The sequence below is a fragment of the Mauremys mutica genome, chromosome 12 (genome assembly GCF_020497125.1).
Source record: "Mauremys mutica isolate MM-2020 ecotype Southern chromosome 12, ASM2049712v1, whole genome shotgun sequence".
Lineage (NCBI taxonomy): Eukaryota > Metazoa > Chordata > Testudines > Geoemydidae > Mauremys > Mauremys mutica.
Window position 1 is genome coordinate 7,821,122 of NC_059083.1, and position 68,967 is coordinate 7,890,088.

Sequence of the window (68,967 nt, forward strand, 5' to 3'; positions counted from 1 at the left end):
GTGTGACACACTGCATGCGCTAACACAGTTTGGTGCAGTGCCCCATGTGTGACACATTGCATGTGTGTGTGTTAGTTGAATTGAGTGTGTTGCCCTCTCTGCCACTCGCTGTGTTTGTGTGTTAGTTCAGTGCAGTGACCCTCTGTTATGTGCAGTGTGTGTGGGGATTAGTGCAAGTGGTTGTGGATCCCCATTTAGATGCACTGGATGTGTGTGTTAATGCAATTCACTGTGGTACCCCTGTGTGAGACATTGGGTATGAGTGGGTTAGTGAAATTCAGTGTGGTGGTGCCCTGCATGTGACAACGCTGCATGTGTGAGGGTGAATGCTAGTCAATGCAGAGTCCCCTGTGCAAAGCCCTGCATACATGAGTGCAAGGAGGATTCAGTACAGCACCTCTTTTGTAACACTGTGTGTGTGTGATGGGAAGTGCAGTTGAATACAGTGCCCCCTGTAGATACCCTCCATGTGTGAGTCATTGCAGTGCCCCGTGTGATGCCAGCTGCATGTGAGGGAAAGAGGGAGTCAGTGCAGTACCCTCTGCATTGCATCCTGTGGGTGTGAAATTTCAGTCCAGTTGGAAGCAACTGGAGGCTGAGGATTGTGGGTGGGCTGGGCTCTGTAAGATGCACTCCCTTGCCCCAGGGCAGTGGCTAGGGGCCAGGATCACAGCTAAATGGCCCAGGGCAGTAGCTCTGAACCTTTCCAGGCTGCCTATGGATTTAAAGTGCTCTTACCGCTATACATAGGACTTGTGTGTGTAGTTGTTACAGCAAATCCACAGATGCAAGGTGTGAGGGATGTAATGTAAACTGCAAGTGGGAATCAGTACTTCTCTCTTGCTCTTTCTGATCCCGATTTAAGCCTTTAGAGGGCAGCTCAGTTGCATATTGGTACTTGTACATGAATATCCATTTTGTGTACGTACCTCTGAGCATCCAGATAGATAACTTGGCCGTGTTCCGTTGGAAGCCTAAGCTTGTGTGACTCCATCGAACTCGCTAGATTTTCAGCAGGGACGAGTGGGGCCTTATCTACAATGCGTGTCCACTGTGAGTGACTGATCTGTAGCGTTGTCAATAAATACTGAGCGAGTTCTACCAAAAACAAAAAAAACCTTTCCAGACTTTTACACCCCATTCAGAAGTCTGATTTGTCTTGCATTCCCCCAAGTTTCACCTCAATTAAAAACTACTTGCTTACAAAATCAGACATAAAAATACAAAAGTGTCACAACCACAATTACTGAAAAATATGCTGACTTCCTCATTTTGCCATACAATTGTAAAATGAATCAATTGGAACATAAATATTGTACATCAGAACATAAGAACAGCCGTACTGGGTCAGACTAAAGGTCCATCTAGCCCAGTATCTGTCTACCGACAGTGGCCAATGCCAGGTGCTTCAGAAGGAATGAACAGAACAGGTAATGATCAAGTGATCTCTCCCCTGCCATCCATCTCCACCCTCTGACAAACAGAGGCTAGGGACACCATTCCTTACCCACCCTGGCTAATAGCCATTAATGGACTTAACCTCCATGAATTTATCCAGTTCTCTTTTAAACCCTGTTATAGTCCTAGCCTTCACAACCTCCTCAGGCAAGGAGTTCCACAAGATGACTGTGCACTGTGTGAAGAACTTCCTTTTATGTGTTTTAAACCTGCTGCCCATTAATTTCAGTTGGTGACCCCTAGTTCTTGTATTATGGGAACAAGTAAATAACTTTTCCTTATCTACTCTCTCCACATCACTCACGATTTTATATACCTCTATTATATCCCCCCTTAGTCTCCTCTTTTCCAAGCTGAAGAGTCCTAACCTCTTTAATCTCTCCTCATATGGGACCCGTTCCAAACCCCTAATCATTTTAGTTGCCGTTCTCTGAACCTTTTCTAGCACCAGTATATCTTTTTTTGAGATGAGACCACATCTGTACACAGTATTCGAGATGTGGGCGTACCATGGATTTATATAAGGGTAATAATATATTCTCAGTCTTATTCTCTATCCCCTTTTTAATGATTCCTAAAATCCTGTTTGCTTTTTTGACCCCCTCTGCACACTGCGTGGACATCTTCAGAGAACTATCCATGATGACTCCAAGATCTTTTTCCTCATTTGTTGTAGCTAAATTAGCCCCCATCATATTGTATGTATAATTGGGGTTATTTTTCCCATGTGCATTACTTTACGTTTATCCACATTAAATTTCATTTGCCATTTTGTTGCCCAATCATTTAGTTTTGTGAGATCTTTTTGAAGTTCTTCACAGTCTGCTTTGGTCTTAACTATCTTGAGCAGTTTAGTATCATCTGCAAACTTTGCCACCTCACTGTTTACCCCTTTCTCCAGATCATTTATGAATAAGTTGAATAGGATTGGTCCGAGGACTGACCCTTGGGGAACACTCAGGGCTGGGGCAACCACTAGGCGAACCAGGCGGCCGCCTAGGGCACCAAGCAGTTGGGGGTGCCAAAAAGCGCACTCAGGGGAGGCGGTGGAGTGGAGGTGAGCTGGGGCAGGGGGGCGCGGAGAGGGCTACCAGCAGCAAGTAATGGGGTGGGGGGCTGCAGGGGAATCGCTCCACAGCTCACCTCTGCTCCGCCTTCTCCCTGAGCACGCCTCCCTGCTCTGATTCTCCTCATTCCCAGGCTTGCCCCATGAATCAGCTGATTGGTGCCGCAAGCCTGGGAGGTGGGAGAAGTGGGGCGCTTGCGTGCTCAGGGGAGAAGGAGTGGAAGTGAGCTGGGGCAGGGAGCTGCTGCAGGGGGGCTCCCCAGGAAGAGGGAGGGTGGGGAGCTGCTGTGGGGGGGCGCCCCAGGCGGAGGGGGGGCACCACAGGACTGGGAGCTCCTGCAGGGGGGGCTATCCAACTCTCCCCTATGGCCCCACCCATGCTCCGCCCAAACCCCACCTCTTCCCATCCTTTTTCCGCACCAGCCCCGCCCCCACTCCCCTGAAGATTGCAGCCAGGCTGGACCCTGCACTCACCCCATGGTAAGTGGAGTGATCTGACCCAGGGCCGGCGCTTCCATTTAGGCGACCTAGGCAGTCGCCTATGGCGCCAGGATTTGGGAGGGTGGCAGGTGGCTCCGGTGGACCTCCCACGGGTGTGCCTGCAGAGGGTTCGCTGGTCCCGTGGCTCCGGTGGAGCATCCGCAGGCATGCCTGCGGGAGGTCCACCGGAGCCGTGGGACCAGCGGACCCTCCACAGCAACACCTGCAGGAGGTCCGCTGTGCTTGGGGCGGCGAAATGGCTAGAGCCGGTCCTGCGCCTAGGGCACCAAAAACCCTGGTGCCGCTCCTGTGGAGTCTCCAACCCTCCCGCTGCAGCTCTGTCCCGCATGGCAGGCAGAGGGGCCGGGCAGCGGCTACTGGTAGCAAATGACATCGGGGAGCAGCTTTCCGCACTGCACCTCCTGCGGGGAACAGCCAGAGCCCAGGAGCGGGGCTGAATCCTTCGCCTGCCCGAGCGGGGAGGGGCTGCCTGCGTTGCTCCCTCTGCTGCCGAGTCCCTGGAGAGAGGAAAGTTCAGAGCAGGGGGAGCCGGGACAAGGGGCATCAAACCCCAAACGCACTGTGAAGCTCTGCGTTGTGCAGATTTTACCCACTCCCGACAGTTATCCCAGGGGTCTGGCTCACCCGCCGGCAACACTTCTCTGGCCTGTCCTGCCACCCGAGTCCCACTGGATTAATCTCACACTTGGCGGAGGGTCTGGGTGTGGGTGGAGGCAGGGTGCAGGAAAAGTGAGGGTGCTGAGAGCCATTGAACCAAACTGGTACATGAAACCGCACCCCCAGCACCCCAGTTCCTTCCCCTACAGCAGCAGTGTCGGGTGGGGACGTGCACCCCCCATTTCGTGCTGGTTACTCTCGTGGGTAATGCCATTAACTACTGCATTTCCCCTGTCTCTGCCTGAGAGAAACTAATCTCCTGGGCCCATGTGACTAGGTGAGGAAACCCAGCCAAGTCAGGTGGCCTCAGAGCTCCTTTCAAAGCAGCACTGGGACTGGAACCTGCCCTTCTAACCATAGGCGGCAGGTTTGTATAATTTTTGGTGGGGCCCAAAATGGTGGTGCCCCCCCGCTCCCGCCCTGTAAGCCGATATAAAATGAAGCTACAATGCGTCAGTGCCACAAGATTACAAGGGTCAATTAAAAGTGGAAAGTCAGAAGCAGCACTTGCCTACTTCAATATACAGTATTATATTTTGTTGCATCTGTTGTGATGAAGTGGGAATGTTCTTAATATTTTCTCTGAATACTGTGTGGGTGCCTCAGTTTCCCCTGCAAGATGCCAACTGAAGGTGTTGGGGACAAAGAGATCAGGTGGCCTCCTTGTCCAGAAGAGACACAGAGGCCAGAGGAGGGAGTGTCAGTTTGGAGCTGGCTGGGGAAATTGGGAGAGACCCAGAACTTGGTTCTGGGCTCCCCACCCCCCAAGATGGACCTGACAGAGGGGTTCTGTTTTCTGTACCAACAAGCTCTGTTTAAACTGTGTTCCCGTCATCTAATAAACCTTCTGTTTTACTGTCTGGCTGAGAGTCACATCTGACTGCGGAGTTGGGGTGCAGGGACCTCTGGTTGCCCCAGGACCAGCCTGGGCAGACTCGCTGTGGAAAGTGCACAGTGTGGAAGGGCATGCTGAATGCTCCGAGGTCAGACCCAGGAAGGTGTAAGCTTCTTGCCCTGGAGACAGTCTGCTCCGAGAGAGGAGGCTCCCCCAGAGTCCTGACTGGCTTTGTATGGAGATGTTCCAAAGCATCACAGCATCCCCTTCCACACCGTGCACTTCCCAGAAGTCCGCACAGGCACTGACACTCCCTCCTCCGGCCTTTGTCTCTTTTCCAGGCATTAGGAGGCCACCTGATCTCTCTGTTCTCCAACACCTTCAGTTGGCACCTTGCAGGGGAAACTGATTTGGGAGAAATGAAGTAAAAGCTGCCCAAACCGAGCTTGAGCACTCCTGAATTTTGAGGTGTTCAAATCTGGAAGGCAGGTGCTGGGGGTGGGAGAGGGCTGTGGGCTCCATGGGGGAGCATGGCAGCAACTGTCTGGAGCTGCATGGAGCCAGATACGCTGGTCTGAGTGGCACAGTAAGCGGTTTGGGGATTGGAGAAGAGGTAGGGAGTTCCGGGGGGCAGTCAAGGGACAAGGAGCAGGGGGAGTTGGATGGGGCAGAGGTTCGAAGGGGCAGTCAGGGGACAGGCAGCAATTGGATAGGCATGGGAGTCTAAGAGGTTTATCAGGGGACAGGTAGGGGGTGCGGTCCTGGGGGGGGGGAAGTTGGGTGGGGTCTCAGGAGGGGGCAGTTGGGGACAAGGAGAAGGGAGGCTTAGATAGGGGCTGAGGTCCCAAGGGGCAGTTAGGGGCAGGGGTCTTGGGAGGGGGTAATTGGGGAACAAGGACCAGTGGGGCTTAGATAGGGGGTGGAGGTTCTGGGGGGCAGTTGGGGCAGGGGTCTGGGGAGGGGGCAATCAGCGGACAGAGGCTGGGATTCAAAGGGCTCTGGGCTGCTGGCAGCCGCGGGGATCCCAGAGCCCTTTAAATCCCAGCCGGGGCCGGGAATCAGAGGGCTCTGGGCTGCCCGCTGCGGCGGGGAGCCCAGAACCCTTTAAATCTCAGCCGCTGCTGGGATTTAAAGGGCTCTGGGCTGCCTGCAACCGCGGGGAGCCCGCAGCCCTTAAAAACTCAGCCGCGGCAGGGATTTAAAGGGCTCTGGGCTGCCTGCAACCGGGGGGAGCTGAGACCCTTTTAAATCCCAGCCGGCGGCCGGGAATCAGAGGGCTCTGCGCTGCCCGCTGCGGCGGGGAGCCCAGAGCCCTTTAAATCTCAGCCGCGGCTGGGATTTAAAGGGCTCTGGGCTGCCTGCACCCGCGGGGAGCACAGAGCTTTTAAAATCCCAGCCGCGGCAGGGAATCAGCGGGCTCTGGGCTCCCCTCCGCCGCAGGCAGCCCAGAGCCCTCTGATTCCCAGCCGCGGCTGGGATTTAAAGGGCTCTGGGCTGCCAGCACCCGCGGGGAGCCCAGAGCCTTTTAAATCCGAGCCGCGGCCGGGAATCAGAGGGCTCTGGGCTCCCCACCGCGGCGGGCAGCCCAGAGCCTTTTAAATCCCAGCCGCGGCCGGGAATCAGAGGGCTCTGGGCTGTCTGCTGCGGCGGGGAGCCCAGAGCCTTTTAAATCCCAGCCGCCGCCGGGAATCAGAGGGCTCTGGGCTGCCTGCTGCGGCGGGCAGCCCAGAGCCCTTTAAATCCCAGCCCCCCCCGGGAATCAGAGGGCTCTGGGTTGCGTGCTGCGGCGGGCAGCCCAGAGCCTTTTAAATCCCAGCCGCGGCCGGGAATCAGAGGGCTCTGGGCTGCCTGCAACCGCGGGGAGCCCAGAGCCTTTTAAATCTCAGCCGCTGCTGGGATTTAAAGGGCTCTGGGCTGCCTGCAACCGCGGGGAGCACAGAGCTTTTAAAATCCCAGCCGCGGCCGGGAATCAGAGGGCTCTGGGCTCCCCGCCGCCGCAGGCAGCCCAGAGCCCTCTGATTCCCGGCCGCGGCTGGGATTTAAAGGGCTCTGGGCAGCCCTGGCGGCGGCGGCGGGGGGGTGCTCCAAGCAGGGGAGAAAAAACATTGGTGGGGCAGAGCCCCTGCTTGGGATTTATTCATGGGGCTAAAGCCCCATAGCCCCATATAAGTCGGCGCCTATGCTTCTAACCACACCAAGTGATCAGCAGCGTTTCCGGGCTGCTGGGCTCGCAGGGCCCTTGGCCCTCAGGCCGGCTGTCCCCCTGCTCCCAGCGGAGGGGAGAGCTCGGTCTGTCTCCGCCACACCCCAGCTGGCGGGACTATGAACAAACTGGGGTAGGCACCCTCCTCCCCATCAAGCCCTGTACAGCAAAGCAGGTGCAGCGCCCCAGTGCTCCGGGATCCCCTTTGCTAACCCAGCTTGACGCCTGGGCCTGTCTGAGCTCAGTGGGAAGTGCAGGGGATAATTAGGCGAAGGGGAGACCTTTCCCATTGCCCCTGGGTAATTAAAACCAGTCTCTGCCGGGCCTCTTTCCATAATATTTTCAAAAGGAAAAGTTTCTACCTTCCCCTGATAAGGCAGAGCCAAGCTGATTTTCATGCCGGCAGGTTGGGCTTTTCACAACTATCTCAGGGGTGAGGGGAGGGATCATCAAAACCAGCCTTCTAGGGGAAGAGGCACTTGAGTATTGGATATCTGCTGGCTCCCTGCAAAGGCACCTCCACAGGGAGACAATGGATAATCTGGAAGTTTAGCCAATAAAAAAAGGGGGTGAGTATCTATTGGGTTTCTGGGAAACGGGGCGGGCAAAGCCCGCCCCATGCTAATGGATCCCCCCCCCAGCCTAAGGGGAGGATCTACAGGACCTCAGAAACCCACTAATTGCGGGGGACAACTAATAAAAGAAAGGGGGTGAGTATCTATTGGGTTTCCAGGAAATGGGGCGGGCGAGCCCGCCCCATGCTAACGGAACCCCCCCCAGCCTAAGGGGAGGTAGCAAGAAAGACACCAGTGACCTGGAATGTGCTGGGATTTGTGAAATCCTGAGTTACAGATCACTTTGGGAATCTGCAGGGTGGAGAGGATCCGGAGCCAGGATCTGCACAGCTGGTTGGAACAGTCGCTGCTGGCTCGGAGCCGACAGTTAATGGCAGAGAGGAGCTGATCCCAGCCCGGTGCACAGCCACATCCATTCACCCATGTGTGTCACTGAGGGAAGAGGGATGCAGAAAGGAGCGGATCCCACTGAGCAGAAACTGCACCCAGCACCCAGTGGCAAGGGAGAGCCGGGGAGAAGAGAAGCAGAGCCAGGTACTGAAGCACCAGTGTCTACTCTAATAATTATTAAAACTGCAACACTCAGAAGCCACAATCCTGGATCAGGAGTAGGTTTGGCAGCCTGCCAATTAACCCCTTTAATTAATGTTAATTGACTGCCTAGTATTTAATGACCATCAAATATTGTCCAATATTGCAGAAAGAACGACCTGATGTAGGCAGCAGCCTGCCAATCTCATTGAACGATGGCGCCATTCTTTCTTTTTCACTGTTTTGCACTATTCTGACTTAAAATAAGTCAAGGAAATAGCTTCTCTTTTCTAACTAGGCACAAATACCTGTCGAAGGCTGAGCCTATAGAAGACCACGAGGTCTTCAACTTTTTGTCACTGTTGTTACTTTTAACAAATTAGTGCTTCAAAATATTTGACCATATAGACCCAATTTGACAATATTTCACTGGTCAATTGACCAATTATTTTTGGAAGAGTCAAATCCCCCACCTAAATCAGGACCCTGCTGTGCATGGTGCTGTACAAATACAAAGAAACTGTGAATGACGTGTGGTTACATGGAGTAGGTATGTGTGTAACCTGACAGTTGCATGTTCCTGTCCCGGTTACCCTCCCTCCCCCATTCTCAGCTTTGTTACACACCCTTGTAGTGACCTGTCTGTTAGATTTTAAGCTCTGTGAGGCAGAGACTCTCTTTCCATGTGCTGATAAGGCAGCTGCAGCAGTGAGATTCCAATTCTGTTGGGATTCCTTGGGTGCTGCCCTCATAGACATTTGCTATAGAATTATACTGTAGAATTTGCGCAGGCCCCAGCAGCTGATCCGCTGATACTGTTCGCTCTGCTCCCCTGGCCCCTCCGGACCAGCCCAAGGAACTTTAACTTTTCTCTTTCAGGTTATTGGCCTGGCCCCCAGTCCCCAAAACCTGCTGCACAGAAAGTGCTGGTGGCTGTTCTAGGCGCAGTCACTGCCCTCCTCGTTCTCACACTGATCGTTACCACAGCTGCTTTGGCAGGTGAGTGAAGAATCTCTCCTTGGGCTCCCATTCAGCCCTGACCTGTCACCAGTAGATGCTCTGTGCTCCCTGGTGTCTCTGGCTTCCCTTGGGCCAGGAAGGATTCATACAGGACACATCTCTGCTCTTTACCACTCCCTCCAGTGAAGCGTGTGCCTGGGGGGACTCTCTTTACACACATCCCGGCTGTATGAAGATTGATGGAGGCAGTTTAGCTCTCCCTGTCAAATCAGTAGTAAAGCAGGGAAGCTCAGTTTCATTTTCACATATAGCTGGTTACGGCCCAGCCATCCTGAGCTCTTTGTCCCCAGTCTCTCTATGGCAGTGCACAGTCCTGGAACAGGAACAGGCCTGTGATACTAGAACCCACTTCACTGTCAATGGAAGAACCTGCAGTATCACCACAAAAGCAGGCGTCTGTTAGAGGTTCCCCAGGAGCATGACCGTGTCCATCACTCCCAGGCGTAGCACAGCCAGGGGTTACCATTTAAGGTGTTGCATGTCAACCTTCTTGGGACTGTGCACACTGTGGGGGACACCAGGAGCCCAGATGGTCTGTCCTCCTTTCTAGCACTCTGGTCAGATTCCAGAAGCACCTGAAGCCTGGCTGGGGGGAAGAAAGGGGAGGGGGAGTTGACTCTGACACAGAGCAGGGGGCAGAGGAGGAGACAGTCTCACTGACGTGTTCCCTTCTCATTTTCAGGGGGGAAATCGACACCGTGTTTGGCTGCCGTCGCATGCCCTGAAGGCTGGGTCGGGTACGGAGGGAAATGTTACTATTTCTCAGAGCTGGAAGGGAACTGGAGCTCCAGCCAGAGCCACTGCTCTTCCCTCGGCGCCTCCCTGGCTGGGATCGACACCCTGCAGGAGAACGTGAGACACACACAGGTGTTTTGTGACTGCCATAGACAGGGCTTGGGTTGCTAGCTCTGGAAGCCCCTAGAGACTGACGTACCCTGGAGTCTCTAGTGGTGAGAGATGCGAGTGAACAAAAGTCCTGGCAGCTGAGTTCCAGTCCTGTCTGCTTTCAAATGCAGACCTCAGAGCCCCAGAGAGGGAGGGGCTGGGGAAATGTGGTGGGCTGAGAAGAGTAATGCGACAGGGAGGTGAGGAGGAGCCTCACGGTGGGAGAGGTGATGGATGAGAGACTTCACCCTCCTTTTCCCTTGGATTTGTTTCCACAGGCTTTCATGCTGCGCTATAAAGGTCCCCCAGACCACTGGATCGGCCTCCAGAGGGAACAGGACCAGCCCTGGAAATGGCCAAATGGCACAGAATTCAACAACCTGTGAGTCCCTTTCCTTCCATTCACTCCCCACATGTTGGGGTCAAACACCGAATGTGGACAGACTGGTGGGTATTAATACTGCAGCATCACCCCAGTGCCTAGGCACCGTAGAGGGGGAGACAATCCCTGCACCAAAGCCCCAATCCCTGCAACAAAGTAGGACGGACAGATTAGATAGATCAGATACAGACCAGAGGCCCAGCTGTGTAGGGGCAAGAGGGATCACGACTCATTTTTTAAACCACTTTAGGACAGCAGATGAGACGAAAGCCTGCGGCACTGGTCAGAATGATGTTTTTGCTGACCCTGACTGATCCTAGTCCCGTCACTTTCTGTTACAGGTTTGAAGTAAGGGGAGGAGGAGACTGTGCTTATCTGAATGAGAAGGCTGCTGTCAGCTCTTCAAGGTGCTACACGAGGAGAAACTGGATCTGCAGCAAACCAGATGTAACGATGAAGACAAATGACAATTCAGCAGGAAGGGACTGAAATGTCTGAGAATCACAGAGATGATGTCACCATTTCCTAACAACGCCATGGAATGAAAACGTCACTTTAGCAAAGACCCAATCAGCTTGACAAGTCGCACTGCGCTCAGATCACTGAACCTTTTGCTGTTTAACACCTAAAACTAAAGTCAGGAAAACATGTAGGCACAATGTGATCAAACTGAAAAGTCAGTGTCCCTATTTCCCCTGCATAGTCAGTTGGTCATCTGGAAAGACCCTTATAAACAATCGCAGGAGATCTGCTGGCTGGGGGGGATCACAATTTACCATCTGAAGGGCTCCATCAGAAACTGGAACTTTAAAAAATTGTTCAGTTTTAACAGATTCAGGTGCACAACTTCTCTTTAACCTCATTTGAATGGGGGGCAAGGGGAGAGTGGGAAAGCGTATTGCTATATTTGTATCAGTCTGTCCTTCTCCTGAAGGGGTCCTGTAAATATTTCAGGGGTGTGTTAACGCTAGGGCTTGCGTTAGCCCCTCCACTTGTCCCTGTGGAATGTGCCTTAGGGAATTGGGGCGGGGGGGGGGGAGTGCCTGTATTGCTTTAGGCTAGTGCCTTTATTAGCCCATCCTTTACTCATGATACTCTAGAATTGTATATAGTACATATCTTCCTGTATATCAGTTTTCTATGAAGCTGTTAAAATATAATAATTTATTTTTTTTATTAAAAGAATTGGAACAGACTCAGCCAGTGTCTCCTGTGATAGTTCCCTGCAGAATCTTCCTCTAGATATCTGGATAAAACTCTGAGCCAGACTTTGAGACTCCTTTAGCCCAGCATTTTCCCAGATGTCTCAGGTCCGTGCAGTGGAAAAGCATCATGGAGGTGACCCTCCAAATTTGGCTTGGGTTGCTGTGATGCAGCAGACCTAGGTTATCTAAAGAACGTTTGGTCACTGCTCTTCAGATCTCCAATCCTAATCTCTCTGCTGGGAGGACTGACCATAGAGGGCCACCCCTGGAATTCAGGTGGGCAGGGGCAGGTAATAATCTCTCTTCCCCCTCCCTTACCAGAAACTCTGTAGGGACAGGCACATCCTCCTTCTGCGTGAACCTTCTGAGCCCCACGTAGGAGGAGGCCTGATGCTCAGCTGTGAGTGAACCTCAGTTTAAGGTGAGAAGAGTGAAACACCAAGAGGCAATTTTCCCCCTTCCATTGTAAGCTGGCAGCCTTGTGGGCCTCCCTTTCAGCAGCCATTCATGTCACGTGTGCATGGGTGTGATTCAGACTCTGGCCAGAAACACCCAGGTTACAGTGAGTATGACAGACTGGAGCCCTGTGTCCCACCTGCAGTTACATGTGAAGCTTCCTGGTGTCCTTACTGTTAACAGCTACAAACCATCAGGCCAGTTTGCTGTGACCCCTTGTTGCAGGCCTGAAGGTGTGAGCATGGGAGTGTCTCAGTGCAGAACCCCCTTCATCAAGGCCTGGCTCTGTCAGCACCTTTCCGAACAGCACCCCTGTATCTGCAGCAAACCAGATGTAACGATGAAGAGAAATGACAATTCATTTCTCTTCATCTTCCCACAACCTTGCATGAGTCCCAGCGTTTTCCAGTGAGACCCCACCCCCCCTGTCAGCCCCTGCGTGTGAGAGTGAATGTGAGTCAGGGACTTGCCATCTGCGCTACACCCTGCATGTGTGAGGGCGAGTGCCATTCAGTGAGGTGCCCACAGCGTGATGCCCTGCACGTTTGAGGGCGAGGCAGATTCAGTGCAGTGACAAGCATACAATGCAATGTGCTCGTGAGGACGAGCGCAGTACAGTGCGGTTCTCCTTATGCGACGCCCCACGTACGTGAAGGCCAGGCCTTTCAGAGCAGTGCACCCTGTACGAGGTCTTGCATCTGTGAAGGGGAGGGTGTTTCACTGCAGTGCCCCCTGTGCAATGTCCCACATGTGTGAGGACCATTCAGTACACTGCCTCTTGTGCAATGCTCTGTGTGTGAGAGCAATTCAGGCCTTTGACTCCCAAAGGATGCCCTGCACATGTGAGGGTGAAGCCGATTCAGTGGGTACCACCTGTGGAATGCCCCATGTGTGTGAGTCCAATTCAGTGCGGTGTGCCCTGTGCAGTGCCCTGCGTGTGAGGGTGCAATTCGGAGCTGTGAGACACAAGCAATGCCCTGCATGTGAAATCAAGTGCAATTCACTGCAGTGACCCCCTCCCATGACAACAAATGTGTGTGAGGTCTACAGCAAGAATGGTGTGGGGTGGGGGCGGAAGGTTGTGGGAAGAGGCGGGGTGGAACGGGTGATTGGGGGAAGGAGTGGATCTTGTGTGATGCTCTGTGTGTGGGCAGGACTGGCTCTAGGTTTTTTGACACTCCAAGCAAAAGAAATTTTGGCTGGTCCCCCACCCCCTGCCACCCCAGCCCTGGGCTCTCTGTCTTCTCCCCCCACCCCCAAACGTGACCTCCTCATTCACCACAGCAATCCCTGTTTACACTTGCAGTGGGGATCAAACCGTTTCTCCTATTTTTATTTCACTTTAGTATAAATTTTGCCCCCCCCATCCACTGCAGCCCCATCTTTAGTGCTCCAAATGCACATGGAAGCCATAGGGACTAACCCTCAAACCTTGTACCCAGAAAGGGATGGGGATCTAGTAAAGAGGGTGCAGGCAACGGAGCGGGTGTGGGGACGCTTGGGGGCTCTACACTGGCAGAGAAGTGGGGTGTGATGTACTCACAGAGGGTGGAGGAGGAGAGGGGGTATCAGGAGGGTTGCAGGAGAAGAGGGGCAGGGGAAGAGGGAGGTGAGGGAGGACAGGGCTCGGGGAGGGTACAAGGGGAGAGGTGCGGGGGAAGGGAGAGTACATGGGAAGGCGCAATGGGGGAAGGTACAAGTGGAGGGGCTGGGAGCGGGATGGGGGGTGCCAGGGCTGAGAGGGGCAGGCGCTGACAGCTGCTTCCCCAGCCCTCTGCAGGCAGAGCCGAGAGGACGGACACTGACCCCCAGGAGCCCGAGCCGTGGGGGTCCCCCGGCAGGGCAGTATCCCCCCCAGCCCCGCTCGGAGCCGGGCTCTGCCTCTCCCCGGCCAGGGCAGGCAGCGCGGGGCTGAGGTGGGGGAGGTGCACGGCGGGCTGGGTCCGGGGGCAGCTCCCTGGCAGCTCGGGCTGCCCAGCCACTCGCCCCGTCAGCGCGAGCCGGGATCCGCGTCCCCCGCCCAGCCCGGCAGCGCCCTGCACAGCCACTCGGGCACCCTGGGGAGACTCAGAGCAGCAGCAGCGGTCGAGGCAGCAGGACCCCTCCGCCCCTCCCTGCCTCCCGGGCCCTGCTTCCCTCCCTCCCCAGCTCCTCACACCCAGGCTGGGCTGCAGTTCAGGCTGCTCTGCTGCTGGGGAGCCCGAGCATCATCCCCGGAGCCAGGGGCGGCTCTGGACATTTTGCCGCCCCAAGCATGCGCTTGGCGTGCTGGGGCCTGGAGCCGCCCCTGCCTGGAGCTGAGCCCCTCTCGCCGCCGCAGCCCGGGCTCAGCTCCAGGGGATGATGCTTGGCAGGGCAGCCTGAACTGCGGTCCAGCCTGGGAGACTCAGGCTGCCGTGACGCCACCTAGCGACTGCAGCCAGAACTGCAGTGTCAGTTCCAGCTCAGCCTGAAAGCCTCAGCCGACAGGGAACATCTTGGTTCAGGGCTGGCTCCCAGCCTTATGCTCCACAAGGGGAAAAAAAAGAAAAAAAAAGGCGGGGGGGCTGGAGTGCCGCCCCTTGGAAAGTGCCTCCCCAAGCACATGCTGGGAGTGTTGGTGCCTAGAGCCGGCCCTATGTGTGGGAGCAATTCAGGGCTTTGAATCCCATGGGGTGCCCTGCACCTGTGAGGATGAAGCCGATTCAGTGGGTACCACCCGTGGAATGCCCCATGTGTGTGAGGGTGATTCAATGCAGTCTTTCCCGTGCCACACACTGCTTATGTGAGTCCAATTCAGTGCGGTGCGCCCTGTGCAGTGCCCTGCGTGTGAGGGTGCAATTCGGAGCTGTGAGACACAAGCAATCCCTGCATGTGAAATCAAGTGAAATTCAGTGCGGTGCCTCCTTGTGTGATGTGCTGTGAGTGTAGCCTAGTGCAATTTGATGCGGTGCCCTCGTGTGACATGCTGTGCAAGTGTGTCTGAGTGCAATTCAGTGTGATGCCCCCTGTGGGATTCGCTGCATGTGTGTGGGTTAGATACACTGCATGTTTGGGTTAGCGCTATTTGGTGCAGTGCACCTTTTTGACATGCTTTGTGGGTTTTAGTTAGTGCAATTTGGTGCGGTTCCCAATACATGATATGCTGAGAGAATATGGGTTAGTGCAATTCACTGTAGTGCCCCATGTGTGAAACGCTGCATGTGTGTCAGTGCAATTCAGTGTAGTGCCCCCGTCTGACGTGCTGCGTGTGTTGGTTACTGCAATTCAGTGTGTTGCGTGTGCGTGTGTTAGTGCAATTTGTTGCAATGCCCTATGTGATGCGCTGCACATGTGGGTTAGCGCTAGTCAGGGCTGTGTCCCCCGTGTGACACACTGCATGCGTGTGGGTGAGAGCAATTCAGTGCAGTATCCTCTGAGTGAAGCGTTAAGTGTGGATGTCATTGCAATTTTGTGCGGCGTCCTGTGTGTGCAATGCTGTGTGAGCTACTGTAATTCTGTGCAGTGCTCCAAGTGTGACATCATCACTTGGCCTCTCTCCTCCCCCATCTCAACACCTGGAAGCACATCTGGAAGACAAAGACTCTGAACTGGGGAAGGGAGGTCCAAGGCTGGCAGGCAGCCCCAATCTGTGTATTGAGGAACTGGGGCCTGCTTGTTCCATCTGTCAGGATGAGACACTCGTTATTCAAATCTTGCTTAGTCTGCTCAAGTTAGACTTGTTGGATTGTGAATTTGTTTTGTTTCTTAGGTAACTAACTCTGACCTCTCTGCCTGCCACTTATAATCACTTAAAATCTATCTTTCTATAGCTAATAACTCTGTTTTCTATTTGACCTAAACAGTGTTTTCTGATTGAAGTGCTTGGGGGAAATCTCAGCTCAGGTTACAGAGGCTGGTGCATGTCCACTTTCCTATGAAGATGTGATGAACTAGGTAATGAGCTCACACTGGCCAGGCTTTTGATCAGTGCAAGATGGGGCACAAGTCTAGGGAGCTGAGGGGAATTGGCTGACGTCTCCCTACTGATGGTTCATGAGTATCTGGGATACCATTCGTGTAACTCAGCTGGGTGTGTCTCTGCCTGCGGATGGCTGTAAGAGCAGTGTGGGCCAGAGGCTTGTACCTTGACATCAGCATCACAGTGCGAGAGGCCGCCCAGGTTGGTGCGTTTGGAGGGCTCAGGGTCCCACAGTCCAAGCTGCACTCTGGGGACCCCATCACAGTGGGTCAGTGCAATTTGGTGTGATGCCCCTTGTGCTAAACCATTGTTGTGCGAGGACGAGCGCAAATCAGAGCAGTGAGATACACGTGATGCTCTGTGCATGTGGGGCTGAAGGTGATTCAGTGTGGTGTGACGCCCTGTGTATGTTAGGGCAAGTGCACTTGAATGCATTACATCCTGTGCAACGCATTATGAGTCTGTTGTGGGTGATGGCGATTCAGTGCATTCCTCCTGTGCGACACTCTGCGTGTGTTAGGGCATGTGCAATTCAGTACGGTGCACCCTGTGTGATGTGCTACCTGCACCTAATGCAATTCAGTGCGGTACCCCTTGTTTGACATGCTGTGTGTTTGCTAGTGCAAGTCACTGTGGTGCTCCCTGTGCTACACCCTGCTTGGATGCAGGTGAGCATGATTCCATGTGATGCTGCCTGTGAAATGCCCCATGCGTGAAGGGAAATGCCAGGCAGGGCAGGGGCCCCTGTGGACACCCTGTGTGTGTGAGGGTGAGTCATTGCAGTAATGCCAGCTGGGTGTGAGGGAAAGGGGGAGTCAGTGTGGTACCCACTGCATTGGGTCCAGAGTGTGTGAGATTTCAGTGCAGTAGGAAGCAGCTGGAGGCTGAGGATTGTGGGTGAGCCGGGCTCTGTCAGACGCACTCCCTTGCCCCGGGGCAGTGGTTGGGGCTAGGGTCACAGCTAAGTGGCCCAGGGCAGCGGCTCTCAACCTTTCCAAACTGCTGAACCCCATTCAGGAGTCTCATGTGTTCCCCCAAGTTTCACCTAAATTAAAAACTACTTGCTAACAAAATCAGACATAAAAATACAAAAGTGTCATGACCATAATTACTGAAAAATGTGCTGACTTCCTCATTTTACCATAGAATTGTAAAATAAATCAATTGGAACATAACAATTGTACTGGCATTTCAATGTGTGGCATACAGAGCAGTATAGACAGGTCATGGGCTGTATGAAATTTCAGTTTGTACTGACCTAGCTGGTGCTTTTTATGTAGCTTCTTGTAAGAAGAGGCAAATATCTAGATGAGTTGATGTGCCTCTCCAAGACCTCTACATACACCAGGGGTGCACGTATCTACCCCTGGTTGAGAACCACGGGCCTAGGGCACTTCTCCTGGGAAACACGTGCCCTGTTGGCTCTCACAGAAGGACGGACTGGGCCCCACATGGGAGGAGGGGAGTCCCCCAGGCGGCCGCCGCCGCAACTGAGAGGGGACAACATTTTGTGTAGCACTTAGCAGTCTGTATCCCTTAAAGTAACATAGTCTCAAAGACAAACATCAGTTTTGCCAAGTACCTATAGGCCGTCTCCAGACCCCAGCGCGTCAAGAGCGTGCTTGGGCCGGGGGGGGGGGCGCTCTGCCTGTGGCCGGGAGGGCGGCAGGCGGCTCCGGTGGACCTCCTGCAGGCGTGTCGGTGGATGCGCCACCGGAGCCGCGGGACCGGCGACCGCCAGAGCACCCCCCGCAGCGTGCCGCCGTGCTTGGGGCGGTGAAATTGCTAGAGCCGCCCCTGGGTCCTGTCCTGGTGTCCTCGGAGCCCCCGCGGCCGGAGACAATTGTCCCCGGGAAGCATCTCAGCCGCTGGAAAAGACGCGGGGCAGGGGGCGCTAGGCAGCGGGGCGCAGGGGGCGGATCATGCGGCTGGCAGAGGCCGCGGCAGGAACAGCGCTGAAGGCTCCTCCCTGACTCCAGCTTCTCCCCCCCCCCCTTTGAAATCCGCAGCTGCAGGCACCGAGGGGACGTAACCCCCTCCCCCGCCCGCAGCGATTTCAAGGGCCCTCACGGCAGGGACACGCCACTCACAGCTTCCCCCCGCCCCGCCTCTGCCGGAGAGACACCCGGGGCCAGGGGGGGCACGTGACCAGGGGCTGGAACCCAGCCAAGCCAGCTGACCTCAACGCCCCTTTCATTGGTGCACTCACGGCGACAGCTGTAGTGACGTCAGAGAGCCCGTGCTCAGCGGGGAGTCCGCGCTGCCGGGCTCACCGGTGCGTTGAGCTGACGCGCTCGGGCGCCTCCTAGCGGAGGGCAGAGCTGAGCCCGAGCTACGCCCCAGCTGGCGGTAGGGATGTTCCTTCCCTGCCAAAATCTTGATAAAACTGAAAAATAAAGGTTTCCTTGCATTTAAAAAAAAAAAAACACCGAACAGCGCAGCCCTGGCAGCGCCCCCGAGCTCCCTGCTCGAGGCAGAGCCGAGCTCATTGTCATGCTGGCAGATCGGGCTTTTCACAACTGATCACAATCAGCCTCCTAGGGGAACAGGAGATTCAACATCCTCTATCTGCTGGCTCCCTCCTAAAGCAGCGCAGAGCTGGAGGGACGGGACAATGAATAATCTTGAAGTTTAGCCTGGGAACGAGGTGACAAATGGCAAGAAAGACACCAGTGACCTGGAATGTGTTGTGACTTGTGAAATCCTGATTTACAGATCACTTTGGGATCTGCAGAGTGGAGAGGATCCAGAGCCAGGATCTCCACAGCTGGTTGCAACAGTGGCTGCTGTCCGAGATCAGAGTTACTGGCAGAGAGGGGCTGAGCCCAGCCAACATCCATTGACTTGTGTGTGTCACTGACAGAAGAGGGATGGAGAAAGTTGCAGTTTCTGCTCAGTCAGATCAGCTCCTAGCACCCAATGGCAAGGGAGAGCCAGAGAGAAGAGAAGCAGAACCAGGTACTTGAAGCTGCCATGTCTACTTTATAAATTAATATTAGATTTGCAAGACTCTAGCACTCAGTCAAGATCGGGACTAGGTTTGTCAGCCTGGTAATTAACACACCAGATAATGTTAATTGACTGCCTAATATTTGATGGCCATCAGATATTCCAAAAAGGTGCCGTCTACAGCAGGGCATTCTATATATTTCATAGAATGGAGCCATCGTTCATTCTTTTTCACTGTTTTGCATTTTTCTGACTTCAAATAAGTCCATGAAATAACTTGTTTTTTATAATTAGGCACAAATCTCTATCGAAGGCTGAAACCAGGAAGTTTTCAACTTTTTGTCACTGTTCTAATAAATTAGTGTTCCAAAATATTTGACCAGCGTAGCCATAATTCGACAATATTTGGTCAATTTTCCAGTTACTTTTGGAGCAGTCAAATCCCCCACCCTAATCAACCGTTGTGCAAGCTGTTGTACAACCACAAAGAAACTGTAAGTGACTTGTGGTTACATGGACTTGTGGTTACATGTGTGCAACATGACAGTTGCATGTTTCTATCATGGTTACCCTCCCTCCTCTGTTCCCTGCTTGGCTACGCCCACTTGTCTATTAGAATTTAAGCTCCCTGAGGCAGAGACTCTCTTTCCATGTGCTGATAAGGCAGCTGCAGCAGTGGGATTCCAATTCTGTGGGGATTCCTTGGGTGCTGCCGTCATAGACATTTGCTATAGAATTAGAAATACTGTAAAATTTAAACAGTAAAATTTGTGCAGGCCCCAGCAGCTGAGCCGCTGATACTGTTCGCTCTGCTCTCCGGCCCCTCCGGAGCAGCCCCAGGAACTCTAATGGCCTTTTCTCTTTCAGGTTATTGGCCTGGCCCCCAGTCATCAAAAGTGCTGGTGGCTGTTCTAGGCGCAGTCATTGCCCTCCTCATTCTCACAGTGATCGTTACCACAGCTGTTTTGGCAGGTGAGTGAAGAGTTCTCCCTACGCTCTCCTAAGACCCCATTCAGCCCTGACCCGTCACCAGGTCTGTGCTCTGTGCTCCCTGGTGTCTCTGGCTTCCCTTGGGCCAGGAAGGATTCATACAGGACACATCTCCTCTGCTCTTTACCACTCCCTCCAGTGAAGCGTGTGCCTGGGGGGACTCTCCTTACACACATCCCGGCTGTATCAGGATTGATGGAGGCAGTTTCGCTCTCCTTGTCAAATCAGTAGTAAAGCAGGGAAGCTCAGTTGCAGAGCACGGCTTGGTTATGGGCCCAGCCGTCCTGCGCCCCTTGTCCCCAATCCCTATGGCAGGGCACAGGCCTGTGATACAGTATCACTAGAACCCACTTCACTGTCAATGGAAGAACCTGCAGTATCACCACAAAAGCAGGCGTCTGTTAGAGATTCCCCAGGAGCACGACCTTGTCCATCACTCCCAGGTGTAGCACAGCAAAGGGTTACAATTTAAACTGTTACTTGTCATGTGGCTATGCAGCATCATGGGGGACACCAGGTGGAGACCAGATGGTCTGTCCTTTCTACCAGGACCAGCTCCTTCGACAGTCAAATGTCAAGTGCTCTGGTCAGATTCCAGAGGCACCGAAAGCCTGGCTGGGGGGAAGGAAGGGGAGGGGGAGTTGACCCTGACACAGAGCAGGGAGCAGAGGAGGAGACAGTCTCACTGACGTGTTCCCTTCTCATTTTCAGGGGGGAAATCGACACCGTGTTTGGCTGCCGTCGCATGCCCTGAAGGCTGGGTCGGGTACGGAGGGAAATGTTACTATTTCTCAGATCTGGAAGGGAACTGGAGCTCCAGCCAGAGCCACTGCTCTTCCCTCGGCGCCTCCCTGGCTGGGATCGACACCCTGCAGGAGAAGGTGAGACACACACACAGGTGTTTTGTGACTGCATAGACAGGGCTTGGGTTGCTAGCTCTGGAAGCCCCTGGAGACTGAGGAACCCTGGAGTCTCTAGTGGTGACAGATCCGGGTGAACAAAAGTCCTGGCAGCTGAGTTCCAGCCCTGGCTGGACAGAGAGTCCATGGGGTGCTGTGCTCTCAAATGCAGAGCACAGAGCCTAAGAGAGGGAGGGGCTGGCGAAATGGAGTGAGCTGGGAAGAGTAAGGCGATGAGGAGGAACCTCGCAGTGGGAGAGGTGATGGATGAGAGACTTCACCCTCCTTTTCCCTTGGATTTGTTTCCACAGGCTTTCATGCTGCGCTATAAAGGTCTCCCAGACCACTGGATCGGCCTCCAGAGGGAACAGGACCAGCCCTGGAAATGGCCAAATGGCACAGAATTCAACAACCTGTGAGTCCCTTTCCTTCCATTCACTCTCCAGATTTTGGGGTCAAACACCAAATGTGGACACACTGGTGGGTATTAATACTGCAGCATCACCCCAGTGCCTAGGCACCGTAGAGGGGGAGACAATCCCTGCACCAAAGGTTTTGTCTCTAATTCATGGTTTAAACAAAGAAAACAGATTTTTTCCTTTTATTTTCTATGTTAAAGTGCTTTGCTGCGAGGTATGATAGACATATCAGACTGATCACATACAGACCAGAGGCCCAGCTGTGTAGGGGCAAGAGGGATCACGACTCATTTTTTAAACCACTTTAGGACAGCGGATGAGACGAAAGCCTACGGCACTGGTCAGAATGATGTTTTTGCTGACCCTGACTGATCCTAGTCCCCTCACTTTCTGTTACAGGTTTGAAGTAACGGTCGAAGGAGACTGTGCTTATCTGAATGAGAAGGGTGTTGTGAGCTCTTCAAGGTGCTACACGAGGAGAAACTGGATCTGCAGCAAACCAGATGTAATGATGAAGATGAATGACAATTCAGCAGGAAGGGACTGAAAAATCTGAGAATCACAGAGATGTCACCATTTCCTAACAACGCCATGGAATGAAAATAGCACTTTAGCAAAGACCCAATCAGCTTGACAAGTCGCACTGCGCTCAGATCACTGTGAACCTTTTGCTGTTTAACACCTAAAACTAAAGACAGAAAAACATCTAGGCACAATATAATCAAGCTGAAAAGTCAGTGTCCCTGTTTCCCCTGCACAGTCAGTCAGTGGGCTGGAAAGACCCTTATAAACAATAGCAGGAGATCTGCTGGGTGGAAGGAATCACAATTTACCATTTGAAGGGCTCCATCAGAAACTGGAATTTAAAAAAAATTGTTCAGTTTCAAAAGGTTCAAGTGGACAACGTCCTTTTAATGTTATTGGGGTGGGGGGAAACATATTGCTATATCTGTATTCGTCTGTTCCTCGCCTAAAGGGGTCTTGTAAATATTTCAGGTGTGTGTTCATGCTAGGGCCTGTGTTAGCCCCTCCACTTGTCCCTGTAGAATGCGCCTTTGGGAATTTTAGGGGAGGAGGGTGGTATTAATGCCAGTGCCTGTATTAGCCATTCTTTACGAATGATCCCATAGAATTAGCATTTGTATATTGTGTGTGTATATCTATCTATATATTGTATATAGTGTGTATTTTACTGTATATTAATATTAAACTTATTAAAATAATTTGAACGGACTCAGACAGTGTCTGTGATAGTTCCCTGCAAAAGCTTCCTCTAGATACTTCTGGATAAAACTGTCTTTCTGCAAGCTCTGAGCCAGGCTTTGAGGCTCCTTTAGCCCAGCATTTCCCCAGATGTCTCAGGTCAGTGCAGTGGAAAAGCATCTTGGAGGTGACTCTCCAAAGTTAGCGTTGGTTGCTGTCAGGACTGACCATAGAGGGCCACCCCTGGAATTCGGGTGGGCAGGGGCAGGTAATAATCTCTCTCCCCCTCCCTTACCAAAAACTCTGTAGGGACAGGAACATCCTCCTTCTGCGTGAACCTTCTGAGACCCAGGTTGGAGGAGGCCTGATGCTCAGCTGTGAGTGAACCTCAGTTTAAGGCGAGAAGAGTGAAACACCAAGAGGCAATTTCCCCCTTCCAATGTAAGCTGACAGCCTTGTGGGCCTCCCTTTCACTAGCCATTCATATGTACATGGGTGTCATTCAGACTCTTGCCAGACACACCCAGGTCAAAGCGAGTATGAAAGACTGGAGCCCTGTGTCCAACCTGCAATTCAGTGCAGTGCCGTGTGAGACATGTTGCATGTGTCAGTGCAGTTCACTGTGGTGCCCGTGTGATATGCTGCGTGTGTGTACTCATGCAATTCAGTGCAGTGCCCTCTGTATGATGTGCTGCAAGGTGGCTTAGTGCAATTCTGTGTGGTACTCCCTGTGTGATCTGTTGCATGTGTGTCTGCAATTAAATGCGGTGCCTCCGTGAGACACGCTGGCACTGCATCTGTGCGTTAGTGCTATTCAGCGCACTGCCCCTCGTGTCACACTATGGGAGTTTGCGTTAGGATATTTTGGTGCGGTGCCCCTGTGTGATACAGTGTGTGCATGTGTTAGTGTATTTCATTACAATGCCATCATGTAATGCATTGTGTGTGTGGCTTAACGCAATTCAATATGGTGCCCCTCATGTGACAGGCTGTGTGTCTGGTAGTGCAATTCAGTGTGGTGTGATGCGCTGCCTGACTGTTTTTTAGCATAATTCAGTGTGGTGTAGGATGTGTGATTCACTCTGTGTGTGTGTGTGTGTGTGTGTGTGTGTGTGTGTGTGTGTGTTAGTGCTATTCAGTGCAGTATTGCCTGTGTGACATGCTGGTTGTCAGTGTATTGCCCAATTTGTGACATACTGCATGTGTCTGGCTTAGCGCAATTCGGTGCAGTGCCTTGTGTGTGACACGCTGCATTTGTGTGGGTTACTGCAAATCAATGTGGTTCCCCCAGTCTGATGCACTGTGTAGGTGTGTTAGTATAATTCAGTGTGGTGCACCCTGGGTCACAAGGTGGGTGTGTGGGTTGGAGCAATTCAGTGCAGTGTCTTCTGTGTGATGCTCTGCGTGTGAGTGTTTAGTGGAATTGAGTGCAGTGCCAAATGTATTACGGGTGCCATGTGTGTGTTGTTGCAATTCAATTGGGTGTCTCCCGTGTGACGTGCTGCCTGTGTCTATTTGTGCAATTCAGTGCAGTGCCCCATGTGTGATGCAGTATGAGGGTGGCTCAGAGCAATTCAGTGTGGTGCTGAAAGCATAATGCACTGTGTGTGTGGCTTAGGGTAAGTGAGTACAGTGCCTCCTGTATGACATGCTGCACGTATGGATATATCAACTCTATGCAGTACCCACTGCATGATGGGGTAAGTGTGTGCATGAGTGCAATTCTGTGCAGTGCTCCTGTATGATGCGATGTGCTCAGTGGTTTGAGCTTTGGTCTGCTAAAGCCGGGATTGTGACATAGTTCAATCCTTGAGGGCCCCACTTAGGGATCTGGGGCAAAATCAGTACTTGGTCCTGCTAGTGAAGGCAGGGGGCTGGACTTGATGACCTTCCTGTGTGTGTGTGTTACTGTAATTCAATAGGGTGCCTCCCGTGTGATGTGCTGCCTGTTGTCTGTTTGTGCAGTTCAGTAAAGTGCCGCGTGTGACGCAGTGTAAGGGCGAGGTAGAGCAATTCAGTCTGGTGCCCAAAGTGTTGTGTGTTGCGTGTGTGGCTTCGTGCAAGTAAGATCGCAGTGCCCCCTATGTGAAATGCTGAATGTATGGATTACATCCAGTCAATGTGATACCCACTGCATGATGCTTTAAGTGTGTGTGTGACTGCAATTCAGTGCAGTGTCCCTGTGCGATGGGATGTGCAGGTGGGTTTGTGTAATTCCGTTTGGTACTCCCCATGTAATGTGCTGAATGTTTGTGTGTTAGTGTAATTCATTACATTGCCTGTAATGTGCTAAATGTGTGGGTTACTTCAATTCGGTGTGATGCTCCCCATGTGACAGGCTGCGTATGTCTGTTAGTGCAATTCAGTGTGGTTCCCCCTCTGTGATCCACTGCAAGTGTGTCTTAGTTCAATTCACATGGTGCCCCATGTGTGGTGGGCTGTGTCTCTGGTAGTTCAATTCAGTGCAGTGCTCTGCCTACTGTGTGATGCACTGCGAGTGGGTGTGTTAGTTCCAGTCAGTGCACTGCCCCCTGTGTGAGGGCGCTTATGCGTGCCTTAATGCAATTCTGTGCAGTGCCCACTTTGTGATACTCTGTGAGCCTGTGACCTAGAGCAATTCAGTGCAGTGTCTTCTGTGTGATGCGCTGGGTGTGAGTGTTAGTAGAATTCAGTGCAGTACCAAATGTGTGATGGGCTGCATGCATATGTGTTACTGCAGTTCAGTGGGGTGCCTCCCCTATGACATACTTCCTGTTTGTGTTTGTGCAATTCAGTGTGGTACCCCTTGTGGGACACGCTGCATGTGTTAGTGCAATTCACTGTGGTTCTGCCTGTGCTACACCCTGCTTGGGTGCTGGTGAGCGTGATTCCATGTGATGCCGCCTGTGAAATGTCCTGTGTGTGTAAAGGGAAATGCCAGGCAGGGCAATGGCCCCTGTGGATACCCAGTGTGTGTGAGTGCAAGGAGGAGTCAGTGCAGTGCCCCGTGTGATGCCAGCTGTGTGTGAGGGAAAGGGGGAGTCAGAGTTGTGCCCACTGCGTTGGGTCCTGCGGGTGTGAGATTTGAGAGCAGCTGGAGGCTGAGGATTGTGGGTGATCCGGGCTCTGTCAGTCCCTTTCCCCCTGGGGGTGGTTAGGGGCTAGGGTCACAGCTAAGTGGCCAAGGGCAGCGGCTCTCAGGAGTCTGATGTAGCTTGTGTACTCCCGAGTGTCACCTCACTCAAAAACGACTTGCTTACAAAATCAGCCATAAACAGACAAAAGAGTCACAGCCACTAGTACTGAAAAACTGCTGCCTGTCTCCTTTTTACCATGGAATTAGTCTGGAATAGAAATATTGTATTTGCATTTCAGTGTGTAGGACACAGAGCAGTATAAACAAGTCAGTGTCTGTATGGAGCTTTAGTTTGTCCTGACATCACTGGTGCTTGCTATGTAACCTGCAACTTCGACAGAGAGGCTGTGATCAACCCGGAGACGGGGGAACTGATCCAGAGCTGGTACCATGGTGGCGAGACATGGGACAGCAAGTTCTCCACCATCGCATCGAGCTACGAGGAGTGTCGGGCCGAGTGTGTGGGGCTCTACCTCTGTCTCAACAAGGACGTGCTCCGGATTTTTGAGCTGGAAGGTGAGGATGCGGAAGACGTGATCTACATCAACTGGCTGAACATGGTGCGGGCCGGGCTGCTAGGGCTGGAGTTCTACACCCCTGAGACCGGCACCTGGCGCCAGGCTCACATGCAGGCACGCTTCGTGATCCTGCGGGTGCTGCTGGAGGCGGGCGAGGGGCTGGTGTCGCTGCAACACACCACAGGTGCTGACGGCAAACCCGATGCACTCATCACTCTTGACCGCAACAAGATCCTGCCCGTGGGGAAGCCGGCCATCGAGCGGTTCCTGCGAAGGCTGCAGGTGCTGAAGTCGACGGCGGATGTGGCGGGGGGCCGGGCGCTCTACGGGGGTTTCTCAGCCATGACAAATGAGGGGCCTGAGCGTTTCCTGAGCCTGCGTGACACTGTGCTGCTACGCAAGGAGGCACGCAAGATGTTTGTGCAAGCCAACACCCGCCTGGAAGGCGAGGATGTGACCCTGGTGCAGTACGAGGGTACCGCAGCCGGACTGATCCGCTCCTTCTCCGAGCGATTCCCTGAGGATGCTGAGCTCTTGGAGCGCCATCTGCTGGAGCTGTCGGACGCCGATGCCCACTTCTGGGCAAGCCAGGGCTGAGAACAGGGAGACCCAACCCCCCCACTGCACAGGGGACTCAATACACTCAGCTTTTGTACCTGCAAAAAAAAAACAAAAAAAAAAACCACTAGGCAAGGAGCTAGATGGAAGACCCCTGCGTACCCCCAGGAGTGCACAGAACCCCTGGTTGAGAACCACTGGCCCAGGGCACTTCTCCCGGGAAGCACGTGCCCTGTTGGCTCTCACAGAAGAACGGACTGGGCCCCACATGGGAGGAGGGGAGTCGCCCAGCCGCTGCACTAACTGAACTGGGAGGCGGACGCTGGCACTCGGGGATAGTGAGGCCACGTGAACACAGTCCCTGGCCAGCTGATCTTCCGGCAGCCTATAGCGAGCGGGTGGGCGGGAGCCTTATATAGAGCCCGCCTCCCTCTGCCGTTCACACGGGGCTGTGACTGTCCCAGGAGCTCGGAACAGCAGCTGCTGCCGGACTCCGAGGCAGGTAAGTCCCGGGTGGGAGGAGAAGTGTCCCCGCAAAGCTTTCCAAACGCTGCTAATCACGCTGGGCACAGGGGCACTAGGCAGCAGGGTGCAGATCAATGCGGCTCGCAGAGGCCGGGGGAGGAACAGCTTTCAAGGCTCAGACCTGACTCCAGCTTCTCCCCCTCGTTGCCCTTCTAGCGTCACCAAGTGATCAGCAGCGAGTCCGACCGACCCCTGCTCCCAGCGGAGGGGAGAGCTCGGTCTGTCTCCGCCACACCCCAGCTGGCGGGACTATGAACAAACTGGGATAGGGACCCTCCTTCCCCATCAAGCACCGTACAGCAAAGCAGGTGCAGCGCCCCAGTGCTCCGGGATCCCCTTTGCTAACCCAGTTTGACGTCTGGGCCTGTCTGAGCTGAATGGGAAGTGCAGGGGATAATTAGGCGAAGGGGAGACCTTTCCCATTGCCCCTGGGTAATTAAAACCAGTCTCTGCCGGGCCTCTATTTCCATAATATTTTGCAAAAGGAAAAGTTTCTACCTTCCCCTGATAAGGGCAGAGCCAAGCTGATTTTCATGCGGGCAGATTGTGCATTTCACAACTAACTCAGGGGTGAGGGGAGGGATGATCAAAACCAGCCTTCTAGGGGAAGAGGAGCTTGAGTATTGGATATCTGCTGGCTCCCTGCAAAGGCACCTCCACAGGGAGACAATGGATAATCTAAAAAAAGGGGTGAGTAGCAAGAAAGACACCAGAGCCCTGGAATGTGCTGGGATTTGTGAAATCCTGATTTACAGATCACTTTGGGAATCTGCAGGGTGGAGAGGATCCGGAGCCAGGAGCTGCACAGCCGGTTGGAACAGTCGCTGCTGGTTCGGAGCAGACAGTTACTGGCAGAGAGGAGCTGATCCCAGCCCGGTGCACAGCCACGTCCATTGACTGTGTGTGTCACTGAGGGAAGAGGGCTGGGGAAAGGAGCGGATCCCACTGAGCGGAAACTGCACCCAATAGCAAGGGAGAGCCGGGGAGAAGAGAAGCAGAGCCAGGTACTGAAGCATCAGTGTCTACTCTAATAATTATTAAAACTGCAACACTCAGAAGCCACAATCCAGGATCAGGAGTAGGTTTGGCAGCCTGCCAATTAACCCCTTTAATTAATGTTAATTGACTGCCTAGTATTTAATGACCATCAAATATTGTCCAATATTGCAGAAAGAACGACCTGATGTAGGCAGCAGCCTGCCAATTTCATTGAACGAAGGTGCCATTCTTTCTTTATCACTGTTTTGCACTATTCTGACTTAAAATAAGTCAAGGAAATAGCTTCTCTTTTCTAACTAGGCACAAATACCTGTCGAAGGCTGAGCCTATAGAAGACCACGAGGTCTTCAACTTTTTGTCACTGTTGTTACTTTTAACAAATTAGTGCTTCAAAATATTTGACCATCATAGACCCAATTTGACAATATTTCACTGGTCAATTGACCAATTATTTTTGGAAGAGTCAAATCCCCCACCTTAATCAGGACCCTGCTGTGCATGGTGCTCTACCGATACAGAGACACTGTGAATGACGTGTGGGTACATGGAGTAGGTATGTGTGTAACCTGACAGTTGCATGTTCCTGTCCCGGTTACCTTCCCTCCTCAGCTTGGCTACACCCACTTGTTGTGACCTGTCTACTACAACTTAAGCTCTGTGAGGCAGAGACTCTCTTTCCATGTGCTGATAAGGCAGCTGCTGCCGTGAGATTCCAATTCTCTTGGGATTCCTTGGGTGCTGCCATCATAGACATTTGCTATAGAATTATAAATACTGTAGAATTTGCGCAGGCCCCAGCAGCTGAGCCACTGATACTGTTCGCTCTGCTCCCCCGGCCCCTCCGGAGCAGCCCCAGGAACTCTAATGGCCTTTTCTCTTTCAGGTTATTGGCCTGGCCCCCAGTCCCCAAAACCTGCTGCACAGAAAGTGCTGGTGGCTGTTCTAGGTGCAGTCACTGCCCTCCTCGTTCTCACACTGATCGTTACCACAGCTGCTTTGGCAGGTGAGTGAAGAATCTCTCCTAGGGCTCCCATTCAGCCCTGACTTATCACCAGGTCTGTGCTCCCTGGTGTCTCTGGCTTCCCTTGGGCCAGGAAGGATTCATACAGGACACATCTCCTACTGTCTAGACCACTCCCTCCAGTAAGGCATGTGCCTGGGGGGACTCTCCTTACACACATCCTGGCTATATCAGGATTGATGGAGGCAGTTTAGCTCTCCCTGTCAAATCAGTAGTAAAGCAGGGAAGCTCAGTTGCAGAGCACGGCTTGGTTACGGGCCCAGCCATCCTGCGCCTCTTGTCCCCAGTCTCTCTATAGCAGGACACACCTGGAACAGGCCTGTGACACTAGAACCCACTTCACTGTCACCTGCAGTATCACCACAAAAGCAGGCATCTGTTAGAGATGCCCCAGGAGCATGACCGTGTCCATCACTCCCAGGTGTAGCACAGCAAAGGGTTACAATTTAAACTGTTACTTGTCATGTGGCCACGCAACATTGTGGGGGACACCAGGTGGAGCCCAGACGGTCTGTCCTTCTTTCTACCAGGACCAGCTCCTTGGACAGTCAAATGTCAAGTGCTCTGGTCAGATTCCAGAGGCACCGGAAGCCTGGCTGGGGGGAAGAAAGGGGAGGGGGAGTTGACCCTGACACAGAGCAGGGGGCAGAGGAGGAGACAGTCTCACTGACGTGTTCCCTTCTCATTTTCAGGGGGGAAATCGACACCGTGTTTGGCTGCCGTCGCATGCCCTGAAGGCTGGGTCGGGTGCGGAGGAAAATGTTACTATTTCTCAGAGCTGGAAGGGAACTGGAGCTCCAGCCAGAGCCACTGCTCTTCCCTCGGCGCCTCCCTGGCTGGGATCGACACCCTGCAGAAAAAGGTGAGACACATATACATGTTTTGTGACTGCCACAGACTGAGTTTGGCTTGCTAGCATTGGAAGCCCCTGGAGACTGAGGAAAGAGCTTCAAGCGTTAAGAGATCAGAGTTAAAAAGTCCTGGCAGCTGAATTCCAGCTCTGGTTGGACAGAGTCCATGCTTTGCAATACTCTGAAATGCAGACCACCAGAGAGGGAGGGACTGGGGAAATGCGGTGGCTGGGAAGAGTAAGGTGACAGGGAGGTGAGGAGGAGCCTCACGACGTGAGAGGTGATGGATGAGAAAGTTCACCCTCCTTTTTCACTTGGATTTGTTTCCACAGGCTTTCATGCTGCGCTATAAAGGTCTCCCAGACCACTGGATCGGCCTCCGGCGGGAACAGGACCAGCCCTGGAAATGGCCAAATGGCACAGAATTCAACAACCTGTGAGTCCCTTTCCTTCCATTCACTCTCCAGATGTTGGGGTCAAACACCGAATGTGAACAGACTGGTGGGTATTAATACCCCAGTGCCTAGGCATTGTAGAGGGGGAGACAATCCCTGTTCCAAATAGCTTCTCTCTAATTCATGATTTAAAGAACACCGATTTTTTGCTTTCATTTTCTATGTTAAAATGCTTTGCTGTGAGGTACGACGGACAGATTAGATTGATCAGATACAGACCAGAGGCCCAGCTGTGTAGGGGCAAGGGGAATCAATACTTGTCTTTTAAACCACTTTAAACCACAGCGGATGAGATGAAAGCCTACGGCACTGGTCAGAATGATGTTTTTTGCTGACCCTGACTGATCCTAGTCCCGTCAGTTTCTGTTACAGATTTGAAGTAAGGTGTGGAGGACACTGCTTATCTGAATGAGAAGGGTGCTATGAGCTCTTTAAGGTGCTACACGAGGAGAAACTGGATCTGCAGCAAGCCAGATGTAACAATGAAGAGAAATGACAATTCAGCAGGAAGGGACTGAAATATCTGAGAATCACAGAATAATGTCACCATTTCCTAACGACACCATGGAATGAAAACATCACTTTAACAAAGACCCAATCAGCTTGACAAATCACACTGTGCTCAGATCACTGTGAACCTTTTACTGTTCAATACCTAAAACTAAACTCAGAAAAACATCTAGGCACAATACGATCAAGCTGAAAAGTCAGTGCCCCTGTTTCTCCTGCATAGTCAGTCAGTGGGCTGGAAAGACCCTTATAAACAATAGCAGGAGATCTGCTGGGTGGGGGAAATCACGATTTACAATCTGTAGGGCTCCATCAGAAACTGGATTTTTTTTTAAAAATTGTTCAGTGTCAAAAGGTTCAAGTGGACAATGTCCCTTTAATGTTATTGGCGGGGGCGGGGGGCTGTGTCGAGGGAGGTGAGTGTGGGACAGCATATTGCTATATCTGTATTAGTCTGCTTCTTGCCTAAAGGGATATTGTAAATATTTCATGGTGTATTCATGCTAGGGCCTGCGTTAGCCCCTCCACTTGTCCCTGTAGAATGTGCCTTTGGGAATTTTAGGGGAGGAGGGTGGTATTAATGCCAGTGCCTGTATTAGCCATTGTTTACTAATGATCCCATAGAATTGGCATTTGTATATTGTGTGTGTACTGTATATTAGTTATTTATTAAGCTGTTTTCAAATTATTTTTATTAAATTTTACTGACTCAGCCAGTGTCTCCTGTGATAGTTCCCTGCAAAAGCTTCCTCTAGATACTTCTGGATAAAACTTTTCTGCAAGCTCTGAGCCAGGCTTTGAGGCTCCTTTAGCCCAGCATTTCCCCAGATGTCTCAGGTCAATGCAGTGGAACAGCATCATGGAGGTGACTCTCCAAAGTTAGCGTTGGTTGCTGTCAGGACTGACCATAGAGGGCCACCCCTGGAATTCGGGTGGGCAGAGGCAGGTAATAATCTCTTTCCCTCCCTGCTTAAGACAAAGCTACAAATTCTGTAGGGACAGGCACATCCTCCTTCTGCGTGAACCTTCTGAGCCCCACGTAGGAGGAGGCCTGATGCTCAGCTGTGAGTGAACCTCACCTTAAGGTGAGAAGAGTGAAACACCAAGAGGCAATTTCTCCCCCTTCCCATGTAAGCTGGCAGCCTCACGTGGCCCCCTTTCAGCAGCCATTCATATGTAAATGGATGCGATTCAGGCTCTGGACAGACACACCCAGCTCAAACCGAGTATGAAAGACTGGAGCCCTGTGTCCCACCTGCAGTTATGTCTGAATTTGTATTGAGAGCCCTGAACATGAGTTCATTCCTGTTTCAATGTGATCTTCCTGGTGTCCTTACTGTCAACAGCTACAAACCATCAGGACAATTTGCTGTGACCCCTTGTTGCAGGCCCTGAAGGAGTGAGCATGAGAGTGTCTCAGTGCAGAGTCCCCTTCATCAAGGCCTGGCTCTGTCAGCACCAGGGCCAGCTCTAGGTATTTTGCCCCTCTAAGCAAAAAAATTTTTTGTCTGCTGCCGACCCCCTGGCACCCCAGCCCTAGGCTTCCACCCCCACCCCCAAACGTGACCTCCTCATTCACCACAGCAATCCCCGTTTACACTTGCAGTGGGGATCAAACCATTTCTCCTATTTTATTTCACTTTAGTATAAATCTCACCCCCCCGATCTCCCACAGCCCTATCTTTAGTGCTCCAAAAGCACATGGAAGCCATAGGGACTAACCCTCAATCCTTGTACCCGGGAAGGGATGGGGATCTAGTAAAGAGGGGTCAGACAGCAGAGCTGGTGTGGGGGTGATTGGGGGCTCTACACTGGCAGAGAAGCAGGGTGTGATGTACTCGGAGGAGGAGAGGGGGTATCAGGAGGGTTGTGGGAGAAGAGATGCAGGGGAAGGGGGGTGCAGGAAGATAGGGCTGGAGGAGGGTTCAAGGGGAGAGGTCCAGGGGAAGGGGTGCGGCGAAGGAGCGATGGGGGGGGGGAGGTACAAGTGGAGGGGCTGGGAGCGGGATGGGGGGTGCAAGGGCTGAGAGGGGCAGGTGCTGACAGCTGCTTCCCCAGCCCCCTGCAGGCAGAGCCGAGAGAACAGACACTGACCCCCCCCCCCAGGGTGCAGAGGGTGGGGGAGGTGGGGGGCAGCCACATTTTTTTTGCTTGGGGCAGCACTCCGGCGGCGGGGGGTCCTTCTATCCCCCCGCCAGTGAAGACCGGGAGCAAAGAAGCTCCGGGGGCCTGGGCCCCGTGAGAGTTTTCCGGGGCCCCCGGAGCAAGTGAAGGACCCTGCTCCAGGGGCCCCAAAAAAACTCTCATGGGGGCCCCTGCTGGGCCTGGGGTAAATTGCCCCACTTGCCCCCCCTCTGGGTGGCCCTGCCTGGAACACTGATTTCCCCTGCCCCTGCGGTTACCCACCATTTGGGGGTTCTTGTGGCTCATGTGTGCTTGCCTGGGGTCAGCCAGTTAGTGATAGGTATGTGAACAGTTGTTGTGTTTTAAAACATTGAACCAGTGGTCTGTGTGTTGCAAACAATACTGCTTCTGTCAAATGTTGCATTTTGGCTTCAAAGAGATACCTTGGGATCCCAGCCTCCCTCTTTATCGCCAGCTGAACGGCTGCGCAGAATTAGAAAGTGGCCTCTTCAAAAAACTAGTGAGGACCATCTGTGTGATGTCCTGCTGCACTCCAAGGCCGAAAAAAAAAAAGAATTGAAGGAGTGGTGGGACAGAGAGAAGAGGGACTGAAAGGAGAACATGGCCCTGCAGACCGAAGCCACGGAGCAGCCCTTAAACGTTATGGAGCGCCAAACAGACACACTCCAGGTGCTCCGAGCACTGCAAATGGAGCAGCTCCATCCCCGCTCTCCCCGGCAGCCACCGTCACAAAACTCTTTCCCATGTGCCCCACTGACACCGCCAACACAGTCTTGTCAACATCCTGGCTCCAGTCAGTACCTGCTGCATTCCACACCTGCCCCGTCACAGTCCAGCCCTGCGGACTCCCAGTACCCACTGCACTCAACACCTGTTCCTCTGCAGTTTAGCCTTGTTGAAGTACAGTACCCATTGCATTGTACTCCAAAGAACAAGGTTGCATATGATACCTGGACATACACAAATCTTTAACTGTACTGGGATCCCACCTCCTGCTGGGACCCTCCCTTCCCCAATCCGCCACAGTGCTGATGTGTTTTTTTGTTTGTCTCTCTTCTCTGGTTGTTGTTTTTTAATAAATGAATTGTTTTGGTTTGAAAGCAATCTTTATTCCATTCACTGAAAGCAAACAGAGCCCTGCAAAGCAACAGGCAAATTTCTTAAATCTTCTTTCAGTGCTGAGTGTGGAGGAATCATAATCACCTCCTAGCATTACAAGCACGGCACTCCCGAGCATAGCAACAAATATTACTGGCTTTCAGCTTCAAATTGCTGCCTCAAGGCAGCAGTGATCCTTATGGCCTCAAGCTGTGCCCCTCTAAGAGCCCTGGTCTCTGGCTGTTCAAATTCAGCCTCCAGGTTCTGAGCCTCAACAGTCCAGCCCTGAGTGAAGCTTCTACCCTTCCCTTCACAAATATTCTGGAGCGTACAGCACACAGCTATAAGCATAGGAATATTGTCATCAGCCAGGTCCAGCCTCCCATATAGACAGCAACAGTGGGCCTTTAAATAGCCACAAGCACACTCAACAGTCATTCTGCACTTGCTCAGCCTGTTGCTGAACTGCTTCATGCTGGTGTCAAAGTTCCCCATGTACGGCTTCATGAGCCATGGCACTAAGGGGTAGGCGGAGTCTCCCAGGATCACAATGGGCATTTCAACTTCCCCTACGGTGATCTTTTGGTCTGGGAAGAAAATCTCTGCTTGCAGCTTCCTGAACAGGCCAGTGTTCCGAAAGATGCGTGGATCACCTTTCTGGATCGGCCTGCGCTAATGACTGTGAAATCCACACAGTGATCCACAAGTGCCTGGAGAACCATTGAGAAATACCCCTTCCAATTAATGTGCTCAGTGGCTAGGTGGTCTGGTGCCAGAATTGGAATATGCGTCCCATCTATCGCCCCTCCGTGGTTAGGGAAACCCATCCGTGCAAAGTCATCCACATTGTAATGCATGTTGCCCAGAGTCACGGTTTTCCTGAGCAGGATGTGATTAATGGCCCTGCACACTTTCGTCAACACAAGTCCAACAGTCGACTTGCCCACTCCGAACTTGTTAGCGACCGAACAGTAGCAGGCTGGAGTAGCCAGATTCCACAGTGCAATCGCCATGCGTTTCTCCAGTAGCAGGGCAGCTCTAATTCTCGTGTCCTTGCGCTGTAGGGCTGCGGCAAGCTCATCACATAGTTCCATGAAAATGGCTTTCCTCATCCAAAAGTTCTGCAGCCACTGCTCGCCATCCCAGACTTTCATGACGACATGATCTCAGTGCTTGTTTCCCGAGCCCAAAAGCGGCGTTCAACTGAGGTCAGCACCTCCGTGAATGCCACAAGCAATTTCATGTCATAGCTACTGCACATGGCAAGATCAATGTTGAACTCCTCTTGCCTTTGTAGTTTAAGGAATAACTGCACTGCCACTGAGGACGTGTTAGTGAGGGTGAGCAGTATATTGGTCAGCACTGCAGGATTCATTGCTGCAGACTAAAGAGTCAGAGCGCGCAGTACACAAACCTTTGAAAAATGGCACCAAATGTGGATGGAAGCACAGGGGTTGCTGGGATGTGAAGCAATGCATCATGGGGCATTGGGACAGGATCCAGGATGCACTGTGACTCCCTCCACCTTCCCACAACACTTAGCAACAGAAGAGAAAGAGCTGCTCTGTGGGATAGCTGCCCAGAGTGCCACGCTCCAAATGCCAATGCAAGGGCCGCAAGTGTGAAAATGGTATTGCACAGGCAGTTGACAATGTGAACACGACAGTGGTTTCCCTTCAGCGCTCTCTGAGCAGCGATGTAACAGCTGGCGATGTAACTCTGCCAGTTTAGACAAGGCCACAGACTCTGAACTGGGGAAGGGAGGTCCCAGGCTGGCAGGCAGCCCCAGTCTGTGTATTGAGGAACGGTGACCTGCTTGTCCCATCTGTCAGGGTGAGACACTGCTTGATTCAAACCTTCCTTTCTGTTTTAGACTTAGACTATACATTTATTTTGTTTCTTAGGTAACCAACTCTGATCTCTGTGCCTGCCACTTATAATCACTTAAAATCTCTCTCTCTGTAGTTAATAACTCTGTTTTCTATTTGACCTAAAACAGTGTGTTGTGGTTGAAGTACTTGGGGGAATCTCAGCTCAGGTTACAAAGGCTGGGGCATATTCACTTTCCTATGCAGATGTGATGAACTAGGTAATGAGCTTACACTGGCCAGGCTTTTGACCAGTGCAAGATGGTACAGATCTGGGGTACAAGACGGCGGAGCTGGGGGGAATTGGCTGAAGTCTTCCTGCTGATGGTTCATGAGTGGCTGGGAGACCATTCATGTAACTTAGCTGGGTGTGTCCCTGCCTGCGGATGGCTGTAAGCGCAGTGCTGGCCAGAGGTTTGCAGCTTGACATCAGCATCATAGAAGAGGCAGCCCAGGTTGATGCATTTGGAGAGCTCAGGGTCCCACAGTCCAGGTGGCACCCTGGGGACCCGTCACAGTGGGTTAGTGCAATTCCATGCGATGCCCCTTGTGCTACACCATGGTTGTGTGAGGGTGAGTGCAATTCAGAGCGGTGAGACACAGGTGATGCTCTGTGCATGTGGGGCTGAAGGTGATTCAGTGCGGTGCCCCCATGTGATGCCCTGTGCTTAGCCAAAGGCCTTAGCCTAAGAACAAGGCCTTAGACTATTACAATAACAGAAGGCCCTTACACAGACAGACAGTGATTTTGATTCTTTCTTTTATACCTCTATAACTAGCTAAGTGATAAGAATACACCTAAATTCTTAAAGTATAGGTCTTTGCAGACCTGCCGGAATATCTATATCCTAACAGTTAGGGCAATTGCACTTCAGTGCATTACATCCTTTTATAAGGACTATCAGTATTACTGCTCTGGAACACTGGTATCTCCTTAAGACTACTCTTATGTACATGTATATCTCAATAACACTTACACATAACATAAATTACATATCTGTGTGTGATGGCGACTGAGTGCAGTTCCTCCTGTGCGACACTCTGTGTGTGTTAGGGCATGTGCAATTCAGTACAGTGCACCCTGTGTGATGTGCTACCTGCACCTAATGCAATTCAGTGCAGTACCCCTTGTGTGATACACTGCGTGTCTGTTAGTGCAATTCACTGTGGTGCTCCCTGTGCTACACCCTGCTTGGGTGCAGGTGAGCATGATTCCATGTGATGCTGCCTGTGAAATGCCCCGTGTGTGTGAAGGGAAATGCCAGGCAGGGCAGGGGCCCCTGTGGACACCCTGTGTGTGTGAGGGTGAGTCATTGCAGTGCCCTGCGTGATGTCAGCTAGGTGTGAGGGAAAGGGGGAGTCAGTGCGGTACACACTCCGTTGGGTCCAGAGTGTGTGAGATTTCAGTGTTGTAGGAAGCAGCTGGAGGCTGAGGATTGTGGGTGAGCCGGGCTCTGTCAGACGCACTCCCTTGCCCCGGGGCAGTGGTTGGAGGTAGGGTCACAGCTAAGTGGCCCAGGCAGCGGCTCTCAAACTTTCCAATCTCCTGAACCCCTTTCAGGAGTCTCATGTGTTCCCCCAAGTTTCACCTAAATTAAAAACTACTTGCTAACAAAATCAGACATAAAATTACAAAAGTGTCATGACCGTAATTACTAAAAAATGTGCTGACTTCCTCATTTTACCATAGAATTGTAAAATAAATCAATTGGAACATAACAATTGTACTGGCATTTCAATGTGTGGCATATAGAGCAGTATAGACAGGTCATGGGCTGTATGAAATTTCAGTTTGTACTGACCTAGCTAATGCTTTTTATGTAGCTTCTTGTAAGAAGAGGCAAATATCTAGATGAGTTGATGTGCCTCTCCAAGACCTCTACATACACCAGGGGTGCACGTATCTACCCCTGGTTGAGAACCACGGGCCTAGAGCACTTCTCCCGGGAAACACGTGCCCTGTTGGCTCTCACAGAAGGACGGATTGGGCCCCACATGGGAGGAGGGGAGTCGCCCAGCCGCCGCCGCGACTGAGAGGGGACAACATTAGCAGTCTGTATCCCTCAAAGTAACATAGTCTCAAAGACATTCTGTGTGTGTTAGGGCATGTGCAATTCAGTACGGTGCACCCTGTGTGATGCACTACCTGCACCTAATGCAATTCATTGGGGTATCCCTTGTTTGACATGCTGTGTGTTTGCTAATGCAATTCACTGTGGTGCTCCCTGTGCTACACCCGGCTTGGGTGCAGGTGAGCGTGATTCCATGTGATGCTGCCTGTGAAATGCCCCATGTGTGAAGGGAAATGCCAGGCAGGCAGGCGCCCAGCCGCCGCCGCAACTGAGAGGGGACAACATTGTGTGTAGCACATTTAGCAGTCTGTATCCCTCAAAGTAACATAGTCTCAAAGACAAACATCAGTTTTGCCAAGTACCTAGAGGTGTGGGGAAGACGTCAAAACTACTCCTTAGCCTTAAGTGATTCTGTCATTGCAAAAATGTATCTTCTGTAACAGAAACATATTTGGAGCATTTCCTCTTTTAAATGTAATTTATAATTGCTGCGTTAAGGCTCACTGATAGATCTATCCTGAGCAGATGAATACTGTAAATACACTTGTCATACCGTCAATAAATGAGTACTTTTTTCTAAAAAAAAAAGAAAAACAAAAAAAAAAACCTCACTGAACTGGGAGGCTGATCGTGCGGCCACGTGGGCGCCGAGCTTGGCCAGCTGATCACCCGGCAGAGTACAAGCGGCGGCGGCGGGGTTCCCAAGCTGGAGTTCGCTTCTCGCTCATGTTCTCACCGCGCTGTGGCAGGAGCCGGACGCGGAGCAGGTCAGTCCCAGGCAGGACACAGGGGCCGGGGGAAGGGGTCTCTCAGCCCTGCCTCAGCTCGGGCGGGCCCGGCTCCGCGGGGCTGTGTGCGGAGCAGCCCGGGCTCTGAGTGCGGGGGGAACACAGGGGCTAATGGCCCCCCACGGGAGCCCCTGGGGTGGAAGCGGGAGCAGCCCAGCAGTGGGGCTGAGCCCTTAGCAAAGCGGGCAGCCCCGGAGCCCCGGGCGGGCTCGGGAAGGTACCCCCGCCCCGCCCCTCCGGGGTCCCGGAGCCGAGCCCCCCGCCCCTTGCCCAGGGCCCCGGCAGGTCTGTTCGCCGCCCTGCTCCTGGCTCAGGCGCCCGAGAAGAGGAGCCGCTTGGTCCCTTTCCCGAAGAGAAAAGGCTGGAGGGGCGGGGGGGGGGGTTGGGTTCGGCTCCCCCCGCGGGGAATCGCTGCCGTTCCGCTGCTGAAGAGCGATCAGAGCCTGCGGCCCCGGGCACCAGAGCCCAGCACCCGGGGAAGCTCCGTGTTGTGCAGACACTTGTCCCGGCCCGGGTCTGTCTCTGTCCCCGGCAGCACCTGTCCTGCCTCGCGAGTCCCGCGGAGTCCGGCTCGCGCGGGAGAGTCTGTGAGTGTCTGAGCGCGGGGACAAGGGGGCCCCTGGCCCTGAACTGCAAACGCGGCGCTAGATCTAGTCCCAGCACCTGGCAGCGGAGCTGTCGGTGGGGACAGGCACAGCCCGGCTTGTGTTGGGTCCTGTCCCGACGTCCTCGGAGCCCCCGCGGCCGGAGACAATTGTCCCCGGGAAGCGTCTCAGCCGCTGGCACAGACGGTGGGCAGGGGGCGCTGGGCAGCGGGACGCAGGGTGCGGATCATGCGGCTGGCAGAGGCCGGGGCACTAACAGCGCTGAAGGCTCCTCCCTGACTCCAGCTTCTCTCCCCCCCTTGAAATCCGCAGCTGCAGGCACCGAGGGGACGTAACCCCCTTCCCCGCCCGCAGCGATTTCAATGGCCCTCACGGCAGGGAAACGCCATTCACAGCTTTCCCCCCGCCCCGCCTCTGCCGGAGAGACACCCCGGGGCACGTGACCAGGGGCGGGGACCCAGCCAAGTCAGCTGACCTCAACGCCCATTTCATTGGTGCACTCACGGCGACAGCTGTAGTGACGTCAGAGACCCAGTGCTCAGCGTGGAGTCTGCGTTGCCCGGCTCACCGGTGGGGTCAGGTAACGCGCTCGGGCGCCTCCTAGCGGAGGGCAGAGCTGAGCCCGAGCTACGCCCCAGCTGGCGGGACAGTGACCAGCCAGGAGTAGGGATGTTCCTTCCCTGCCAACCACCGAACAGCGCAGCCCTGGCAGCGCCCCTGAGCTCCCTGCTCGAGGCAGAGCCGAGCTCATTGTCATGCTGGCAGATCGGGCTTTTCACACCTGATCACAATCAGCCTCCTAGGGGAACAGGAGATTCAACATCGTCTATCTGCTGGCTCCCTCCTAAAGCAGCGCAGAGCCGGAGGGACGGGACAATGAATAATCTTGAAGTTTAGCCTGGGAACGAGGTGACAAATGGCAAGAAAGACACCAGTGACCTGGAATGTGTTGTGACTTGTGAAATCGTGATTTACAGATCGCTTTGGGAATCTGCAGGGTGGAGAGGATCCGGAGCCAGGATCTCCACAGCTGGTTGGAACAGTCACTGGTGTCCCAGATCAAAGAATTACTGGCAGAGAGGAGCTGAGCCCAGCCAACATCCATTGACCTGTGTGTGTCACTGACAGAAGAGGGATGGAGAAAGTTGCAGTTTCTGCTCAGTCAGATCAGCTCCTAGCACCCAATGGCAAGGGAGAGCCAGAGAGAAGAGAAGCCGAGCCAGGTACTTGGAGCTGCCCTGTCTACTTTATCAATTATTATTAGATTTGCAACACTGTAGCACTCAGTCAGGATCAGGACTAAGTTTGTCAGCCTGGTAATTAACACACCAGATAATGTTAATTGACTGCCTAATATTTGATGGCCATCAGATATTCCAGAAAGTGCCGCCTGCAGCAGGGCAGTCTATATATTTCATAGAATGGAGCCATCGTTCATTCTTTTTCACTGTTTTGCATTTTTCTGACTTCAAATAAGTCCATGAAATAACTTGTTTTTTTATAATTAGGCACAAATCTCTATCCAAGGCTGAAACCAGGAAGTTTTCAACTTTTTGTCACTGTTCTAATAAATTAGTGTTCCAAAATATTTGACCAGCGTAGCCATAATTCGACAATATTTGGTCAATTTTCCAGTTACTTTTGGAGCAGTCAAATCCCCCACCCTAATCAACGGTTGTGCAAGCTGTTGTACAACCACAAAGAAACTGTAAGTGACTTGTGGTTACATGGACTAGGTATGTGTTCAACATGACAGTTGCATGTTTCTATCATGGTTACCCTCCCTCCTCTGTTCCCTGCTTGGCTACACCCACTTGTCTATTAGAATTTAAGCTCCCTGAGGCAGAGACTCTCTTTCCATATGCTGATAAGGCAGCTGCAGCAGTGGGATTCCGATTCTGTGGGGATTCCTTGGGTGCTGCCGTCATAGACATTTGCTATAGAATTAGAAATACTGTAGAATTTAAACAGTAAAATTTGCGCAGGCCCCAGCAGCTGAGCCACTGATACTGTTCGCTCTGCTCCCTGGCCCCTCCGGAGCAGCCCCAGGAACTCTAATGGCCTTTTCTCTTTCAGGTTATTGGCCTGGACCCCAGTCATCAAAACCTGCTGCACAGAAAGTGCTGGTGGCTGTTCTAGGTGCAGTCATTGCTCTCCTCGTTCTCACACTGATCGTTACCACAGCTGCTTTGGCAGGTGAGTGAAGAATCTCTCCTAGGACCCCATTCAGCCCTGACCTGTCACCAGTAGATGCTCTGTGCTCCCTGGTGTCTCTGGCTTCCCTTGGGCCAGGAAGGATTCATACAGGACACATCTCTGCTCTTTACCACTTCCTCCAGTAAGGCGTGTGCACACATCAGGCTGTATCAGGATTGATGGAGGCAGTTTAGCTCTCCCTGTCAAATCAGTAGTAAAGCAGGGAAGCTCAGTTGCAGAGCACGGCTTGGTTATAGACCCAGCCATCCTGCGCCCCTTGTCCCCAATCCCTATGGCAGGGCACAGGCCTGTGATACAGCATCACTAGACCCCACTTCACTGTCAATGGAAGAACCTGCAGTAATCACCACAAAAACAGGCGTCTGTTAGAGATTCCCCAGGAGTACGACCTTGTCCATCACTCCCAGGTGTAGCACAGCAAAGGGTTACAATTTAAACTATTCCTTGTCACGTGGCTACGCAAGATCATGGGGGACACCAGATGGAGACCAGACGGTCTGTCCTTTCTACCAGGACCAGCTCCCTGGACAGTCAAATGTGAAGTGCTCTGGTCAGAGTCCAGAGGCACTGGAAGCCTGGCCTCTGGGGGGAAGGAAGGGCGAAGGGGAGTTGACTGACACAGGCAGAGGAGGAGACAGTCTCACTGACGTGTTCCCTTCTCATTTTCAGGGGGGAAATCGACACCGTGTTTGGCTGCCATCGCATGCCCTAAAGGCTGGGTTGGGTACGGAGGGAAATGTTACTATTTCTCAGAGCTGGAAGGGAACTGGAGCTCCAGCCAGAGCCACTGCTCTTCCCTCAGCGCCTCCCTGGCTGGGATCGACACCCTGCAGGAGAAGGTGAGACACACACAGGTGTGTTGTGACTGCCATAGACAGGGCTTGGGTTGCTAGCTCTGGAAGCCCTTGGAGACTGAGGTACCCTGGAGTCTCTAGTGGTGAGAGATCAGAGTTAACAAAAGTCCTGGCAGCTGAGTTCCAGCCCTGTCTGGACAGAGAGTCTATGTGGCACTGTGCTCTCAAATGCAGACCTCACAGTCCCAGAGAGGGAGGGGCTGGGGAAATGCGGTGGGCTGGGAAGAGTAATGCGACAGGGAGGTGAGGAGGAGCCTCACGGTGGGAGAGGTGATGGATGAGAGAGTTCACCCTCCTTTTCCCCTTGGATTTGTTTCCACAGGCTTTCATGCTGCGCTATAAAGGTCTCCCAGACCACTGGATCGGCCTCTGGAGGGAACAGGACCAGCCCTGGAAATGGCCAAATGGCACAGAATTCAACAACCTGTGAGTCCCTTTCCTTCCATTCACTCTCCAGATGTTGGGGTCAAACACCGGATGTGGACACACTGGTGGGTATTAATACTGCAACATCACCCCAGTGCCTAGGCACCGTAGAGGGGGAGACAATCCCTGCACCAAAGGTTTTGTCTCTAATTCATGGTTTAAACAAAGAAAACAGATTCTTTGCTTTTATTTTCTTTATTTTTTTAAACCACTTTAGGACAGCGGATGAGATGAACATAGGCAGCGACTTCCATACCCATGTGGTGCTTGGGCACCAGCAATATTCAGAACCAGGGACCCAGCTCCAGCAATATGTGGAGCCCCTGTTAAAATGCTTTGCTGCGAGGTATGACAGACAGATTAGATTGATCAGATACAGACCAGAGGCCCAGCTGTGTAGGGGCAAGAGGGATCACGACTCGTTTTTTAAACTACTTCAGGACAGAGGATGAGACGAAAGCCTATGGCACTGGTCAGAATGATGTTTTTGCTGACCCTGACTGATCCTAGTCCCGTCACTTTCTGTTACAGGTTTGAAGTAAGGGGAGGAGGAGACTGTGCTTATCTGAATGAGAAGGGTGTTGTGAGCTCTTCAAGGTGCTACACGAGGAGAAACTGGATCTGCAGCAAACCAGATGTAACGATGAAGAGAAATGACAATTCAGCAGGAAGGGACTGAAATGTCTGAGAATCACAGAGACGATGTCACCATTTCCTAACAACGCCATGGAATGAAAACGTCACTTTAGCGAAGACCCAATCAGCTTGACAAGTCGCACTGCGCTCAGATCACTATGAACCTTTTTCTGTTTAACACCTAGAACTAAAGACAGAAAAACATCTAGGCACAATGTGATCAAGCTGAAAAGTCAGTGTCCCTGTTTCCCCTGCATAGTCAGTCAGTCATCTGGAAAGACCCTTATAAACAATAGCAGGAGATCTGCAGGGTGGAAAGAATCACGATTTACCATCTGAAGGGCTCCATCAGAAATACGAATACAGAATTTAAAAAAATTGTTCAGTTTCAAAAGGCTCAAGTGGACAATGTCCCTTTAACGTTATGGGGAGGGGGAAAGCATATTGCTATATCTGTATTCGTCTGTTCCTCGCCTAAAAGGGTCTTGTAAATATTTCAGGGGTGTGTTCATGCTAGGGCCTGCATTAGCCCATCCACTTTGGGAATTTTAGGGGAGGAGGGCGGTATTAATGCCAGTGCCTGTATTAGGCATTATTTACTAATGATCCCATAGAATTGGCATTTGTATATAGTGTTTATTTTACTGTATATTAGTATTAAACTTATTAAAATAATTTGAACAGACTCAGCCAGTGTCTCCTGTGATAGTTCTCTGCAAAAGCTTCCTCTAGAGATGCCTGGATGTGGCCCCTGGAAGACCTCTGTGTACCCCCAGGCAGGGCCGTCCCTAGCTATTTTGGTGCCCTATGCAGCCCCCCCCGCAGTTATGTGGGTCCCCAGGCCTCGGCGGCAGGGAGTGTGGTGGTGGGGGCTGCCCATTTTCTGCTGGAAGTGGAGTGACCTGGCTCCAGCCTGCTCTGCTCCCCTGGCTCCCAGGCTTGTGGGGAGTGGGCAACAGTCCCCCCAGCACTTGCCAGCAGTGTGGCTGGGTACCAGGGGAGCAGAGCAGGCTGGGGCTGGGTTGCTCCACTTACCAGTGAGTGCAGGCCCAACATCCTCAGGGGAGTGGGAGCGGGGCTGGGATGGGAAGTGGGGGCGGAGCAGGGGTGGAGCAGGGGCTGGAGCAGCATGGAGCTGCACAGGGCACCACGAAATTTGGTGCCCCAAATTTCCTGGTGCCCTACACAGCTGTGTACTTTGCATATGGGTAAGGGCTCCCCCAGGAGAACATGTATTCCTGGTTGAAAACCACTGGCCTAGGGCCCTTCTCCCCAGAAGCACATGTTGGCTCTCACAGAAGGACAGATTGGGCCCTACACAGGAGGAGGGGAATCTCCTAGCCGTGGGACGCACTGAACTGGGAGGTTGATGCTACTCGGCTGGGACCATGTGGAAGAAAGAAGTATAGCGATCATGACTGATGTGAAGTCATTTATACACTTGTAGTTGCAGGACACGGTTTTATGTACGTTGTGGCATTTTTAGTCTAATGGTTGCTGTAGTTTCCTTTTGGTTTAGCCTATAGTTACAGGCAAGTGCTAGACCTAGGTCTAAACAACGAGGAATCCTTGTGGCACCTTATAGACGAACACATTTTATTATCTATTAATAAAACTATTATCAAGAGGCTGAAAATCACTTTTGTAGTGGTAATCAGGGTGATTTTTCATCCTGTTGATAATAGCCCACTTTGGTTTGTCTCGACCCCCACTGGGTAAGGCAACTCCTATCTTTTCATGGGCTGGGTATTTATACCTGTTACAGTATTTTCCACTCCATGCATCCGATGAAGTGGGCTTTAGCCCACAAAAGCTTATGCCCAAATAAATGTGTTAGTCTCTAAGGTGCCACAAGGACTCCTCCTTGTTTTTGCTGATACAGACTTAACAGGGCTACCCCTCTGCAACCTGAGACCTAGATCTGTGATTTCTTTGTATGTTCTGAAGAATCATGGCTTGTGTAAAACTATAAAATAAACATCTTTGTAAATAAGCCTTTTTAGCTGGGCACAATGACCATTCCCAATCTTCAGGGGCGGCTCTGGACATTTTGCCGCCCCAAGCATGCGCTTGGCGTGCTGGCGCCTGGAGCCGCCCCTGCCTGGAGCTGAGCCCCTCTCGCCGCCGCAGCCCGGGCTCAGCTCCGGGGATGATGCTCAGGGCAGCCTGAACTGCGGTCCAGCCTGAGCGACTCAGGTTGCCGTTACGCCACCTAGCGACTGCAGCCAGAACTGCAGTGTCACTTCCAGCTCAGCCTGAAAGCCTCCGCTGACGGGGAACATCTCGGTTCAGGGCTGGCTCCCGGCTTTATGCTCCACAAGGAAAAAAAAGGGGGGGGGGGGGCGGGAGTGCCACTCCTTGGAAAGTGCCTCCCCAAGCACATGCTGGGCGTGTTGGTGCCTAGAGCCGGCCCTATGTGTGGGAGCAATTCAGGGCTTTGAATCCCATGGGGTGCCCTGCACCTGTGAGGATGAAGCCGATTCAGTGGGTACCACCCGTGGAATGCCCCATGTGTGTGAGGGTGATTCAGTGCGGTCCTTCCCATGCCACACACTGCTTATGTGAGTCCAATTCAGTGCGGTGCGCCCTGTGCAGTGCCCTGCGTGTGAGGGTGCAATTCGGAACTGTGAGACACAAGCAATCCCTGCATGTGAAATCAAGTGCAATTCAGTGCGGTGCCTCCTTGTGTGATGTGCTGTGAATGTAGCCTAGTGCAATTTGATGCGGTGCCCCCATGTGACATGCTGTGCATGTGTGTCTGAGTGCAATTCAGTGTGATGCCCCCTGTGGGATTCGCTGCATGTGTGTGGGTTAGATACACTGCATGTTTGGGTTAGCGCTATTTGGTGCAGTGCACCTTTTTGACGTGCTTTGTGCGTTTTAGTTAGTGCAATTCGGTGCGTTTCCCAATACATGATATGCTGAGAGAATATGGGTTAGTGCAATTCACTGTAGTGCCCCATGTGTGAAACGTTGCATGTGTGTCAGTGCAATTCAGTATAGTGCCCCCGTCTGACATGCTGCGTGTGTTGGTTACTGCAATTCAGTGTGTTGCCTGTGCATGAGTTAGTGCAATTTGTTGCAATGCCCTGTCTGATGTGCTGCACCTGTGGGTTAGTGCTAGTCAGTGCTGTGTCCCCCGTGTGATACACTGCATGCGTGTGGGTTAGAGCAATTACGTGCAGTATCCCCTGAGTGAAGCGTTAAGTGTTGGTGTCATTGCAATTTTGTGCGGCGTCCTGTGTGTGCAATGCTGTGTGAGCTAGTGTAATTCTGTGCAGTGCTCCAAGTGTGACATCATCATTTGGCCTCTCTCCTCCCCCATCTCAACACCTGGAAGCACATCTGGAAGACAAAGACTCTGAACTGGGGAAGGGAGGTCCAAGGCTGGCAGGCAGCCCCAATCTGTATATTGAGGAACTGGGGCCTGCTTGTTCCATCTGTCAGGATGAGACACTGGTTATTCAAATCTTGCTTAGTCTGTTCAAGTTAGACTTGTTGGATTGTGAATTTGTTTTGTTTCTTAGGTAACCAACTCTGACCTCTCTGCCTGCCACTTATAATCACTTAAAATCTATCTTTCTGTAGCTAATAACTCTGTTTTCTATTTGACCTAAACAGTGTTTTCTGATTGAAGTGCTTGGGGGAAATCTCAGCTCAGGTTACAGAGGCTGGTGCATGTCCACTTTCCTATGAAGATGTGACAAACTAGGTAATGAGCTCACACTGGCCAGGCTTTTGGTCAGTGCAAGATGGGGTACAAGACTAGGGAGCTGAGGGGAATTGGCTGAAGTCTCCCTACTGATGGTTCATGAGTATCTGGGATACCATTCGTGTAACTCAGCTGGGTGTGTCCCTGCCTGCGGATGGCTGTAAGAGCAGTGTGGGCCAGAGGCTTGTACCTTGACATCAGCATCACAGTGCGAGAGGCCGCCCAGGTTGGTGTGTTTGGAGGGCTTAGGGTCCCACAGTCCAAGCTGCACTCTGGGGACCCCATCACAGTGGGTCAGTGCATGCCCCTTGTGCTAAACCATCATTGTGCGAGGGTGAGCGCAAATCAGAGCAGTGAGATGCACGTGATGCTCTGTGCATGTGGGGCTGAAGGTGATTCAGTGTGGTGTGACACCCTGTGTATGTTAGGGCAAGTGCACTTGAATGCATTACATCCTGTGCAACGCATTATGAGTCTGTTGTGTGTGACGGCGATTCAGTGCATTCCTCCTGTGCGACATTCTGCATGTGTTAGGGCATGTGCAATTCAGTACAGTGCACCCTGTGTGATGTGCTACCTGCACCTAATGCAATTCAGTGCGGTACCCCTTGTTTGACATGCTGTGTGTTTGCTAGTGCAAGTCACTGTGGTGCTCCCTGTGCTACACGCTGCTTGGGTGCAGGTGAGCATGATTCCATGTGATGCTGCCTGTGAAATGACCCGTGTGTGTAAAGGGAAATGCCAGGCAGGGCAGGGGCCCCCGTGGACACCCTGTGTGTGTGAGGGTGAGTCATTGCAGTAATGCCAGCTGGGTGTGAGGGAAAGGGGGAGTCAGTGCGGTACCCACTGCATTGGGTCCAGAGTGTGTGAGATTTCAGTGCAGTAGGAAGCAGCTGGAGGCTGAGGATTGTGGGTGAGCCGGGCTCTGTCAGACGCACTCCCTTGCCCCGGGGCAGTGGTTGGGGCCAGGGTCACAGCTAAGTGGCCCAGGGCAGCGGCTCTCAACCTTTCCAAACTGCTGAACCCCATTCAGGAGTCTCATGTGTTCCCCCAAGTTTCACCTAAATTAAAAACGACTTGCTAACAAAATCAGACATAAAAATACAAAAGTGTCATGACCATAATTACTGAAAAATGTGCTGACTTCCTCATTTTACCATAGAATTGTAAAATAAATCAATTGGAACATAACAATTGTACTGGCATTTCAATGTGTGGCATATAGAGCAGTATAGACAAGTCATGGGCTGTATGAAATTTCAGTTTGTACTGACCTAGCTGGTGCTTTTTATGTAGCTTCTTGTAAGAAGAGGCAAATATCTAGATGAGTTGATGTGCCTCTCCAAGACCTCTACATACACCAGGGGTGCACGTATCTACCCCTGGTTGAGAACCACGGGCCTAGAGCACTTCTCCCGGGAAGCACGTGCCCTGTTGGCTCTCACAGAACGACGGATTGGGCCCCGCATGGGAGGAGGGGAGTCGCCCAGCCGCCACCGCAACTGAGAGGGGACAACATTGTATCCCTCAAAGTAACATAGTCTCATCAGTTTTGCCAAGTACCAATAGGTGGTGGGGAAGACGTCAAAACTACTCCTTAGCCTTAAGTGTTTCTGTCATTGCAAAAATGTATCTTCTGTAACAGAAACATATTTGGAGCATTTCCTCTTTTAAATGTAATTTATAATTGCTGCGTTAAGGCTCACTGATAGATCTATCCTGAGCAGATGAATACTGTAAATACACTTGTCATACCGTCAATAAATGAGTACTTTTTTCTAAAAAAAAACAAAAAAACAACCTCACTGAACTGGGAGGCTGATAGTGCGGCCACGTGGGCACCGAGCTTGGCCAGCTGATCTCCGGCAGAGTACAAGCGGCGGCGGCGGGGTTCCCAAGCTGGAGTTCGCTTCTCGCTCATGTTCTCACCGCGCTGTGACTGTGCCAGGAGCCGGACGCGGAGCAGGTCAGTCCCAGGCAGGACACAGGGGCCGGGGGAAGGGGTCTCTCAGCCCTGCCTCAGCTCGGGCGGGCCCGGCTCCGCGGGGCTGTGTGCGGAGCAGCCCGGGCTCTGTGCGGGGGGAACACAGGGGCTAATGGCCCCCCACGGGAGCCCCTGGGGTGGAAGCGGGAGCAGCCCAGCAGTGGGGCTGAGCCCTTAGCAAAGCGGGCAGCCCCGGAGCCCCGGGCGGGCTCGGGAAGGTACCCCCGCCCCGCCCCTCCGGGGTCCCGGAGCCGAGCCCCCCGCCCCTTGCCCAGGGCCCCTGCAAGTCTGTTCGCCGCCCTGCTCCTGGCTCAGGCGCCCGAGAAGAGGAGCCGCTTGGTCCCTTTGCCGAAGAGAAAAGGCTGGAGGGGCGGCGGCGGGGGGGGGGAGTTGGGTTTAGCTCCCCCCGCCGCCGTTCCGCTGCTGAAGAGCGATCGGAGCCTGGGGCCGCCCGAGCTGAGGCAGGGAAGCTCGGGGAAGGCAGGGAAGCTGAGGCCGGGAAGCTGAGGCCCAGCACCGGGGGAAGCTCCGTGTTGTGCAGACAGTTCTCCCAGCCCGGGACTGTCTCTGTCCCCGGCAGCACCTGTCTTGCCCCCCGAGTCCCGCGGAGTTCGGCTCCGCGGGAGAGTGTCTGTCCCATGGGTGGCAAGTTTGTAGAAATTTTGGTGGTGCTCAGAAGCTGCCCCCCCAAACTCTGTCCCCACTTGCCTGAGGCTCTGGGTGGGGTTTTGGGGGGAGGTCTGGGGTGCAGGTCCTGGGCTGGTAATTAGGGTGCAGGAGGAGTGCAGGCTCTGGGAGGGAGTTTGGGTGCTGGGTGCAGGCTCCGGGCTGGGGCAGGGCGTAGGTGTGCAGAAGGGGGTGAGGGGTGCAGGCTTTGGGACGGAGTTTGGGTGCAGGCTCTGGGCTGGGGGTGGGGGCGTAGGAAGGGGGAGGTGGTGCACGCTCTGGGAGGGAGTTTGGGGCTAGGAGGGAGTGCAGGGTGAGGGCTGAGGATGAGGGGTTCATACTGTGGGGGGGCTAAGGGCTAGGGCAGAGGGGTGGGGTGAGGGCTGTGGGGCTGAGGATGAGGAGTTCATGATGCAGAAGGGGGCTCAGGGCTAGGGCAGAGGTTTGGGGTGAGGGCACATGATGTGGGGGGCTCAGGGCTGAGGATCAGGCTGCGGGGGGATGAGACTCCCCCCAGCCCTTTCCCTGCCGGCAGCAGCAAGCTCTGGGGGAGGAGCCCCCTTTTCCTGCCCCCCAGCAGCACACGTCACTGTAGCCTCACTGGGGGTGAGGGATGGGGCAGAAGTGGTGACTGCGGGCAGAGGGGGGCCCCCTGTGTGCTTGAGGGTCCTGCCGGAAAAGGGAGGGGGTTGAGGGGGCAGGGCAGGCTCAGTCAGTCTGCCCTGGGCGTGGAAATGGAGGGCACTAGGACCCTGCAGCAGCAGTTGCTGGGAGGCAACATGGAGCTGCTCAGGGAAGAGACAGTCAGTGATTCTCTGCTCCTGGGCCGGGGGAAAGACGAGCGGTGGGCAGCAAGTCCGGGCCGTGGAACACTCGGTGGAGGCGGGGGGGGGGGGCACCCGGCTCCACATACTGCTGGAGCTGGGTCCCTGGTTCTTCTGAATATTGCTGGTGCCTGAGCACCACATGGGTATGGAACTCGCGCCTATGGGAGAGACCTGCTGGGGCCGGGGCCCGATCCAGGCGGGGGGGGGGGGAAGAGACCCAGCTCCAAATATTGCTGGAGCAGGGCACCCGGCCCTGAATATTCCTGGAGCCCGGGCACCGCACACAGATATAACCTGCTGCCCAAATAAGTCTGTGAGTGTGTGAGCGCGGGGACAATGGGGCCCCTGGCCCTGAACTGTAAACGCGGCTCTAGAGCTAGTCCCAGCGACTGTCAGCGCAGCTGTCGGTGGGGACAGGCACAGCCCGGCTTGTGTTGGGTCCTGTCAGGGCCGGCTCCAGACCCCAGCGCGCTAGGCAGCGGGGCGCAGGGGGCGGATCATGCGGCTGGCAGAGGCCGGGGCAGGAACAGCGCTGAAGGCTCCTCCCTGACTCCAGCTTCTCCCCCCCCACTTCCTTGAAATCCGCAGCTGCAGGCACCGAGGGGACGTAACCCCCTTCCCCGCCCGCAGTGATTTCAACGCCCTCACAGCAGGGAAACGCCACTCCCTGCTTTCCCCCGCCCCGCCACCCCGGGGCCAGGGGGGCACGTGACCAGGGGCTGGAACCCAGCTAAGTCAGCTGACCTCAACGCACCTTTCATTGGTGCACTTACGGCGACAGCTGTAGTGACGTCAGAGAGCCCGTGCTCAGCGGGGAGTTCCCGCTGCCGGGCTCACCGGTGCGTTCAGCTAACGCGCTCGGGCGGCTCCTAGCGGAGCGCAGAGCTGAGCCCGAGCTACGCCCCAGCTGGCGGTAGGGATGTTCCTTCCCTGCCAACCACCGAACAGCGCAGCCCTGGCAGCGCCCCCGAGCTCCCTGCTCGAGGCAGAGCCGAGCTCATTGTCATGCTGGCAGATCGGGCTTTTCACAACTGATCACAATCAGCCTCCTAGGGGAACAGGAGATTCAACATCGTCTATCTGCTGGCTCCCTCCTAAAGCAGTGCAGAGCTGGAGGGACGGGACAATGAATAATCTTGAAGTTTAGCCTGGGAACGAGGTGACAAATGGCAAGAAAGACACCAGTGACCTGGAATGTGTTGTGACTTGTGAAATCCTGATTTACAGATCACTTTGGGAATCTGCAGGGTGGAGAGGATCCGGAGCCAGGATCTTCACAGCTGGTTGGAACAGTGGCTGCTGTCCGAGATCAGAGTTACTGGCAGAGAGGAGCTGAGCCCAGCCAACATCCATTGACTTGTGTGTGTCACTGACAGAAGAGGGATGGAGAAAGTTGCAGTTTCTGCTCAGTCAGATCAGCCCCTAGCACCCAATGGCAAGGGAGAGCCAGAGAGAAGAGAAGCAGAGCCAGGTACTTGGAGCTGCCCTGTCTACTTTATCAATTATTATTAGCTTTGCAACACTGTAGCACTCAGTCAGGATCAGGACTAGGTTTGTCAGCCTGGTAATTAACACACCAGATAATGTTAATTGACTGCCTAATATTTGATGGCCATCAGATATTCCAAAAGGTGCTGCCTACAGCAGGGCATTCTATATATTTAATAGAATGGAGCCATCGTTCATTCTTTTTCACTGTTTTGCATTTTCCCGACTTCAAATAAGTCCATGAAATAACTTGCTTTTTATAATTAGGCACAAATCTCTATCGAAGGCTGAAACCAGGAAGTTTTCAACTTTTTGTTACTGTTCTAATAAATTAGTGTTCCAAAATATTTGACCAGCGTAGCCATAATTCGACAATATTTGGTCAATTTTCCAGGGACTTTTGGAGCAGTCAAATCCCCCACCCTAATCAACGGTTGTGCAAGCTGTTGTACAACCACAAAGAAACTGTAAGTGACTTGTGGTTACATGGACTAGATATGTGTGCAACATGACAGTTGCATGTTTCTATTATGGTTACCCTCCCTCCTCTGTTCCCTGCTTGGCTACGCCCACTTGTCTATTAGAATTTAAGCTCCCTGAGGCAGAGACTCTTTCCATATGCTGATAAGGCAGCTGCAGCAGTGGGATTCCAGTTCTGTGGGGATTCCTTGGGTGCTGCTGTCATAGACATTTGCTATAGAATTAGAAATACTGTAAAATTTAAACAGTAAAATTTGCGCAGGCCCCAGCAGCTGAGCCGCTGTTACTGTTCGCTCTGCTCCCTGGCCCCTCCGGAGCAGCCCCAGGAACTCTAATGGCCTTTTCTCTTTCAGGTTATTGGCCTGGCCCCCAGTGCCCAAAACCTGCTGCACAGAAAGTGCTGGTGCCTGTTCTAGGTGCAGTCATTGCCCTCCTCATTCTCACAGTGATCGTTACCACAGCTGCTTTGGCAGGTGAGTGAAGAGTTCTCCCTACGCTCTCCTAAGACCCCATTCAGCCCTGACCCGTCACCAGGTCTGTGCTCTGTGCTCCCTGGAGTCTCTGGCTTCCCTTGGGCCAGGAAGGATTCATACAGGACACATCTCCTCTGCTCTTTACCACTCCCTCCAGTGAAGCGTGTGCCTGGGGGGACTCTCCTTACACACATCCCGGCTGTATCAGGATTGATGGAGGCAGTTTCGCTCTCCTTGTCAAATCAGTAGTAAAGCAGGGAAGCTCAGTTGCAGAGCACGGCTTGGTTATAGACCCAGCCATCCTGCGCCCCTTGTCCCCAATCCCTATGGCAGGGCACAGGCATGTGATACAGTATCACTAGAACCCACTTCACTGTCAATGGAAGAACCTGCAGTATCACCACAAAAGCAGGCGTCTGTTAGAGATGCCCCAGGAGCACCACCTTGTCCATCACTCCCAGGTGTAGCACAGCCAGGGGTTACAATTTAAACTGTTACTTGTCATGTGACTATGCAGCATCATGGGGGACACCAGGTGGAGACCAGATGGTCTGTCCTTCTTCTTTCTACCAGGACCAGCTCCTTGGACAGTCAAATGTCAAGTGCTCTGGTCAGATTCCAGAGGCACCTGAAGCCTGGCTGGGGGGAAGAAAGGGGAGGGGGAGTTGACTGACACAGAGCGGGGGACAGAGGAGGAGACAGTCTCACTGACGTGTTCCCTTCTCATTTTTAGGGGGGAAATCGACACCGTGTCTGGCTGCCGTCGCATGCCCTGATGGCTGGGTCAGGAACGGAGGGAAATGTTACTATTTCTCAGAGCTGGAAGGGAACTGGAGCTCTAGCCAGAGCCACTGCTCTTCTCTTGGTGCTTCCCTGTCTGGGATCGACTCCCTGCAGGAGAAGGTGAGACACACACAGGTGTTTTGTGACTGCCATAGACAGGGCTTGGGTTGCTAGCTCTGGAAGCCCCTGGAGACTGAGGAACCCTGGAGTCTCTAGTGGTGACAGATTCGAGTGAACAAAAGTCCTGGCAGCTGAGTTCTAGCCCTGGCTGGAGAGAGAGTCCATGTGGCACCATGCTCTCAAATGCAGACCTCAGAGCCCCAGAGAGGGAGGGGCAGGGGAAATGGAGTGAGCTGGGAAGAGTAAGGCGATGAGGAGGAACCTTGCAGTGGGAGAGGTGATGGATGAGAGAGTTCACCCTCCTTTTCCCCTTGGATTTGTTTCCACAGGCTTTCATGCTGCGCTATAAAGGTCTCCCAGACCACTGGATCGGCCTCTGGAGGATACAGGACCAGCCCTGGAAATGGCCAAATGGCACAGAATTCAACAACCTGTGAGTCCCTTTCCTTCCATTCACTCTCCAGATGTTGGGGTCAGACTCCGAATGTGGACACACTGGTGGGTATTAATACTGCAGCATCACCCCAGTGCCTAGGCACCGTAGAGGGGGAGACAATCCCTGCACCAAAGGCTTTGTATCTAATTCATGGTTTAAACAAAGAAAACAGATTCTTTGCTTTTATTTTCTATCTGTTAAAATGCTTTGCTGCGAGGTACGACAGACAGATTAGATAGATCAGATACAGACCAGAGGCCCAGCTGTGTAGGGGCAAGAGGGATCACGACTCGTTTTTTAAACCAGTTTAGGACAGCGGATGAGATGAACATAGGCAGCGAGTTCCATACCTATGTGGTGCTCGGGCACCAGCAATATTCAGAACCAGGGACCCAGCTCCAGCAATATGTGGAGCCGGGTGCCCCCCCCCCACCTGCGCCCCCCCCCCCACGCCTCCACCGAGTGTTCCGCGGCCCCGACTTGCTTCCCCCGGGCCCTGCCTCCCACTCGTCTGTCCCCGGGCCCAGGAGCAGAGAATCACTGACTGTCTCTTCCCTGAGCAGCTCCATGTTGCCTCCCAGCAACTGCTGCTGCAGGGTCCTAGCGCCCCCCAGTTCCTTGCCCAGGGCAGACTGACTGAGCCTGCCCTGCCCCCTCAACCCCCTCCCTTTTCCGGCAGGACCCTCAAGCAGCACAGGGGGGCCCCCCCTCTGCCCGCAGTCACCACTCCTGCCCCATGCAAGGAGGCAGCCCCATCCCTCACCCCCAGTGAGGCTACAGTGACGTGTGCTGCTGGGGGGCAGGAAAAGGGGGCTCCTCCCCCAGAGCTTGCTGCTGCCGGCAGGGAAAAGGCGGGGGGGAGTCCTCTCTGGCCCCTGTCCTGGAGCAGCCTGCCTGCACCCCACACTCATCCCCAGCCCTGCCCCACCCCAGAGCCACACCCCCAGTCAGAGCTTTCACCCCCCACCACACCCTCAACCCTCTACCCTAGTCCTGAGCCCCTCCAGGCCCCCAAACACCTTATCCCCAGTCCCAGCCAGAGCCCTCATCCCCCACACTCCTACTCTTGCCCTGAGCCCCTCCCACACCCCAAACCCCTCATCCGCAGCCACACCCCACAGCCTTCACCCCTGCACCCCATCCCTCTGCACCCCTCCCTCACCCAAACTCCCACCCAGAGCCTTGGGCAAGTGGGGGGCGAAGTTTGGGGGCAGGGCGGAGTTTGGGCAGGGGCGGGTTCTGGGCACCACCAAAATTTCTACAAACATGCCACCCATGCCCGCCACCGTGTCCCTGCCTGGAGCAGGTCCCAGCCCCCGCCTGCCACAGCCCCCCCGCGTGGCCCCTCCCCTCCCCGCCACGCTGTGTCCCTGTCTGACAAAAAGCAGCGTGCGCCTCTCCCCTGCCTGCTCTGTGCTGCCGAAGGGTCCTAGCGCCTGCCATTCACTAATAGCAAGGCAGGCTGCCCTTACCCTGCCCTTCCGCCCTCACCCTGAGCCTCCCCAAACCCTAATCCCCAGCCAGAGCCCTCATCCCCCCCCGCACCCTAATTCTCAGCCCCAGCCCTGAGCCCCCCCACATTATGAACCCCTCATCTCCCCGCACCCTAATCCTCTGCCCCAGCCCTGAGCCCCCCCACATCATGAACCCCTCATCCCCAGCCCCAACCCTCATCCCCCTGCACCCTGATCCTCTGCCCCAGCCCTGACTCCCCCACAGCATGAACCCCTCATCCTCATCCCTCACCCTGCACTCCCTCCTATCCCCAAACCCCCTCCCAGAGCGTGCACCACCTCCCCCTTCCTACGCCCCCACCCCCAGCCCAGAGCCTGCACCCAAACTCCGTCCCAAAGCCTGCACCCCTCACCCCCTTCTGCACACCCACGCCCTGCCCCAGCCCGGAGCCTGCACCCAGTACCCAAACTCCCTCCCAGAGCCTGCACCCCTCCTGCACCCTAATTACCAGCCCAGGACCTGCACCCTGTACCTCCCCCAAAACCCTGCCCAGAGCCTTAGGCAGGTGGGGGCAGAGTTTGGGGGGGCAGCTTCTGGGCACCACCAAAATTTCTACAAACTTGCCACCCATGGAGATGAAAGCCTGCGGCACTGGTCAGAATGATGTTTTTGCTGACCCTGACTGATCCTAGTCCCGTCACTTTCTGTTACAGGTTTGAAGTAAGGGGCGGAGGAGACTGTGCTTATCTGAATGAGAAGGGTGTTGTGAGCTCTTCAAGGTGCTACACGAGGAGAAACTGGATCTGCAGCAAACCAGATGTAATGATGAAGATGAATGACAATTCAGCAGGAAGGGACTGAAATGTCTGAGAATCACAGAGATGTCACCATTTCCTAACAATGCCATGGAATGAAAATGTCACTTTAGCAAAGACCCGATCAGCTTGACAAGTCGCACTGCGCTCAGATCACTGTGAACCTTTTGCTGTTTAACACCTAAAACTAAAGACAGAAAAACATCTAGGCACAATATAATCAAGCTGAAAAGTCAGTGTCCCTGTTTCCCCTACATAGTCAGTCAGTGGGCTGGAAAGACCCTTATAAACAATAGCAGGAGATCTGCTGGGTGGGGGGAATCACCATTTACCATCTGAAGGGCTCCATCAGAAACTGGAATTAAAAAAAAATTGTTCAGTTTCAAAAGGTTCAAGTGGACAACGTCCTTTTAATGTTATTCGGGGGCGGGGGTGGGAAAGCATATTGCTATATCTGTATTCGTCTGTTCCTCGCCTAAAGGGGTCTTGTAAATATTTCAGGGGTGTGTTCATGCTAGGGCCTGCATTAGTCCCTCCACTTGTCCCTGTAGAATGCGCCTTTGGGAATTTTGGGGGAGGAGGGTGGTATTAATGCCAGTGCCTGTATTAGCCATTCTTTACTAATGATCCCATAGAATTAGCATTTGTGTATATTGTGTGTGTGTGTGTGTGTATATATATCTATATCTATCTATCTATCTATATATTGTATATAGTGTGTATTTTACTGTATATTAACATTAAACTTATTAAAATAATTTGAACGGACTCAGACAGTGTCTGTGATAGTTCCCTGCAAAAGCTTCCTCTAGATACTTCTGGATAAAACTTTTCTGCAAGCTCTGAGCCAGGCTTTGAGGCTCCTTTAGCCCAGCATTTCCCCAGATGTCTCAGGTCAGTGAAGTGGAACAGCATCATGGAGGTGACTCTCCAAAGTTAGCATCGGTTGCTGTCAGGACTGACCATAGAGGGCCACCCCTGGAATTCGGGTGGGCAGGGGCAGGTAATAATCTCTCTCCCCCTCCCTTACCAAAAACTCTGTAGGGACAGGCACATCCTCCTTCTGCGTGAACCTTCTGAGACCCACGTAGAAGGAGGCCTGATGCTCAGCTGTGAGTGAACCTCAGTTTAAGGCGAGAAGAGTGAAACACCAAGAGGCAATTTCCCCACTTCCAATGTAAGCTGACAGCCTTGTGGGCCTCCCTTTCACTAGCCATTCATATGTACATGGGTGTCATTCAGACTCATACTCGCTTTGACCTGGGTGTGTCTGGTGAGAAAGACTGGAGCCCTGTGTCCAACCTGCAATTCAGTGCAGTGCCATGTGAGACATGTTGCATGTGTCAGTGCAGTTCACTGTGGTGCCCGTGTGATATGCTGCGTGTGTGTGTACTCATCCAATTCAGTGCAGTGCCCTCTGTATGATGTGCTGGAAGGTGGCTTAGTGCAATTCTGTGTGGTACTCCCTGTGTGATCTGTTGCATGTGTGTCTGCAATTAAATGCGGTGCCTCCATGTGACACGCTGGCACTGCATTGGTGCATTAGTGCAATTCAGCGCACTGCCCCTTGTGTCACACTATGGGAGTTTGCATTAGGGTATTTTGGTGCGGTGCCCCTGTGTGATACAGTGTGTGTGTGTGTTAGTGTATTTCATTACAGTGCCATCATGTAATGCATTGCGTGTGTGGCTTAACGCAATTCAGTATGGTGCCCCTCGTGACAGGCTGTGTGTCTGGTAGTGCAATTCAGTGTGGTGTGATGTGCTGCCTGACTGTTTTTTAGCATAATTCAGTGTGGTGTAGGATGTGTGATTCACTCTGTGTGTGTGTGTGTGTGTGTGTGTGTGTGTGTGTTAGTGCTATTCAGTGCAGTATTGCCTGTGTGACATGCTGGTTGTCAGTGTATTGCCCAATTTGTGACATACTGCATGTGTCTGGCTTAGCGCAATTCGGTGCAGTGCCTTGTGTGTGACACGCTGCATGTGTGTGGGTTACTGCAAATCAATGTGGTTCCCCCAGTCTGATGCACTGTGTAGGTGTGTTAGTATAATTCAGTGTGGTGCACCCTGGGTCACAAGATGGGTGTGTGGGTTGGAGCAATTCAGTGCAGTGTCTTCTGTGTGATGCTCTGCGTGTGAGTGTTTTAGTGGAATTGAGTGCAGTGCCAAATGTATTACGGGTGCCATGTGTGTGTTGTTGCAATTCAATTGGGTGCCTCCCGTGTGACGTGCTGCCTGTGTCTATTTGTGCAATTCAGTGCAGTGCCCCATGTGTGATGCAGTGTGAAGGTGGCTTAGAGCAATTCAGTGTGGTCCTGAAAGCATAATGCACTGTGTGTGTGGCTTAGCGTGAGTGAGTACAGTGCCTCCTGTGTGACATGCTGCACGTATGGATATATCAACTCAATGCAGTACCCACTGCATGATGGGGTAAGTGTGTGCTCCTGTATGATGCGATGTGCTCAGTGGTTTGAGCATTGGCCTGCTAAAGCCAGGATTGTGACACAGTTCAATCCTTGAGGGCCCCACTTAGGGATCTGGGGCAAAACCAGTACTTGGTCCTGCTAGTGAAGGCAGGGGGCTGGACTTGATGACCTTTCTGTGTGTGTGTGTGTGTGTGTGTGTGTGTGTGTGTGTGTGTGTGTGTTACTGTAATTCAATGGGGTGCCTCCCGTGTGATGTGCTGCCTGTGTCTGTTTGTGCAATTCAGTGCAGTGCCACGTGTAACACAGTGTAAGGGCAAGGTAGAGCAATTCAGTGTGGTACCCAAAGTGTTGTGTGTTGCGTGTGTGGCTTCGTGCAAGTAAGATCACAGTGCCCCCTATGTGAAATGCTGAATGTATGGATTACATCCAGTCAATGTGATACCCACTGCATGATGCTTTAAGTGTGTGAGTGCAATTCAGTGCAGTGTCCCTGTGCGATGGGATGTGCAGGTGGGTTAGTGTAATTCCGTTTGGTACTCCCCATGTAATGTGCTGAATGTTTGTGTGTTAGTGTAATTCATTACATTGCCTGTAATGTGCTAACTGTGTGGGTTAATTCAATTCGGTGTGATGCTCCCCATGTGACAGGCTGTGTATGTCTGTTAGTGCAATTCAGCGCGATGCTCACTCTGTGGCGTGCTGCCTGTGTGTTTTTAGTGCAGTGCAGTGCCCAATGTGTGATTAACTGTGTATGTGTTAGTGCAATTCAGTGTGGTTCTCCCTCTGTAAGTGTGTCTTAGTTCAATTCACATGGTGCCCCATGTGTGGTGGGCTGTGTCTCTCTGGTAGTTCAATTTAGTGCAGTGCTCTGCCTACTGTGTGATACACTGTGAGTGGGTGTGTTAGTTCCAGTCAGTGCACTGCCCCCTGTGTGAGGGCGCTTATGTGTGCCTTAATACACTTCTGTGCAGTGCCCACTTTGTGATACTCTGTGAGCAGAGCCGGCTTTAGGAAGTGCGGGGCCCAATTCGAACATTTTCGGCGGGGCCCCGGCAGGGATGACTAAAAAAAAAAAAAAGTAAAAAAAAGCCTTTCATTTCTTAGCAACGGGTTCTCTGTAAAAAGTTCTGCTTTAAGGGATGTGCCACAGTATGTATATTTGGTACCAATAGGGTTACCATACGTCCGTATTTTTAAAAATTCCTCCCGGATGGCGATTTAAGAACCAAGACGTGTCCAGGAAAATACGGCTGTATGTTAACCCGACCTAAAGTTCTTTTTTAAAAAGATGGGCCTGAACTAGAAATGAGCTCTGTTTCACATGTGTGGGTCCCCACCACTCCCTGGGGGTGTGCTAGGGTGACCAGATGTCCTGATTTTATAGGGACAGTCCCAATTTTTGGGTCTTTTTCTTATATAGGATCCTACTACCCCCCCACCCCCTGTTCCAATTTTTCACACTTGCTGTCTGGTCACCCTAGGGTGTGCACATGTGTGGGTCCCAGCTGCTCCCTGCCCCCCCTCATTGAAGCAGGTGTGCAGGGTTACTGCCCTGGGAACTGCAGGGCACCAGTGGACATGGGGCTGGCTGGAGGCAGGGCAGGGGCTGACTGGAGGTGGGGTCTGGCTGCAAGCAGGGCAAGGGGTGCGGGGCTGGCTGGAGACAGGGGTGTGTGGGGTGGGCTGGCTGGCTTCAGGCAGGGCCGCAGGGGGGTGCGGCAAGGGTTGGCAGGGCTGGAGACAGAGGAGTGCGGGACTGGCTGGCTTCAGGCAGGGGCGTGTGGCAGGGGTTGTCTGGAGACAGGGCAGGAGGTGCGGGGCTGGTGCGGGCAGGGGCTGGCTGCAGGCAGGGCAGGGAGTGCGGGGCTGGCTGCAGGCAGGGGCTGGGTGCAGGCAGGGGGTGTGGGTACAGGGGGTACAGCCCACCCTGTACGGTAAGTGCCTCCTCCTCCTCCCTCCCCCACCAGGGTAGCAGCAGCAGCCCGGGGCTCGAGGGCTATTTAAAGGGCCTGTGGCTCCCCTGCTTCCACCGCCCCAGCCCTTTAAATAGCCACGGGAGCCCTGGGGAAGCGGCAGGGCTCCGGGGGCTATTTAAAGGACCGGGGCAGCAGAGGCAGCTGGAGCCCCCTGCTACCCCAGGACTCTGGGGTTATTTAAAGGGCCCGGGGCTCCCCTGCTTCTACCACCCCGGCCCTTTAAATAGCCGGGGAGCCCTGGGGAAGCGGCGGGGTTCCAGGGGCTATTTAAAGGGCCAGGGCAGTAGAAGCAAGGGGAGCCCCAGACTTTTTAAATAGCCTCCAGGGCTCCAGCAGTGGGGCTCTGGTGGCAATTTAAAGGGCCTGAGGCTCCAGTCCCTGCTGGGAGCCCCAGGCCCTTTAAATTGCCCCCTGGGGAAGCTGGGCCACCCCGGTACAGTGCACTGGCAGGGCTTGGGTGCGGGGCCCTCTTGGGTGCGGGGCCCTCTTAGGCGCGGGGCCCGATTCGGGGGAATTGGTTGAATTGGCCTAAAGCCGGCCCTGTCTGTGAGCCTGTGACCTAGAGCAATTCAGTGCAGTGTCTTCTGTGTGATGTGCTGGGTGTGAGTGTTAGTGGAATTCAGTGCAGTACCAAATGTGTGATGGGCTGCATGCATATGTGTTACTGCAGTTCAGTGGGGTGCCTCCCATATGACACACTGCCTGTGTGTGTTTGTGCAATTCACTGTGGTTCTGCCTGTGCTACACCCTGCTTGGGTGCTGGTGAGCGTGATTCCATGTGATGCCGCCTGTGAAATGCCCCATGTGTGTAAAGGGAAATGCCAGGCAGGGCAATGGCCCCTGTGGATACCCTGTGTGTGTGAGGGCAAGGAGGAGTCAGTGCAGTGCTCCGTGTGATGCCAGCTGTGTGTGAGGGAAAAGGGGAGTCAGTGTTGTGCCCACTGTGTTGGGTCCTGGGCGTGTGAGATTTCAGAGCAGCTGGAGGCTGAGGATTGTGGGTGAGCTGGGCTCTGTCAGTCCCTTTCCCCATGGCAGTGGTTAGGGGCTAGGGTCACAGCTAAGTGGCCAAGGGCAGCGGCTCTCAGGAGTCTGATGTAGCTTGTGTAGTCCCGAGTGTCACCTCACTCAAAAACGACTTGCTTACAAAATCAGCCATAAACAGACAAGAGTGTCACATATCACGTACTAGTACCAGTCACAGGCACTAGTACTGAAAAACTGCTGCCTGTCTCCTTTTTACCATGGAATTAGTCTGGAATATAAATATTGTATTTGCATTTCAGTGCGTAGTACACAGAGCTCAGTACAAACAAGTCAGTGTCTGTATGGAGCTTTAGTTTTTCCTGACCAGGGGCGGTTCTAGGCACCAGCAAAACAAGCTGGTGCCTAGGGCGGCAAAATCTAGGGGGCGGGAAAAGGCTGGGGCCCCAGCTCATCCTGCCGCTGCGAGCCGAGGAGCGGCCCGTCCCCTGCCGCCGGGGGGGGGGGGGGCGCGGCAGGCTGGGCCGGCAGACCTGCCGCAGTCATGACTGCGGCAGCTCAAGCGGAGCCGCCGGACCCGCGAACCGTCCGCAGCCGCGGGAGGTCCAGCCGAGCCACGCGGGACCAGCGGTCCCTCTGCAGTCATGCCCGCGGAAGGTCCGCTGTTCCCGCGGCTCCGCGGTGCCTCCCGCGCATGACTGCTTGGGGCAGCCAAAAAGGTAGAGCCGCCCCTGGTCCTGACATCACTGGTGCTTGCTATGTAGCCTATTGTAACACTAGGCAAGGATCTAGAGGGAAGAACCCTGCGTACTTGACCGCACTCCTGTCCCTGTTCTTTTATTAGTTGTCCCCCGCAATTAGTGGGTTTCTGAGGCCCTGTGGAACCTCCCCTTAGGCTGGGGGGGGGGTCCGTTAGCATGGGGCGGGCTTTGCCCGCCCCGTTTCCCGGAAACCCAATAGATACACAGAACCCCTGGCTGAGAACCACTGGCCCAGGGCACTTCTCCCGGGAAGCACGTGCCCTGTTGGCTCTCACAGAAGGACGGATTGGGCCCCACACGGGAGGAGGGGAGTCGCCCAGCCGCAGGACTCACTGAACTGGGAGGCGGACGCTGGCACTCGGGGATAGTGAGGCCACGTGAGCACAGTCCCTGGCCAGCTGATCTCCCGACAGCCTATAGCGAGCGGGTGGGCGGGGAGCCTTATATAGAGCCCGCCTCCCTCTGCCGTTCACACGGGGCTGTGACTGTCCCCGGGGCGCGGAACCGCAGCGGCGGCGGCCGGACTCCGAGGCAGGTAAGTCCCGGGTGGGAGGAGAAGTGTCCCCGCAAAGCTTTCCAAACGCTGCTAATCACGCTGGGCACAGGGGCACTAGGCAGCAGGGTGCAGATCAGTGCGGCTCGCAGAGGCCGGGGGAGGAACAGCTTTCAAGGCTCAGACCTGACTCCAGCTTCTCCCCCTCGTTGCCCTTCTAGCGTCACCAAGTGATCAGCAGCGAGTCCGACCGACCCCTGCTCCCAGCGGAGGGGAGAGCTCGGTCTGTCTCCGCCACACCCCAGCTGGCGGGACTATGAACAAACTGGGGTAGGGACCCTCCTTCCCCATCAAGCACCGTACAGCAAAGCAGGTGCAGCGCCCCAGTGCTCCGGGCCTGTCTGAGCTGAGTGGGAAGTGCAGGGGATAATTAGGGGAAGGGGAGACCTTTCCCATTGCCCCTGGGTAATTAAAACCAGTCTCTGCCCGGCCTCTATTTCCATAATATTTTCAAAAGGAAAAGTTTCTACGTTCCCCTGATAAGGCAGAGCCAAGCTGATTTTCATGCGGGCGGATTGTGCTTTTCACAACTAACTCAGGGGTCAGGGGAGGGATGATCAAAACCAGCCTTCTAGGGGAAGAGGCACTTGAGTATTGGATATCTGCTGGCTCCCTGCAAAGGCACCTCCACAGGGAGACAATGGATAATCTGGAAGTTTAGCCAATAAAAAAGGGGGTGAGTATCTATTGGGTTTCCGGGAAACGGGGCAGGCGAAGCCCGCCCCATGCTAACGGACCCCCCCCCAGCCTAAGGGGAGGTTCCACAGGGCCTCAGAAACCCACTAATTGCGGGGGACAACTAATAAAAGAACAGGGACAGGAGTGCGGTCAAAGGGTCATAAGAAGGGAGCCTGATGGGGACACCGAGCAGAGAACCCCAGGCAGCGCCCACTGCTCCTCGAAGGAGCAAGAAAGACACCAGAGACCTGGAATGTGTTGGGATTTGTGAAATCCTGAGTTACAGATCACTTTGGGAATCTGCAGGGTGGAGAGGATCCGGAGCCAGGAACTGCACAGCTGGTTGGAACAGTCGCTGCTGGCTCTGAGCAGACAGTTACTGGCAGAGAGGAGCTGATCCCAGCCCGGTGCACAGCCATGTCCATTCACCTGTGTGTGTCACTGAGGGAAGAGGGATGGGGAAAGGAGCGGATCCCACTGAGCGGAAACTGCACCCAGTGGCAAGGGAGAGCCGGGGAGAAGAGAAGCGGAGACAGGTACTGAAGCATCAGTGTCTACTCTAACAATTATTAAAATGGCAACACTCAGAAGCCACAATCCTGGATCAGGAGTAGGTTTGGCAGCCTGCCAATTAACCCCATTAAATAATGTTAATTGACTGCCTAGTATTTAATGACCATCAAATATTGTCCAATATTCCAGAAAGAACCACCTGATGTAGGCAGCAGCCTGCCAATCTCATTGAACGATGGCGCCATTCTTTCTTTTTCACTAGCTTGCACTATTGTGACATAAAATAAGCCAAGGAAATGACTTACTTTTACCTAATTACAAAAAACATCTGTCGAAGGCTGAGCCTATAGAAGACCATGACGTCTTCAACTTTTTGTCACTGTTCTTACAAATTTTAACAAATTAGTGTTTCAAAATATTTGACTATTGTAGACCCAATTTGACAATATTTCACTGGTCAATTGACCAATTATTTTTGGATGAGTCAAAACCCCCACCCTAATCAGGACCCCACTGTGCACGGTGCTGTACAAATACAGAGAAACTGTGAATGACGTGGTTACATGGAGTAGGTATGTGTGTAACCTGACAGTTGCATGTTCCTGTCCCGGTTACCCTGTCTCCCCCATTCCCAGTTTTGTTACACCCCCTTGTAGTGACCTGTCTGTTAGATTTTAAGCTCCTTGAGGCAGAGACTCTCTTTCCATGTGCTGATAAGGCAGCTGCAGCAGTGGGATTCCAATTCTGTGGGGATTCCTTGGGTGCTGCTGTCATAGACATTTGCTATAGACTTATAAATACTGTAGAATTTGCGCAGGCCCCAGCAGCTGAGCTGCTGATACTGTTGGCTCTGCTCCCCTGGCCCCTCCGGAGCAGCCCCAGGAACTCTAATGGCCTTTTCTCTTTCAGGTTATTGGCCTGGCCCCCAGTCCCCAAAACCTGCTGCACAGAAAGTGCTGGTGGCTGTTCTAGGTGCAGTCATTGCCCTCCTCGTTCACTCACCTGCTAAAGCAGCTGTGGTAACGATCAGTGTGAGAAGAGCCCTCCCTATGCTCTCCTAGGGCTCCCATTCAGCCCTGACCCATCACCAGGTCTGTGCTCTGTGCTCCCTGGTGTCTCTGGCTTCCCTTGGGCCAGGAAGGATTCATACAGGACTTATCTCCTACTATCTAGACCACTCCCTCCAGTGAAGCATGTGCCTGGGGGGGACTCTCCTTACACACATCCTGGCTGTATCAGGATTGATGGAGGCAGTTTAGCTCTCCCTGTGAAATCAGTAGTAAAGCAGGGAAGCTCAGTTGCAGAGCATGGCTTGGTTACAGCCCAGCCATCCTGCGCCCCTTGTCCCCAGTCTCTCTATAGCAGGGCAGACACCTGGAACAGGAACAGGCCTGTGATACTAGAACCCACTTCACTGTCAATGGAAGAACCTGCAGTATCCCCACAAAAGCAGGCGTCTGTTAGAGGTTCCCCAGGAGCATGACCGTGTCCATCAGTCCCAGGTGTAGCACAGCCAGGGGTTGCCATTTAAGCTGTTACATGTCAACCTTCTTGGGCTTGGGTTGCTAGCTCTGGAAGCCCCTGGAGACTGAGGAACCCTGGAGCCTCTAGTGGTGAGAGATCAGAGTTAACAAAAGTCCTGGCAGCTGAGTTCCAGCCCTGTCTGGACAGAGTCCAGGCCGTGCAATGTTCTGAAATGCAGACCTCAGAGCCCCAGAGAGGGAGGGGCTGGGGAAATGCGGTGGGCTGGGAAGAGTTAGGCAACAGGGAGGTGAGGAGGAGGCTCACAGTGTGAGTGGTGATGGATGAGAGAGTTCACCCTCCTTTTCCCTTTGGATTTCATAGAATCATAGATCATAGATTATTAGGGTTGGAAGGGACCTCAGGAGATCATCTAGTCCAACCCCCTGCTCAAAGCAGGACCAATCCCCACTTCCCTAAATGGCCCCCTCAAGGATTGAGCTCACAACCCTGGGTTTAGCAGGCCAATGCTCAAACCACTGAGCTATCCCTCCCCCTGCTTTGTTTTCAAAGGCTTTCAAAGGCTGCGCTATAAAGGTCTCCCAGACCACTGGATCGGCCTCCGTAGGGAACAGGACCAGCCCTGGAAATGGCCAAATGGCACAGAATTCAACAACCTGTGAGTCCCTTTTCTTCCATTCACTCTCCGCATGTTGGGGGTCAAACACCGAATGTGGACAGACTGGTGGGTATTAATACTACAGCATCACCCCAGTGCCTAGGCACCGTAGAGGGGGAGACAATCCCTGCTCTAAAGGCTTTGTCTCTAATTCATGGTTTAAACAGGCAAAACACAGATTTTTCTGCTTTTATTTTCGATGGTCAACAAACATGTGGACAAGGGGGATCTGGTGGACATAGTGTACTTAGATTTCCAGAAAGCCTTTGACAAGGTCCCTCACCAAAGGCTCTTGCGTAAATTAAGCTGTCATGGGATAAAAGGGAAGGTCCTTTCGTGGATTGAGAACCGGTTAAAAGACAGGGAACAAAGGGTAGGAATTAATGGTAAATTCTCAGAATGGAGAGGGGTAACTAATGGTGTTCCCTAAGGGTCAGTCCTAGGACCAATCCTATTCAATTTATTCACAAATGATCTGGGGAAAGGGGTAAACAGTGAGGTGGCAAAGTTTGTAGATGATACTAAACTGCTCAAGATAGTTAAGACCAAAGCAGATTGTGAAGAACTTCAAAAAGATCTCACAAAACTAAGTGATTGGGCAACAAAATGGCAAATGAAATTTAATGTGGATAAATGTAAAGTAATGCACATTGGGAAAAAAATAACCCCAACTATACATACAACATGATGGGGGCTAATTTAGCTACAACGAGTCAGGAAAAAAGATCTTGGAGTCATGGTGGACAGTTCTCTGAAGACGTCTGCTCAGTGTGCAGAGGGGGTCAAAAAAGCAAACAGGATGTTAGGAATCATTAAAAAGGGGATAGAGAATAAGACTGAGAATATATTATTGCCCTTATATAAATCCATGGTACGCCCACATCTCGAATACTGTGTGCAGATGTGGTCTCACCTCAAAAAAGATATTCTAGCACTAGAAAAGGTTCAGAAAAGGGCAACTAAAATGATTAGGGGTTTGGAGAGGGTCCCATATGAGGAAAGATTAAAGAGGCTAGGACTCTTCAGCTTGGGAAAGAGGAGACTAAGGGGGGATATGATAGAGGTATATAAAATCATGAGTGATGTGGAGAAAGTGGATAAGGAAAAGTTATTTACTTATTCCCATAATACAAGAACTAGGGGTTGCCAAATGAAATAAATAGGCAGCAGATTTAAAGCAAATAAAAGGAAGTTCTTCTTCACGCAGCGCACAGTCAACTTGTGGAACTCCTTGCCTGAGGAGGTTGTGAAGGCTAGGACTATAACAGTGTTTAAAAGAAAACTGGATAAATTCACAGTGGTTAAGTCCATAAATGGCTATTAGCCAGGATGGGTAAGGAATGGTGTCCCTAGCCTCTGTTTGTCAGAAGGTGGAGATGGATGGCAGGAGAGAGATCACTTGATCATTGCCTGTTAGGTTCACTCCCTCTGGGGCACCTGGCATTGGCCACTGTCGGTGGACAGATACTGGGCTGGATGGACCTTTGGTCTGACCCGGTACGGCCGTTCTTATGTTCTTATGATATGTTAAAGTGCTTTGCTGTGAGGTGTGACCGACAGATTAGATTGATCAGATACAGACCAGAGGCCCAGCAGTGTAGTGGCAAGAGGGATCACGACTCCTCTTTTAAACCACTTTAGAACAGAGGATGAGATGAAAGCCATACAGCACTGGTCAGAATGATGTCTTTTGCTGACTCTGACTGATCCTAGTCCTATCGCTTTCTGTTACAGGTTTGAAGTAAGGGGCAGAGGAGACTGTGCTTATCTGAATGAGAAGGCTTCTGTCAGCTCTTCAAGGTGCTACACGAGGAGAAACTGGATCTGCAGCAAACCAGATGTAACGAGAGAAATGACAATTCAGCAGGCGGGGACTCAAAAGTCTGAGAATCACAAAGATGTCACCATTTCCTAACAACACCATGGAATGAAAACGTCACTTTAGCGAAGACTCAATCAGCTTGACAAGTCGCACTGCGCCCAGATCACTGTGAACCTTTTACTGTTAGCACCTGAAACTAATGTCAAAAGAACATCTAGGCACAATATGATCAAGCTGAAAAGTCAGTGTCCCTGTTTGACTGACTATGCAGGGGAATCGGCTGGAATGACCCTTATAAACAGGGCCGTCCTTAGGCATAGGCAGAATAGGCAGCCGCCTAGGGCACCACTAGGTCTGGGGGCACCGCTCTGCCTGGAGCCCGGACAGATGGGAAGCAGTGGAGCACGTAAGAGCAGGCTGCTGGGTCCTAGAGAGAGCCGAATG

General features: G+C 53.0%; 4 protein-coding genes and 1 long non-coding RNA gene across 5 annotated transcripts; all 5 read left to right on the forward strand.

Annotated features, from left to right (window-relative positions):
- The first annotated feature begins 7,706 nt into the window (after positions 1–7,706).
- LOC123347050 (C-type lectin domain family 2 member D-like) lies at positions 7,707–11,170 on the forward strand. The gene is made up of 5 exons (XM_044984482.1): positions 7,707–7,829; positions 8,706–8,825; positions 9,529–9,698; positions 10,010–10,113; positions 10,455–11,170. The coding sequence occupies exons 1-5, from the start codon at positions 7,718–7,720 to the stop codon at positions 10,600–10,602; spliced, it is 654 nt and encodes a 217-aa protein (XP_044840417.1). The 5' UTR covers positions 7,707–7,717; the 3' UTR covers positions 10,603–11,170.
- A 7,414-nt stretch (positions 11,171–18,584) lies between these two features.
- Positions 18,585–22,194, forward strand: LOC123345854 (C-type lectin domain family 2 member D-like). The gene is made up of 5 exons (XM_044982914.1): positions 18,585–18,672; positions 19,531–19,635; positions 20,365–20,534; positions 20,864–20,967; positions 21,371–22,194. Exons 1-5 carry the CDS (start codon positions 18,585–18,587, stop codon positions 21,516–21,518), a joined length of 615 nt encoding a protein of 204 aa, XP_044838849.1. The 3' UTR covers positions 21,519–22,194.
- Positions 22,195–24,361: 2,167 nt separating this feature from the next.
- Positions 24,362–26,463, forward strand: LOC123345855 (dipeptidyl peptidase 3-like). The gene is made up of 2 exons (XM_044982915.1): positions 24,362–24,374; positions 25,581–26,463. Exons 1-2 carry the CDS (start codon positions 24,362–24,364, stop codon positions 26,402–26,404), a joined length of 837 nt encoding a protein of 278 aa, XP_044838850.1. The 3' UTR covers positions 26,405–26,463.
- A 1,366-nt stretch (positions 26,464–27,829) lies between these two features.
- Positions 27,830–29,658, forward strand: LOC123347051. The gene is made up of 3 exons (XR_006573029.1): positions 27,830–27,894; positions 28,773–28,892; positions 29,603–29,658. It is a non-coding gene; the product is annotated as an uncharacterized LOC123347051 (long non-coding RNA).
- Positions 29,659–39,919: 10,261 nt separating this feature from the next.
- On the forward strand, positions 39,920–57,059 carry LOC123345856 (C-type lectin domain family 2 member D-like). The gene is made up of 5 exons (XM_044982916.1): positions 39,920–40,525; positions 41,379–41,498; positions 42,189–42,358; positions 42,696–42,799; positions 56,573–57,059. The coding sequence occupies exons 1-5, from the start codon at positions 40,438–40,440 to the stop codon at positions 56,718–56,720; spliced, it is 630 nt and encodes a 209-aa protein (XP_044838851.1). The 5' UTR covers positions 39,920–40,437; the 3' UTR covers positions 56,721–57,059.
- Positions 57,060–68,967: the final 11,908 nt, after the last annotated feature.

Bases quoted from the DNA above. Each gene is read 5' to 3' on its own strand.
- LOC123347050 (XM_044984482.1), top strand. From the start codon at position 7,718: ATGTGTGTCACTGAGGGAAGAGGGATGCAGAAAGGAGCGGATCCCACT. The intron at 9,699-10,009 runs GTGAGACACACA...TTGTTTCCACAG, and splicing joins TCGACACCCTGCAGGAGAAC to GCTTTCATGCTGCGCTATAA. The intron at 10,114-10,454 runs GTGAGTCCCTTT...TTTCTGTTACAG, and splicing joins GGCACAGAATTCAACAACCT to GTTTGAAGTAAGGGGAGGAG.
- LOC123345854 (XM_044982914.1), top strand. From the start codon at position 18,585: ATGGAGAAAGTTGCAGTTTCTGCTCAGTCAGATCAGCTCCTAGCACCC. The intron at 20,535-20,863 runs GTGAGACACACA...TTGTTTCCACAG, and splicing joins TCGACACCCTGCAGGAGAAG to GCTTTCATGCTGCGCTATAA. The intron at 20,968-21,370 runs GTGAGTCCCTTT...TTTCTGTTACAG, and splicing joins GGCACAGAATTCAACAACCT to GTTTGAAGTAACGGTCGAAG.
- LOC123345856 (XM_044982916.1), top strand. From the start codon at position 40,438: ATGGAGAAAGTTGCAGTTTCTGCTCAGTCAGATCAGCTCCTAGCACCC. The intron at 41,499-42,188 runs GTGAGTGAAGAA...TCTCATTTTCAG, and splicing joins TACCACAGCTGCTTTGGCAG to GGGGGAAATCGACACCGTGT. The intron at 42,359-42,695 runs GTGAGACACACA...TTGTTTCCACAG, and splicing joins TCGACACCCTGCAGGAGAAG to GCTTTCATGCTGCGCTATAA.